The following is a 72,089-nucleotide window of genomic DNA, read 5'->3' on the forward strand; positions in this document are numbered from 1 at the left end:
AGCCATGGCTGGCACATTCCCATTGGGAAGTTATACAGCTCCTCATTGTTGCGTACATAAATAACTGAATCAGGAGTAATGTAACTAACTGTGTACTTTATAGCAACGCCCAAAATGGTGTCCCAAAACCCGCATGAACCAGCATGTTCACAGCAGTGTGCGAATAGTTCCCGCCGGGTCCTACTGCCCGTCCAGTGTCCTGTAACAAACAAATAGAAGTATGAACACAACCAGCCCGACATTCACCGTCCCCGAAGGGACGGCTACCGCGGAGTTTGGGCAGTCGATCGAAAAAAAATCGATCGGCCGCCGCAGCTGAGTACTTTTCCCTCCCCGAGCCATATTCAGCTCGGGGGGGATTTCAGTGGTGTTCACTTCCGCTGGAAACGGCGCGGTGAAGCCGCAGTAAAGGAAGGTTTCTAGCGGTGAGCTCTGCAGCATGAGGGCTGCTGGAAAAGGACTACCACAGTGAAATTCACCGAGGAAAAGGTGGGACTTTTCCCGGCAGTGCCTGCGCGAGGTTTTCGATGCGGTGTTCGAACGTGACACGTCTGGGGCCCTTTGGTAGTAAATAGTTTTATTACTTATTATTGTTTTTATTTCATTTTCCAGCATGCATCCGCAGTATTGATCTTTTGATATAGTTTTATTAATTATTATTGTTTTTATTTCATTTTTCAGCATCCGCAGTATTTATCTTTCCATGTAGTTTTATTAATTGTTTTGGCTCCATTAAACCTGCTGAGTGCTGCTCAGAGCTTTGCACATATCCCTGTACTTTTGTACAACTTTCAGGTCTGACTCTTTAGTGGAGTCCTGTGGGCTGCAGAGACCTGCTTGGCAAGGTTCACCCTGAGGATGGGGGGAGTGTTGGGAGGGTGACACTTGGTACACCTGGTCAGAAGCAGGGCAGCACGCAGGAGAAGGTATCGCTGTCAGCACCGTGCAGACAGGCAGCGGGCAAGGGAGGCAGCAGCCATGATTCGTTCATTCTGCGCCAGACCAGTGTGCCCGCCATCTTCACCGGCCCGAATCAGGATTGCGATTGGCTGCTTGGGGACAAGGGATATCCCCTGTCCACTTGGCTGCTCACTCCTCTGCGGAACCCCAGGACAGCGCCAGACCATGCATACAATGACACTCATTGTGCCACCAAGTGCATCATCGAGCAGTGCGTAGACACCCTCAAGCAGAGGTTCCGGTGCCTGGACCGCTCTGATGGTACCTTGCAGTACTCTCCTCAATGGGTCTCTATCATCGTCGTGGTCTGCTGCATGCTGCACAACCTGGCCAGCATGAAGGGACAGCCGCTGGAGGCCGAGCCAGCAGTACCACCTGCGGAGGAGGAAGAGGAGGAGGCGCAGGAGGAGGAGGAGGAAGAGGAGGAGGAGGATTCCCATTGCCCCAGAGCTAGGAAGCATCGACACATCGCCACCCTGGAAGGGCCAGGTGCAGACTGGCCAGCGTCCTCCTTGGAGGGTGCGTCCTCACATATATGGAGGCGCCTGACACCTCTCCTGCAATCTCCATGCATGATGTCCGCCAGGATTCCCCACGTCAGGAAACAGTATTCTTCTTCTGTCCTCCACACCATCCATCAGTGTCTCCAACTCCATAATCAGTGAATCTGTTGGCTCTTCTTGCACCTCTTACACCAGCCAACCTTCCAACCTCAGGGCCTTGCTGCAAACCCTGGCCTTTCAGAAACCATTAGAAACCCTTACCTGCATGCTGAATTTCTCAGTGGTGATAACACTCAAATTAAGACAGCCACACGTCTAAAAAATCCACTTTGGAAGGGTTCATTAGCGCTGGAACCTATTTGTTCACTTTTGGAGCTGAATATGGGGTGGCCCAGTCACGAAAAAATGTCAGTGCTAATGGCCACCAAAAGGATCGGATTTCCAGCGGCACTGACTTTCGGGTCCAACATATTTCCCTCCTACTGAAAACACAGTCTATGAACAGACAAGGTCCTTGAGATAGCCAGGCCGTGTTCTGATACGCTGAGACCAGCGTGGAGCTTGCGGAGGTTTTTGGTTGGGAAAAAGAACGGTGCCTCTGTTCTATCCTGCTGGTCTGTTGGCCTGTGAGTTGGGATCAGTCTACGAGCGTTCCATCGAATTCCATCATTGAGCTTGTAGGTGTGAGGGCTGAACTTTCGCCCAATGTGTTTTGGAGGCAAAAGTGAAGATGCGAGCTTATGACTATGGTTTGGGCACTTAGCTCTGACCCAATCTCCGTTCTTCAGTTGGGGCTTTTGAGTGCATCGTTTCGTGTCAGTGTACAACTTCGCTTTTCGTTGCCGTTCTGAAATCTGGGATGCAAGTATGGTTATCTTTGCGCTCAGTTTGGCTGGGGGTTTGGGAATGTCCGGTAGCCAGTGAAGATTCCACCCAATCATGAGCTCAGCGGGTGTTTTCCCCGTTAGCGAGTGCTTTGTCGAACTGTATGTGCGGAGAATGGTTTGAACCACTTCGTCAAATGTTTGGCCTGCTGCGAGGTTGGTTTTCAAACCCTTTGATGATGCGGTTAAATCGCTCAACACCTCTGTTGCTTTGGGGATTGTACCGAGCAGTAAGGCGATGCTCGATAGCGTGACGAGTGAGGAAATCAGCAAACTGGTCGGACACAAACTGTGGTCCAGTGTCAGGTGATTATGACCTCTGGGAGGCCCCACTTCGTGAACATACGCTGCAGAATAGTGACAAACGTTGATGAGGTCACTGAATTTGTAGCGATTTCTGGCCATTTGGAATGCAGGTCATGTACTACAACAAGGAAACGCTGGTGCTGTGGAGCTGCTTCAACTGGACCAAAGATATCCAACTGAAGTAGTTGCCATGGTCTTTGTGGCCATGGAATGGGCTTCATTGGCGCTGATCAGATGTTTGTGGCCTTTTTGCTCAGACTGCATGCTTCGCAGTGTGAGACAAACTTCTCGATGCGAGTGTCAATCCCAGGCCACCATACTGAATCGTGACATCTCTGCTTCATGCAGTCAATGCCAGGGTGTCCATCGTGTGCCAATGAGAGAACGCGCTGTTGAAGTGACTTGGGAATTACTGCTCTAAAACCACGAGCTAGGCAGCCATCGATCCAAATGGAAAATTCATCACGACGTCTGTGGAAGGTTGTCGGCTCTTCTGGAATTTGCTTAGGCCACTCAGTCTGGCGGAAGTGGCACACATGCTGGAGCATAGCATCACTCTGTGATTCAGCTTTGAGTTTGTAGCAGGAGACAGGGTTTCTGATGGACTGAGTGATGATCGACGTGACACATGTGTCGTCATCTGTGAATAAGTCAGCACCAGAGTCCGAAAGAGGTGTCGAGTGGCTGAGCATGTCAGCTACGTGGTTGCGACTGCCAGAGATGTACTGTACTGTATGTTATAGTGATGAAGGCGATCTGACCATTGGCTGATTTGTAGTGGTCTGTGCCCAGATCCAGTGTAGCGAGTAGCGTAGTTAGCGTTTGGTGATCCGTACGGAGGTTAAATTTCCTGTCATAGAGGTAGATGTGCCAGCGTTCACATGCAAGCGAGTGCTTTGCGTTCCCCTGTAGAATATTTACATTTTGCATACGATAGCATGTGAGAGGCGAAGACTACTGGGCGTTCCAGGCCGTCAATCCATTCCAAGAGCACAGCACCCATGGCGGTGTCTGATGCATCCGTGGTGACGTACATAGTGGCATTCAGATCAAAGTGTGCGAGGATAGGAGGGGATGTGATTTTCTCCTTAAGCATGGTGAATGCCTGAGCCTGGGAATCTGTCCATTCTCAAGCGAAGTTCTTTCATAGCAACTTGCGAAGTGGTTCGGCAATGAACGCGTAGTGCAGGACGAACTTCAGATAGAATTTGCAAGTGCTGAGGAATGATGAAAGTTCTTTGACATTGTTAGCCTCCTACATTCGCTGGATCGCGTCAATGTTGTGCTGTGACTCTGTAGCCCAGAAAGTTTATTTCTTCAGCAGCGAATATACACTTATTGGCATTAAGTGTAATGTTATGTGTAGCAAGTCTAGCTATAATGCTTGGTGATCCATACAGAAGGTAAATTTCCTGCCATAGAGGTAGATGTGCCAGTGTTCACATGCTTAGATGCAAGCATGAAGTCGCTGGTCATGTTCTTCCATTGTCTGTCCATGGATGACGATATCATCAGCAGATTGGGGCTCCCTCTATGCCTGCTAGCATAGTAGTGACAATCTTCTGAAATGCACTTGGTGCAGAAGATAGTCCATGGGACATGCGTCGATACTGATACAGACCATCATGCGTCGTGAATGCCGTGAACGGTTTGCTGTCCTCCGCTTGGGGTATTTGTAGGTAACTGTGGCACATGTTGAGTTTTATAAAAACTATTCAGTTGTGAAATTCTGAAGACAGTTCGTCGATGGTAGGAAGAGGGTACTTGTTGGAGATGATGGCCTTGTGACCTCTTTCAGGTCGATGTATAGGCGGATCTCTCCATTTTTACGCCAAGCAATGACTAAGTTCGAGATCCAGGGTGAGTGGTCAATGCTCTCAAGGATTCCCTGAGTCGCGTTAATTCTGCGGATACTTGGTCGCGAATCGCGAATGGGTGACAGCGAAGTCGCTGTGTAACCGGTTTGATGGAAGAGTCAACGCGGGGACGATGGCAGAATTTTGTTGTCACTGCAAACCCTGTGAAGATTGAGGGATACTGATTGTCAAAGTCCACTGTGTACACAGGTGTGCAGGTTGGGTCGTAAACTTTGAACCCAAGCCTATCAAAAAGGTCAATTCCCATGAGGCTTCGTCCCTTCGCGACATGAAAGGAAAAGTTCTCTAATGTTATGTCCTTGTAGTATATCGGGACAGATTTGATCCGAAGTACCTCAATTTTGGAGTCGGAGTACGCATGTAGAGTGGAAGTTGTGGGCTGCAGTTGACAGTGCGTGAAGTGGGTTTTGTACCATCATCATAGGCAGTCCCTCGGAATCGATGAAGACTTGCTTCCACTCCTAAAATGAGTTCTTTGGTGGCTGAACAGTCCAACATGAGAGATACAGACCCTGTCACAGGTGGGACAGACATTTGTTGGGGGAAGGGGTGGCACTGATTTACCACACGCTCCTTCCGCTACCTGCGCCTGACCTCTTCACGCTCGCAGCGTTGAGATTCGAAGAGCTCAACGCCCTCCCGGATGCATTTTCTCCACCTAGGGCGGTCTTCGGCCGGGGTCTCCCAGGTGTCAGTGGTGATGTCGCACTTCACCAGGGAGGCTTTGAGGGTGTGCTTGTAACGGTTCCGCTGTCCACCTTTGGCTCGTTTGCCATGAAGGAGCTCTGCGTCGAACAATTGCTTTGGGAGTCTTGTGTCTGGCATGCGAACTAAGTGGCCTACCCAGCGAAGCTGATCGAGTGTGGTCAGTGCTTCAATGCTGGAGATATTTGTCTGGGCGAGGACACTGATGTTGGTGCATCTGTCCTCCCAGGGGATTTGCTGGATCTTCCGGAGACATTGTTGGTGCTATATCTCCAGCGACTTGATGTGTCTTTTGTAAGTCGTCCATGCCTCTGATCCATACAGGAGGGTGGGTATTACTACAGCCCTGTAAACCATGAGCTTGGTGGTAGGTTTGAGGGCCTGGTCTTCGAGCACTCTTTTCCTCAGGCGGCCGAAGGCTGCACTGGCGCACTGGAGGCAATGTTGAATCTCCGCATCAATGTCTGCCTTTGTTGACAAGAGGCTCCCGAGGTATAGGAAGTGGTCCACGTTTTCGAGGGCCGCGCCGTGAATTTTGATGACTGGGAGGCAGTGCTGTGCGGCGAGGACAGGCTGGTGGAGGACCTTTGTCTTATGGATGTTAAGCGTAAGGCCCATGCTTTCCTATGCCTCGGTGAATACGTTGACTGTATCCAGGAGTTCAGCCTCAGAATGTGCGCAGACGCAGGCGTCGTCCACGTACTGCAATTCAACGACAGAGGTTGGGGTGATCTTGGACCTGGACTGGAGGCGGCGTAGGTTAAACAGCTTCCCACTGGTTCTGTAGTTTAGTTCCACTCCAGCGGTGAGTTTATTGACAATGAGGTGGAGCATGGCAGCGAGGAAGATAGAGAAGAGGGTTGGAGCGATGACGCAGCCCTGTTTGACCCCGGTCCAGACGTGGATTGGTTCTGTAATGGATCTGCTGGTAAGGATTAAGGCCTGCATGTTGTCGTGGAACAGACGAAGGATGTTGACAAACTTTCGGGGGCATTCAAAACGGAGGAGGACGCTCTATAAGCCCTCACGGTCGACAGTGTCAAAGGCCTTTGTAAGTTTTTGTACACAGGTTTTGTACACAGGTTTTGTACACAGGTTTTGTACACCACCTCGCTCAATATGGAGACCTTGGCTCCAAGGTCAATGAGGAGGCAGATGGGCGTGCCGTCAATGTTTACATCACAGTCCTTGAATTTTCCTGAACCAATGTGCGAAATGTCACTAACGGTGTAAACCTTACTGGGTTCATCACTATTGGGGTTGTCCACATGTCGAATATGCTGCGATGAACGACAGACACTAGTAAATTGGTTCATTTTACCACATTCAGAGCATTTCTTCCCACTTGCAGGGCAGATAGGACTCTTTGCTGAATGTGATTTGTCCCCACAGTTAAAGCAGTGGAAGTTAGGCCCATGGTCCGTAGTGGGTGGCTTATTACTAACCCTGGGGCTCTGCTGTGATTTCCGCCTTCGACGAAAGCCTTATACATGGGCTGTAGCTGAAGTCTGCTGCACAGGGGGAGCAGGGATCTGATCGCTTTTGAATCAGAAAGCGCTGATTTGATTTGGATGGCCAAATTAGTTACTTTATCCAATGTTATTAAGTCAACCTCCATTAGCAGGCGTTCCTGAATGCGGGGGATCATTGTTTTCTCAATAATTTGATCCCTGATCATTTCCTCTGTGAGTGCTTCAAAGTTACACAGAGCGGCCAGTTCAGTTAATGAAATGATGTACTGTTTGATTGGTTCACTGTTCCCTTGCCCCCTTTGAAAAAATTTGTATCTCTCCATTATGATACTTTTTTTTGGCCCAAACTATTTCTGTAGAGCACTTATCGCTTTGTTGTAGGACTCCATGTCTTCGATTTGCCCAAAGATGCGCTGGCTTTCGGTGCCGAGGCAGTGGATAAGTATTCCACTGTGGTGAGCTGGTGTTATGTTGTCGCCGTCTAATCCACTCGCCGTGATGTACGTAGAAAAACATTTTATCCATCTCGGCCACGGGATTGGAGGGCCCCCAGGTGTGGCGAGGAATGGCGGGGGGAGGGAAGTTAATTTGATTCATCCTCGTCGCCAAATTATGCTGGGTACGTAAATAACAGACAAACTGAAACAGGAGTAATGTAACTAACTGTGTCCTTTATAGCAACTCCCAAAATGGTGTCCCATAACCAGCATGAACCAGCATGTTTACAGCAGTGTGTGAATAGCTCCCGCAGGGTCCTAATGCCTGTCTAGTGCCCTGTAACAAACAGAGTATGAACACAACACTCATTATTATTAATTAACATAGGGACCCTAAAACTCTACAGACCTGCCAAGATTATGCCTCATGTTTCCCTCCAGCACTGAGTTTACCAACGTTTGCAGGGGTCAGTGAGAGGTCACCTTATTTTCATGAGGCAGTTGGTGTCTGTACCAATAGGAGCACATCGTTGTTGCCTGTCTGTCCCATGCAGCTGGAAATTCTGGCTGCTGCCCACCATCTTAGGTGGTTGCCTTGGCCCTGCATCCTGCCTCCTGCCACCACCACCCCTCCCCCGCACTGCCCCCAGTCACCCCTGTGTAAGGAGGACAATCCAAGCATCAAAAATATATTCGTCACCTTTACTGGGGAATTCAGGCCGTCCCCCTCTGCTGGATTCAGCCTGGGCCCACTAGTGCACATCTGGAGGCCAATGCAAATCATCTCTCCTGGCAGACCAGTCTCCCAAAATATGCCAGGTCCCTTTGAGCAAGTGAAGCGGGAACTCCCGATGTAGGGAGACCCACGGCCACCATCAGAAGAGGAGAAGAGATAATTTGGGGATAAAATAAATGAGTACAACGTCGTACTGAATGAATATTGGTACAATTTAGTACAAATTAGTTAGGCGACTATTATTTATCTTCTGCAGACACCGCCGGACTGTTTGGTTTTGAGTATTAAGGTAGAGTGTTTTCCGTTCATTACTTTCATCGCATTTTCTATTCCCACAAGTATTTCAAAATGTACAGAGTGAAACATCTACACCAGTTAGAAATCCTTGAAGGCTTCAGTATGTGCTTTATCAAAAAATACAGCATGCACGCTTCAAGCAGCCAAGTGCTTGCCAACACATTTCTTTGAATATAAAGCTGCAAACAGAGCTTAAATTCTTTGGGTTTGGAGAATCAAATCAGAATGTATCAGGGCAGTGTGTTGAAGGGAAAATGGTACTTAAAACCTGCAGCAGAATGTGAAGTGTCCTTTGTATATCACAGCAGCTTCCTGCATCAGTCTGGAGGTTTGCCAAATTCCTCTGCACCCACGATCTTCATTAACCGTGTCAGTCATTTTTCTCCTGCTCCAGTCCCAAGGAGCAATTCAAGGGCAGCTTCATGCTTTTCAGTTCTGCTTGCGTGTGTGCATTCATTAAATAAAGTCTACTAACTAGTCCTTTAAACAGCCGAGTACAGTTCTGGTTTTGCACCAGGTCTGGCACTGCTCATTAATTGGAAAGGGGCTTTCTGGGCTCCTGCACTGATTTTGTGGGGACGAAACCATACTAGGTTTGATCCCCAGTCTGTGCTCAGTTAGCTGATACTCATCCAGAGTACCAATGGAGGTAATCCAACTGGCCTCAATCGCCCCGAGCTAAGTAGAGGAAACATCAGACAGGTTGCCTGCCCTGATCACTGTCCAGTGACCTGTTATATGGGCAATGGGGGAGAACAAAGTTAAACCTGGCTGTAATGCTCTACCCGCCCCCGCGCCCCCCCCCATCTTCTCACTCCCTGTTCTCCAGGATCAAACGGGACCAACACTCACTGTCTGATCTTATATGTGAAGAATAGTCAGTTAGGTGAGATAGTGGGCAGTTAGGTGAGATACTGGGTTTCCCTGAACCAAATCCCAGCAAAAGTCAAACCTTTGGGGAAGAGATGCTGTTTGTGTCATCATCATGGACAGTCCCTCAAAATCGAAGAAGACTTGCTTCCACTCTAAAGTGAGTTCTCAGGTGATTGAAGAGTCCAATGCGGGATTTACAGCCTCTGTCACAGGTGGGGCAGACAGTGGTTGAAGGAAAGGGTGGGTGGTGGGGAGCCTGGTTTGCCGCACCTTCCTTCCGCTGCCTGCGCTTGTTTTCTGCAGGCTCTCGGCGACGAGACTCGAAATGCTCAGCGCCCTCCCGGATGCTCTTCCTCCACTTAGGGCGGTCTTTGGTCAGGGATTCCCAGGTGTTGGTGGGGATGTTGCACTTTATCAAGGAGGCTTTGAGTGTGTCCTTGTAATGTTTCCGCTGTCCACCTGGGGTTCGCTTGCGTGTAGAAGTTCAGAGTAGAGCACTTGCTTTGGGAGCCTTGTGTCCGGCATGCGGACAATGTGGCCCACCCAACAGAGCTGGTCGAGTGTGGTCAGTGCTTCGATGCTGGGGATGTTGGCCTGAGCGAGAACACTGACGTTAGTGCATCTATCCTCCCAGGGGATTTGCAGGATCTTGCGGAAGCAGCGCTGGTGGCATTTCTGTCCCATTTATACCACTCACCCTCCCAAATGATGCACTTGAGAGGACCCACAACGTGTAGGATTTGGATGCCCCTGGATTAGGATGTCTTGTATTTAATTTCTCTTTCATGATATTCTGATAATTACAGTTGTCATGATTCAATGGGAAAAGTGTCTCTTTTATACTTTCTGAAAAGGACACTGGATACTTGTCCATTGAAGCACCACTTTTGGGACAAAAGATTACTGGGGATTAATTGAGAACAGCACAAAAGGTAATACAACATTAAGGCAATAGCAGCAGAGTATATTCGTGGTGAAGCACCATTTCAAAATATGATAAAAATATTCAAAATTACTCCATTATTAAAGTTAGAAAATGACTGGAAGAGTTATGTGAAATATATCTCAAATTAATTGAACATAATTGGAACATATTTTTCTAATTTAAAAAGAAGTTCCAAATTACTTTCTGAGCATGGCTCAGTAACCTTACAGAAAATATTTTATTTTAAAATATAAAAATGTAAAAGTAAAACGTACTCTCAAAAATTGCTATTGAATTAACATAATTGGCAAAAGAACCCGAGGGGAGATGACATTTTTTTTATGCAGCGAGTTATGATTTGGAAGGTGGTGGAAGCAGATTAAATAGTAACTTTCAAGAGGGAATTGGATAAATACTTGAAAAGGAAAAATTTGCGGGGCTATGGGGAAAGAGCGAGGGAGTAGGACTAATTGGATAGCTCTTTCAGCTGGCACGGGCATGATGGGCCGAATGGCCTCCTTCTGCACTGTATGATTTTATAAGAAATCACACTATTTCTACATGGCTTAGTAAGTAAATGGAGCGAGTGGTTCTGAGCCATACAAGGCAGAAAGTGCTTGTGTTAGTTGATCTCCTACATTACAACAGTGGCTACACTCCAAAAGTACTTCATTGGCTGTAAAGTGCTTTGAAACATCGGATGTTCATGAAAGGCACTATATAAATGTAAGTCTTTCTTTCAACTGGGGCAGCTGTTAGCTATTACAATTGGCCATTGGGCTATGGAGGTGAAAAATCAACCAGTGTTCCCGCTATCCAGTGCTCCCCACCCTCGGCAAAGTTAAACACGAGAATGTCAGGTGGAGAGAGGATTAGCTTTGGCTGGGTTTCTACAGTCATGTAGCCTGTCAATCCTCACTGTTGAGGTTCACACCTGAAGAATGGTTCTTTGTGTGAGGTACTGCAGTGCTGATCATCATCATCATCATAGACGGTCCCTCGAACGAGGATGACTTGCTTCCACATGAGTTCACAGATGTTTCAATGAAAGTCCCGATATTCCAGTCCTGAACTCCAATTGAGTGGATGGAAGATGCCTGTGCGTGGATTTTTTTTAACGTGTGGTGACCGTTGCACATCAGCCACCACACAGGCTTGACAGAGCTAGGCCTTTATCTAGTGGCAAGGGTTAACCAGGATGACTGGAGACCTGCTCTGCTGCACGTACCTAGTGCACACACATATCGCAGTGTGGGGCTGGCCCATGCTGCCCCTAGGACCTTGGCTCTTCTGGGCCCTGTACCCTCATTTGCTGCATCTCCACCACGATCTCTCGCCGCTTATATCACCTGTGCAACTACCCCAATAAAAATTAGCATCTTCACAAGAGAAATAAAAAGAAATGCTGGCAACACTCAGAAAGCATCTGTGGAGCGAGAAGCAGAGTTAACCTTTCTGTTCTGTGACCTTTCATCAGGGCTGGAGGAGAGAATTTTGGGTAAAAGAAAGCATGTATTTTTCAACAGCATGGTCACCATAATGTATATTTGGTGTGTTTACTGCATTTTAAAACATTTATATCGTGCCATTTTCAATCTGGACCAGGGCTGTGTATTCAGTCCGTGCGGGTCAGTTGTATCACTCTTTATATTAGTAGAGGCTCATTGTAGATTCAAATGCTGTGATGTGCTCAGAGATGTTACAACGCTCCCACCCAATTACACAGCTGAAGACAAGCAGCCATTCATTTTAACCAGCAACAGAAGAGTTTCGGGAATTATTTGTTTTAAATGAATGAAGTGTCAGAGACATTGTTCTAATGCAGCCTTTCAGTAAGTGTGTATTGAAATTCCCATTGCTGTACAGTACTTTGGGCCTGGAATAGGTTTTGGGAAACTTGTCCCAATGTGGATCTATTTGAATGTCCCTGAATGTTCTTTGTTCAGATCTGTGCTACAGTCAAAGAATTCAAATCTGAATTTGTCATTAGGAAATCACAAAAAGTTGCAAACTTCCTTGCGGGCGAGATTTCACTCATCTCCCCTCACTCTCCCTCTATGGCTTGCTGTCCATTCTTTCAGCTATTCGATTTATCTTTTCTCCCTTTGGGAAGTCTTCTATGTTAAACTGGCATATTAGTGCAAGTGGTTTTAATTCTTGTGGGTTAGGACTCACCTCCCCCACCCTGCCAATTTGTTAAGCTTGCAATGCACTCTTTTTAAATACACTTCTGTGCATTGGGGGTACAAACTTAAGTAGAAGTCTTTTTTACATTCCCTTGTATGATATTCTGCAGCATCAAACTTCAATACTTCCACAGCATGCAGACTCAGGGACTGTGGTGTGCTTTGGTCTAAAAATGCTGCATTTAGATTACACAATTGGAGGTTTATAATAATATTAATTTGTATTTATATAGCATCTTTACCATAGTAAAACATCCCAAAATGCTTCACAACAATTTTACAACACGTTAGATATTGACCATTGAGGGAAAAGAGAGAAAAAGCAGGAAAGGAAGTGTAAAAACAGGTTAAAGGCTCAGATCTGACATGGAGAAGATGTACTTGATAAATTGTGCTGATTCTTAGGCTTCAATAAATGTTAAATGTCCGTGAGTGTAACAGAGTGTTAGACCTTAGTTCCATAGGTAAACATTTTGGTTCGCGAATGTGGTTTTGCCAGCGGATCTGGGTAAAGCAGGGGCAGCAAAATAGCGAGTTTGGGGACTGTGTCAGGTTTGTCAGAGCTTGTCAGATTTGGCTCTCTGCCAGTATTACTCTCACACGAAAAACTGTCAAGAGTTTCATTAGCGAGTGAAATATAATGCATTATAATTCAGCCTTTAATTTTCTTGGTTTCCTGCCCAGTTCCTATCCAGCACCAAGCACACCATTCAAAATGGCCATTAAAAAGCCGGCAAAGTTATCACCTGTCAGGAAAGGCTCTCTTAAAGGAACACGATCAGATTTTTTTTAACCTACTAATCTATTGCAAGGTGTGAGGATCACTTTCATGCAAGTGCTTGTCTTATCTTGCCTTGTTGGCAAGCTCTGCCCTTTGGATACCTCATCCAGGCCTATAATAATACAAGAGGTGGTTCCAAGAGGCTTTATAGTGATGCTTTATGCTTGTGTGTCAGTGAGGGACACATGGCATCACAAGGGCGAGATGATATTAACCCTGAGGCCTTATGCAGCACCTTCCTTCAGCAAGAATGTCCAGGGCAGCCTCCTCGAAGGGATCAAGGGCTTGTAATTCCAGTTCAGGTCATTTCCCTTTTATTATGCATCATCTTGTACTGTAAGCAGAAAAGTGGTTTTGAGATATAAGTTTAAGGGGCAGGTACAATGACAGACATCCACCTGAGTTACATCCCATCCTGTGTGTCAGTAACTGAACATGCAGCATGCAGGTAAGGTGTGTAGAATGGATGTACCCCTTGATTTCAGTGTAATAATAGTTTCAGAGGGGAGATGCAGCCCCAATGTGTGCCATGCATACTTAGCTTTATAAGGCTGTGCAGAACCATTGGATGGGGCAAGCAGCAAAACAGTAACAGGTTCTCCAAATCTGAGACAGATACTTGCCCTGGGCAATTGCTGGCATAAGTTCTCAGGTCTTCCCACGCACTTCCAAGAACCCTCGATTGGTGATTCAATCCATGTCTCTGCCGTTCATATGAAATGTCAGTTTGATAGAGTATTTATTGCCTTGAATTTCTGTATGTTTAACTCTCCAAAGAATAAGTGTGTGTGCACAGTTTGCCAGAAATAAACAAAGAGGATGCACTTTGCTGCTCTGCTGGGCAGGCCACATTGTTCGCATGCCAGACACGAGACTCCCAAAGCAAACGCTCGACTCGGAACTCCTCCATTACGAATGAGCCAAAGGTGGGCAGAGGAAATGTTACAAGGACACCCTCAAAGCCTCCCTGATAAAGTGCAACATCCTCAATGACATCTGGGAGTCCCTGGCCAAAAACCGCTCTAAGTGGAGGAAGCGCATCCGGGAGGGCCGAGAGCGTGCAGAAAACAAACGCAGATAGCGGAAAGAGCTTGCGGCAAACCAATCCCACCCACCCCTTCCCTCAACGACTATCTGTTCCACCTGTGACCGGGACTGTGGTTCTCGTTTTGGACTGTTCAGCCACCTAAGGACTCATTTTAAGAGTGGAAGCAAGTGTTCCTCGATTCAGAGGGACTGCCTATGATGTTTATCCCTTTAAAAAGCTTCAGCAATATTTTACATTTCCAGCTCAGTTTGTGGGGACACCTATAAACCGCTCAGCAAGCACATAGGAGCTCACTGGGAATATTTAATGAGCTTGAACCCTGGAACTGCTGGCAGGAATGGCAGCACAGTACAAATCGGTGGGGGCAACCTGCTGTGCATCATCCCTCAGCTCACTCATTAAAACCGAGAATTTTTACCCTGACATCGGCAATTCTCTGCACCGTGAGCTCTCTTGCTATTGGGAGAATAACAACGATTTGTATTTATATAGCGCCTTTAACGTAGTAAAACGTCCCAAGGCACTTCACAGGAGTGTTATAAGACAAAACAAATACATTGAGAAGGTGTCAAGCAGAGGCGAAGTGATTCCCCCTAGGAAGGGAGGGAAAGTTGAAAAGTGAGTTATCCCAGGCCATTCTTGTGCATCTGATAGCAGTTAAAGACAATGCAACATTACTAGATCTAATTTAATCACAACACCACTCCGTGTTACATTGTTTACCTGCTTGTTAAAGAAAGCTAGGGAGATTGCTCCTAACTCCTTCTGTTCCCCTTACCCCTCAATCCCCTCCTCACATGGCTATACTTTACGTGTGAGCCTGGACAGTGACTCTCATCAGGCTATTCAACTACAGACTGCACCACAGTTCACCTGTTTTCACCTGAAATTCACAGCTGATCAGGAACTCTGGCTGATCTTTTCTCTCCATATGCCGGCACCATTTGTTTTGTTGGGAGAGTTGTTTCCATAATAGAATGAATTAAATTTGTGAATAGGCTACAGTTTTGCACTTTGTTATATAACACATATTATTAGCGATGTACAGGATTTATTTTGCAAACTTTAAATAAAAGATGGAAAAATTTTGAAAGTTGAAAATCTATTTTAGTAATGGAAAAAGCTAAGCTAGCACTGTTAGTGCTAATGTTTTAAATTGGCACTGTGCAAACCTGTAGCCATTTTCTGAAATTTGAAAGCTGTTAAAAATGTACCCGAGGGCAAACAAATCATCATAGGCAGTTCCTTGGAATCGAGGAAGACTTGCTTCCACTCCTGAAGTGAGTTCTTTGGTGACTGAACAGTCCAATACTGTTATGTATGCAACCCTATGTAACTAGTATTCTACCGCCACCAGATGGCATATTTGTTGGAGTCCCAAGGGCTCCCAGCATCCCTTGGGAGCACTGTAGATAAGCAGGCCTCCCATGCTGTACCAACACTCTGGAGTTAGAATAAAGAGACTCCTTCTGTCTCACGTCTACAGTAGTCCGTTATATTGCTTTATTCGAGACATAACAAATACGAGAGCCACAGACTTTGTCACAGGTGGGACAGGTAGTCGTTGAGGGAAGGGGTGGGTGGGACTGGTTTGCCGCACGCTCTTTCCACAACTGGCGACGAGATAACGAACCACCACGTGAAAATGCAGAGAACTGTTGACATCCTGGAGAAATTCTCAGAAGGGGACGATTGGGAGGCCTTCATGGAGCGACTCGACCAATACTTCGTGGCCAACGAGCTGGAAGGGAGTATGAACGCTGCCAAATGAAGGGCGATCCTCCTCACCGTCTGCGGGGCAACAACCTATGGCCTCATGAAGAATCTTCTTGCTCCAGTGAAACTAACAGCCAAATCATATGAAGAACTGTGTACGCTGGCCCAGGAGCACCTAAATCTGATGGCAAGGTATCGATTTTACACATGTCAACGGTCTGAAGGCCAGGAGGTGGCGAGCTACGTTGCCGAACTAAGGCACCTTGCAAGGCATTGCAAATTTGATGGATTCCTTGAGCAAATGCAAAGAGACTTCTTTGTGCTTGGCATTGGCCATGAGGTTATCCTTCGCAACTATTGACTGTTGAAACACTGAACCTGAGCAAAGCCATAACGATAGCCCAGGCATTTATGTCCACCAGCGATAACACCAAACAAATTTCGCAGCCTAAAGAGGTTTCGGCAAGTGCTGTACACAAAGTAACGTGGTTTTCAGGCAGGAATGCATATGACAGAACGTACACGCCTGCAGCTGCACGACCTCAGATGACCCAGAGTCCGCCATCAAACGTTAATGCGAGGCAGTTAACATCTTGTTGGCGCTGTGGAGGTGATCATCGAGCCCATCAATGCCGCTTCAAACACTATCTGTGCAAAGGCTGTGGAACAATGGGACACCTCCAGTGAATGTGCAGACAAGCTACAAACCCTGCAAACCACCACGTTGCAGAGGAGGATCGATCTATGGTGGATCAAGCTGAACTAGAGACTCAAACCAAGGAGGCAGAAGTGTACGGGGTACACACCTTCACCACAACAAAAAAAAAATGTCCACCGATTATGCCAAAAGTCAAACTGGACAGAATTCTGGTTTCCATGGAACTGGACACGGGTGCAAGTCAGTCTATCATGAGCAAAAAGGCCTTTGACAGGCTGTGGTGCAACAAGGCACACATGCCCAAGCTTAGCCCCATTCATACCAAGCTAAGAACTTACACTAAAGAGTTGATCCCTGTAATTGGCAGTGCAGCAGTTAAAGTCTCCTATGATGGAGCAGTGCACAAACTCCCACTGTGGATTGTACCAGGAGATGGCCCCACACTGTTCGGCAGAAGCTGGCTGGGAAAAATCCGCTGGAACTGGGACGACATCCATGCGCTTTCATCCGTCGATGATGCCTCATGTGCCCAGGTTCTGAGCCAGTTTCCGTCGTTGTTTGAGCCAGGCATCGGAAGTTTCTCGGGGCGAAGGTGCAGATCCACTTGGTTCCCGGTACACGACCCATCCACCACAAGGCATGGGCATTGCCATATATGATGCGAGCGAAAGTGGAAATTGAGCTGGTCAGGCTGCAGTGGGAATGCATCATCGCGCCGGTGGAGTTCAATGAGTGGGCCAGTCCGATTGTTCCGGTTCTCAAAGGCAATGGCACGGTCAGAATTTATGGGGACTATAAAGTAACGATTAACCGTTTTTCTCCACAGGACCAGTACCGCTACCCAAGGCAGACGACCTATTTGCGACCCTGGCTGGAGGAAAGATGTTCACCAAGTTGGACCTGACCTCGGCCTACATGACTCAGGAACTGGCGGAATCTTCGAAAGGCCTCACCTGCATCAACACGCACAAAGGTCTGTTCATCTACAATAGATACCCGTTTGGGATTCGATCGGCCGCGGCTATCTTTCAAAGGAACATGGAGAGCCTGCTAAAGTCAGTCCCGCCCACCTTAGTTTTCCAGGATGACATACTGGTCACAGGTCACCATCGAACACTTGAAGAATCTGGAAGAAGTTCTAAGTCGACTAGATTGCGTGGGACTCAGGTTGAAATGCTCGAAGTGTGTTTTCCTGGTGCCAGAGGTTGAGTTCTTAGGGAGAAGAATTGCAGCAGACGGCATCAGATCCACCGACACCAAAACGGAGACCATCAAGAACGCGCTGAGTCCACAGAACGTGACAGACCTGGGACTCCTCAATTATTTTGGTAATTTCCTACCCGGGTTAAGCACCTTGCTAGAATCTCTACATGTGTTGCTACGCAAGGGAGATGACTGGGTATGGGGGAAATCACAAGAGGCTGCTTTGAGAAAGCCAGAAATCTGTTATGTTCCAACAAACTGCTTGTTCTGTATGACCCATGTAAATGTCTAGTGCCAGCTTGCGATGCATCTGCGTACAGAGTCGGGTGTGTGTTACAACAAGCAAATGAATCGGGAACATTGCAACCGGTCGCTTATGCGTCCAGGAGTTTGTCCAAGGCCGAAAGGGCCTACAGCATGATTGAAAAAGAAGCTCTGGCATGCATTTACGGGGTAATAAAAATGCACCAGTATCTGTTTGGGCTTAAGTTCGAGTTAGAAACTGACCATAAGTCACTCATATCGCTATTCTCAGGTGCAAAGGTATTAATACCAATGCCTCTGCTCACATCCAAAGATGGGCGCTCACGCTGTCTGCATATAGCTATGTAATTCGCCATAGACCAGGCACAGAGAACTGCGATGATGCTCTCAGTTTGGCTACCAAGGATCCTGGCTGGTCCAGGTCCTGATCTGGCGGGCCGTAATGGATGACAGTGGAAATGGCACAGCCTGCAGACTTGCTATTGGTGATGGATGCATTTGAAAATGAAAAGTCATCCGTTACAGCCCACCAGATCAGGACCTGGACCAGCCAGGATCCTTTACTGTCCCTTGTAAAAAACTGTATCCTCCATGGGAGCTGGTCCAGCGTCCCAGCAGAGATGCATGAAGCAATCAAGCCGTTTCAGCGGCGTAAAGAAGAAATGTCCATACAAGCAGACTGTCTTTTGTGGGGTAAATGCGTGGTTTTGCCTAAGAAAGGCAGGGAAATGTTCATATGCGACCTACACAGTACCCACCCAGGCCTAGTAATGATGAAATCTATAGCCAGATCCCATGTGTGGGGGCCCGGCATCGACTCAGATTTGGAGTCTGACGTGCGCCAATGCAACACTTGCTCCCAACTGAGCAATGCACCCAGGGAGGCGCCGCTAAGTTTGTGGTCATGGCCCTCCAAACCCTGGTCTAGGATCCACGTTGACTTTGCGGGCCCGTTTCTGGCCAAAATGTTCTTGGTTGTTGTGGATGCTTATTCAAAATGGATTGAGTGTGTAATAATATCTGTAAGCACGTCCACTGCCACCATCGAAAACCTACGAGCCATGTTCGCCACGCATGGCCTGCCTGATGTCCTTGTCAGCAACAATGGGCCGTGCTTCACCAGCGCTGAATTCAAGGAATTCATGACCCGCAATGGGATCAAGCACGTCACATCTGACCCATTCAAGCCCGCATCCAACGGCCAGGCACAATGAGCAGTCCAAACCATCAAGTAAAGCTTGAAACGTGTGTCGGAAGGCTCCCTGCAGACCCGCCTGTCTCGAGTCCTGCTTAGCTACCGCACTAGACCCCACTCCCTCACCGGGGTTCCCCCAGCCAAGCTGCTCATGAAAAGGGCGCTCAAAACAAGGCTCTCTCTCGTCCACCCTGATCTCCATGATCACGTTGAGGGCAGGCGGCATCAACAAAACATGTACTACGATTTGTCATGCGATATTGAAGTCAATGACCCTGTATTTGTACTCAGCTATGGACATGGTCCTGAATGGCTTGCTGGCACTGTTATAGCCAAAGAGGGGAGTAGGGTGTTTCAGGTCAAACTCGCAAATGGACTAACTTGCAGAAAACATTTGGACCAAACAAAACTGTGATTTACAGACTACCACGAGCAACCTGAAGAGGACACCACCAACTTCGACCCTCCAACACACACACAAGTGGCAACCGACATCACGGTTGACCACGAAGCTGAACTCATCATCCCCAGCAGCCCAGCAAGGCCAACTGCGCAGCAGCCCAGCGAAGGCCCAACTAACTCACCTGCACCTGTGTTTATACCGAGACGATACCTGTAAATAAGTGTACTATTGACTTTGGGAGGGAGTGATGTTATGTATGCAACTCTATGTAACCAGTATTCTACCGCCACCAGAGAGCGTATCTGTTGGAGTCCCAGGGGATCCCAGCATCCCTTCGGAGCACTGTATATAAGCAGGCCTCCCATGCTGTACCAACACTCTGGAGTTAGAATAAAGAGACTAAGGTCACACTTACTCACGTCTACAGTAGTACGTTACATTGCTTTATTCGAGACATAACAAATACGAGAGCCACAGACATTGTCACAGGTGGGACAGATAGTCGTTGAGGGAAGGGGTGGGTGGGACTGGTTTGCCGCTCGCTCTTTCTGCTGTCTGCGCTTGATTTCTACATGCTCTCGGCGACGAGACTCGAGGTGCTCACGCCCTCCCAGATGCACTTCCTCCACTTAGGGCGGTCTTTGGCCAGGGACTGCCAGGCGTCAGTGGGGATGTCGCACTTTATCAGGGAGGCTTTGAGGGTGTCCTTGTAACGTTTCCGCTGCTCACCTTTGGCTCGTTTGCCGTGAAGGAGCTCTGAGTAGAGCACTTGCTTTGGGAGTCTCGTGTCTGGCATGCGAACAATGTGGCCTGCCCAACGGAGCTGATCGAGTGTGGTCAGTGCTTCAATACTGAACAGTCCAATACGAAAGCCACAGACTCTGTCACAGGTGGGACAGATAGTCATTGAGGGAAGGGGTGGATGGGACAGGTTTGCCACACACTCTTTCCGCTGCCTGCGCTTGGTGGGTGATGCCCTCTTGTTTCTATCAGGTAGTGATGCTCTACCTCCTGATTTTATTGTCAGATAGCGAGAGACTGCTCGGAAACATGGGTGGCGGATGGCGGTGAATATCTCCATTTGTCTTTAACCATTCATTTATCTGCTTCACTCCGTTGAAATGCTTTCTCACGACTGACCAACTTATCACTGGGAGAGATTTCCAGTGGAACAATTAGCTCAGAGGTTGGGAAATAAAAATGTAACACCCAAAAATATTCCCAATATGGGATTCTTTACCCTTAAATAATAACACTTCCAAAATAACTTGGGAGTCTCCAGAGTAAAGCTGATGGGAGGTTGAATACATTTATTTTGTTGAGCACTAAAAATATAGATAATTGGGAAATATTTAATACTTTGAGAAGAATTTTGTATTTAAATGCTCTACACGGGCAAGAAATTCAATATGGTGGGATGAACTCGTCTTTATATCGCCTTTCACAAGCTCAGCACACCTCAAAGCACTTCACAGCCAGTGAAGTACTGTTGAAGTGTAGTCACAGATACAATCTGGGAATCACAGCAGCTAATTTGCGCACAGCAAGCTCCCACAAATAATAGTGAGATAATGACCAGGTAAACTGTTTATTAGTGATGTTGGTTGAGGGATAAATATTGGCCAGGACACCAGGGAAAACTTTGTGTACATGGTGTTGAACAACATTTGTGGTTTCTAAAGTAATTACAGAAGTTGCTATAGTATCTCCAGTCCTGTATCTGTTTCTGAATTCTATGCGGCATTAGACATACTGACATTGTTCAAATCCCCAGTTATCACAGCCATCATGTTCAATTTCTATTTAAAATAAATTCTTAAAAAAATTGTTTCACGTAAATAAAATCACACATACATGAACCATATGACACGTTTAAGCCGTATTCCAACAAGTAAGTATTTACTTGTCCACTGTCAACCCTTCCCATTTTGGTCGAATTTTGTTTTGATAATGCTGTGAAGCATCTTGGGACCAACATTCCTTATAAGCCGCGCAGCTCTCTGCTGGTCCCGTGCAGCCTGGACTGGCTTTTCCAATTATAAATTTTGCACGCATGTGAAGCTGAATGGGCCATGCATTCCCGTAAAAGGGCCACGCACCCCCCAAAAAATAAAAATGCACATTGCTTGGGATGTATTACTATGTTAAAGGCGCTATTATAAGTACAAGTTGTTGACACATTTCAGAGATTGACCTAATCCTGCCTACACCATGGCCATGTCAATCCTAACCCTTCTGGCTTTTAATTAGCTAAACAAAGGATTCGCACTTGCTCCCATCTCCAAAATAGTTAGTGGGAGACAGAAGGAAGCAGGAATAATATAGAAAAAAGGTAACAGATAGAAAGCAAAGAAAGACTTGGATTTATATAGCACCTTTCACGACCACCGGATGTCTCAAAGCACTTTACAGCCAATGAAGTACTTTTGGAGTGTAGTCACTGTTGTAATGTAGGAAACGCGGCAGCCAATTTGCACACAAGCAAGCTCCCACAAACAGCAATGTGATAATGACCCGATATTCTTTTTTTGTTATGTTGATTGAGGGATAAATAGGAAGATTGAAGTTAAACTGATAAAATGGAAGGGAGAATGAAGGAAAGGGAAGTTAGGGCAAGCAGAAGTGAAGTGTTTTATTTAAAAATTTTAATTGTATTTTAAGTATTTATATTAGCTAACACGGTTAATATTACAGTAAAAGTTACTCCTGAAGATTCATTAGCTTTAAATTGATACTCAAAGAGGCCGGAAGTTCTCTGGACATGCCAGCGATCTAAGGGCTAACATGGTGGCACATAATGGATATGGAAAACAAAAGTGTTCCTTTTACAACTAAAGACAACATAGGAAACAAACACTACTCCAAGCTGGAACCCTGTAAAGGTAGTGAATACTGCGCGAATGGGTCTGACCACATCACATTAGAACAAAGGTTAGTGGATCAAACAGTGTGTGTTCAGGTAAGCCAGTAAAAAACGAACTGGAGGTGTAGGTTATGTTTAAACAGTTTAGAACTTTCCCTCTGGTTCAAAGATAACAAAAGATGTATTCTGCATGAATAAGTCACACACACAAAAGACGACTTATATAAAGTATGCAGCCTTGTGACCTGGCTCGTGCAGACTTCAGCTGTGTATTGCAGTGAGTGTGGGTTGTAATAAGGCATACCACATTATCTCTTAATACATGTGACAATTATACTCAAAAGAGGCATTTTGACTTGAGAAAGTTGAAAGAATGGGGGCTTGTTTGAAATACTATGTGCTGGACCCTTGTGTAGGTGGATGGCAATGGACTAGAAGGAAACATTATCTCTTGAGGCAAGTTCAAATTCATTACTGTACATAAAGCCAAACATGCACAGGCTGAAGCTTTCATTAAATTATTCTTTACTTCTTTAACTTATTGTACAACAAGTGCACAAAGGGAACTGTCTTGTTCTCTGTATTCCAGCCAATGACCCATTTTTTTTTAAGATCAGGGTTACAAAGTTCAGATTGGCATGTACACTGCATATTAGACCCTGCACCAACCAGCTGCCTCCAAAGTGCTGAACACTGTGTCACATTTCATTAACATGCCCCGGGACATTTCATATACAGAGCGACATTCAGGAATGCACATTGCTAAGCAAGTTGCTAGTTTTCAACTTAGTTGTGACTAAGGCATTACAGGGCGATTAATGGAAGTTTACACACAATCAAAGATTTGAATACTCCTAGGTCAAGTACGCACAGGCTAAAGAAAGACTTGCATTTATATATCACCTTTCACGACCACCGGATATCTCAAAACGCTTTACAGCCAATGAAGTACTTTTGGAGTGTAGTCACTGTTATAATGTAGGAAACGCGGCAGCTAATTTGCGCACAAGCAAGCTCCCACAAGCAGCAATGTGATAATGACCAGATAATCCATTTTTTTTGTTATGGTGATTGAGGGATTGTTTTTGTTATGGTGATTAAGGGATAAATATTGGCCCGGACAGCAGGAATAACTCTCCTGCTCATCTTTGAAATAGTGCTATGGGATCTTTAATGTCCACTTGAGTGAGCAGATGGGGCCTCAGTTTAACGTCTCATCCGAAAGACGGCATCTCTGACAGTGCAGTACTCCCTCAGCACTGCACTGGAGCGTCAGCCTAGATTTTTTTGTGCTCGAGTCCCTGAACTCACAACCTTGTGACTCAGAGGTGAGAGTGCTACTCAATGAGCCACAGCTGACACTAGATAAAGATAAAGTTTTCTCTACATTACCTTTCTACACTGCTGAACTCCACCTTGTTACAGTAGCAATATTTCCATTGTGAAGTTCTCAAACCTTGCTACCTGTAATTGAGATTGTAGGATCACTTCTAGCTGCACATCTCTAATTCTGTTAGTATTGCAAGACACATTTATCGAACATATAGCCTATTTCTAATAGATATTTAGGTGCACTTTTGAAATCAAACTGTACTGAATATAGTTGTTGTCAGGAAAATAATACTGAGAGATAAAATGATAAAAATGTCCCTTGTTTATTCCCATACTGGACAGAAGAGTCATTCCCCGACTGCCTTGTCAATTCCCTTCATTATTTTAAACAAACACCTCTAGTCTCATCTTTAAGGAATATAACTCGTTTCTCTCATCATAGGTAAGCCCTTCATTCTAGGTAACATTGTAGTGAATTATCAATGAACTTTCTCCAAACTCAGTATATCCTTCATAAGGTAGGGTACGCACATTTGAGGGCAGACAGCACGCTTGACAAATCTTCTAGAATTTTTTTCAGGATTAACTAGTAGAGTGGACAAGGGAGAACCAGTGGATGTGGTGTATTTGGACTTTCAAAAGGCTTTTGACAAGGTCCCACACAAGAGATTAGTGTGCAAAATTAAAGCACATGGTATTGGGGGTAATGTATTGACGTGGATAGAGAACTGGTTGACAGACAGGAAGCAGAGAGTTGGGATAAACGGGTCCTTTTCAGAATGGCAGGCAGTGACTAGTGGGGTGCCGCAGGACTCAGTGCTGGGACCCCAGCTATTTACAATATACATCAATGATTTAGATGAAGGAATTGAGTGTAATATCTCCAAGTTTGCAGATGACACTAAGCTGGATGGTGGTGTGAGCTGTGAGGAGGATGCTAAGAGGCTGCAGGGTGACTTGGACAGGTTAGGTGAGTGGGCAAATGCATGGCAGATGCAGTATAATGTGGATAAATGTGAGGTTATCCACTTTGGTGGCAAAAACACGAAGGCAGAATATTATTTGAATGGCAGCAGATTCGGAAAAAGGGAGGTGCAACAAAACCTGGATGTCATGGTACATCAGTCATTGAAAGTTGGCATGCAGGTACAGCAGGTGGTGAAGAAGGCAAATGGCATATTGGCCTTCATAGCTAGGGGATTTGAGTATAGGAGCAGGGAGGTCTTCCTGCAGTTGTGCAGGGCCTTGATGAGGCCTCACCTGGAATATTGTGTTCAGTTTTGGTCTCCTAATCTGAGGAAGGACGTTCTTGCTATTGAGGGAGTGCAGCGAAGGTTCCCCAAACTGATTCCCGGGATGGCAGGACTGACATATGAGGAGAGACTGGATCGACTGAGCCTGTATTCACTGGAGTTTAGAAGGATGAGAGGGGATCTCATAGAAACATATAACATTCTGACGGGACTGGACAGGTTAGATGCAGGAAGAATGTTCCCGATGTTGGGGAAGTCCAGAACCAGGGGACAGTCTAATGATAAGGGGTAAGCCATTTAGGACCGAGATGAGGAGAACTTTCTTCACTCAGAGTTGTTAATCTGTGGAATTCTCTACCGCAGAGAGTTGTTGATGTCAGTTCGTTGGATATATTCAAGAGTTAGATATGGCCCTTACAGCTAAAGGGATCAAGGGCTATGGAGAGAAAGCAGGAAAGGGGTACGGAGGTGAATGATCAGCCATGATCTTATTGAATGGTGGTGTAAGCTTGAAGGGCCGAATAGCCTACTCCTGCACCTATTTTCTATGTTCTGATTGTAGTATTCTGTATGGGGAGGACAGTAAGTAAAGGGATATAGAGGTGCAGGCACATTGCAGGTGCAAATGTGTAATGGGATGCTGTGTTGCGTATATCCTTGCATTTTCAAGAGTTTCACCTTTGCTCACTGGTAGCATTCTTGACTGAGTCAAAAGGATGGGGATTCAATCCCCAGTACAGGATGAGCTCATCATCTAAATTGAAAGGTCAGTGCAGTACTGAAGGAGTGCAGCATTGTCGGAGATCGAGTCTGTTGGGATGACTGTAAGATGCCAGGATACCCTTGAGGGATAAATGGGTCCTTTTCGGGTTGGAAATCGGTGGTTAGTGGTGTGCCACAAGGATCGGTGCTGGGACCTCAACTGTTTACAATATACATAGATGACCTAGAAGAGGGGACAGAGTGTAGTGTAACAAAATTTGCAGATGACACAAAGATTAGTCGAAAGCGGGTTGTGTAGAGGACACAGAAAGGCTGCAAAGAGATTTAGATAGGTTAAGCGAATGGGCTAAGGTTTAGCAGATGGAATACAATGTCGGAAAGTGTGAGGTCATCCACCTTGGGGGGGAAAAAAAACAGTAAAAGGGAATATTATTTGAATGGGGAGAAATTACAACATGCTGCGGTGCAGAGGGACCTGGGGGTCCTTGTGCATGAAACTCTTTTAGAGTTTATCTGTAAAACAAAACATTAAACTGTGCCACCCGACCTGGATGACACACCAGACATTTACAAGGCCCTTTTTTTTTTCTCCTTTTTTTTTGTGTTTTTCTTTTTTTTTTGGTTTTTTTTTGGGCGCTAAAATCACATTTTTTTCCAGTGCCCCCTATAAAAGGGGAGGGGGACACTAAAAGCACCGGCAATTAAAACAAATTAAACTTTAAAACGTAAAATCAAATTAAAATTTGGTTGCCGGGCGTGATGATGCACTACAGTCCCTCCGGTGCCCACCTCTCGCGGAAGGCCGCGAGCGTACCGGTGGACACCGCGTGCTCCATCTCCAAGGACACCCTGGACCGGATGTAAGAGCGGAAGAGAGGCAGGCAGTCAGGTTGAACGACCCCCTCGACCGCCCGCTGCCTGGACCGGCTGATGGCACCCTTGGCCGTGCCCAGGAGCAGTCCTACGAGGAGGCCTTCGGACCTACCCGCTCCCCTCCGCACAGGGTGCCCAAAGATCAGGAGAGTGGGACTGAAGTGCAGCCAGAATTTCAGGAGCAGCCCCTTCAAATAATAAAACAGGGGCTGCAACCTCGTGCATTCCATAAAAACATGGAACACGGACTCTTCCAGACCGCAGAAATTGCAGGCGGCCTGGGAGTCCGTGAACCGGCTTAAAAATTTGTTGCACGGCACTGCTCCGTGCACCACCCTCCAGGCCAAGTCCCCGATGAATAGTGGGAGGACTCCCGCATAGAGTGCCCTCCATCGGGGACCCCCGCCTCCTCCGGACGGCAAGATGGTCCTTGTGCATGAATCCCAAAAAGTTAGTTTGCAGGTGCAGCAGGTAATCAGGAAGGCGAATGGAATGTTGGCCTTCATTGCGAGAGGGATGGAGTACAAAAGCAGGGAGGTCCTTCTGCAACTGTATAGGGTATTGGTGAGGCCGCACCTGGAGTATTGCGTGCAGTTTTGGTCACCTTACTTAAGGAAGGATATACTAGCTTTGGAGGGGGTACAGAGACGATTCACGAGGCTGATTCCGGAGATGAGGGGGTTATCTTATGATGATAGATTGAGTAGACTGGGTCTTTACTCGTTGGAGTTCAGAAGAATGAGGGGTGATCTTATAGAAACATTTAAAATAATGAAAGGGATAGACAAGATAGAGGCAGAGAGGTTGTTTCCACTGGTCGGGGAGACTAGAACTAGAGGGCACAGCCTCAAAATACGGGGGAGCTAATTTAAAACTGAGTTGAGAAGGAATTTCTTCTCCCAGAGAGTTGTGAATCTGTGGAATTCTCTGCCCAAGGAAGCAGTTGAGGCTAGCTCATTGAATGTATTCAAGTCATAGATAGATTTTTAACCAATAAGGGAATTAAGGGTTACGGGGAGCCGAGTCCACGGCCAGATCAGCCATGATCTTGTTGAACGCAGGCTCGAGGGGTTAGATGGCCTACTCCTGTTCCTAATTCTTATGTTCTTATGTATGTTCTTATGTTAGGAGCAGGATTGTTATCCTGGTTAGTACTTACCCCTCAGCCAACATCACTAAAAGCAGAGCAACTGGTCATTTAACTCGCCTGAGTCAGAAGATTGTGGATTCAAGTCCCACTCCAGAGACTTGAGCACAAAATCTGGACCGACACTCCAGTGCAGTAGTGAGGAGGTGCCTCTTTCGGATGAGATGTTAAACCGAGGCCCCGTCTGCTCTCTCAGGTGGACGTAGAAGATCCCATAGCACTATTTCGATGAAGAGCAGAGAGGTTATCCCCGGTGTCCTGGACAATATTTAACCCTCAATCAACATCACTAAAATAGATTACCTGCTCATGATTAAATTGCTGTTTGTGGGAACTTGTGTGCAAATTGGCTGCCGCGTTTCTAACATTACAACAGGGACTAAAGTACTTAGTTGGCTGTAAAGAGCGTTGCAACGTCTGGAGGTCGTGAAAGGAGATACAAAAATGAAATTCTTTCTTTTTTCAGTTGCTGTTTATGGGACCTTGCTGTGTGCAAACAGGCTGCTGCTTACAACATTGAATACACTTAAAGTAGCTCATTAGCTGAAAAACACTTTGGGATATCCGGAGAACATTAAAAGTGCTATATAAATTCAAGCCTTTTTCATACATCTTCTGATGGAACACTGCATCCCATTACACATTTGCACCTGTAAGGTAGCTTTAAGTGACTAATGTGCCTGGAACCCAATATCCCTTTACTCCCAGTGTTCTCTCCTCCCCCACCCCCCTTTGGTTTAAGCCAAAAAAACACTAAAGAATACACTATTAACTCTCCAAATTATTTGGTGCGTAGGCACTTGGGAGTTCAGCCTCTGTCTGCACTTTTTTTTTAAAGTCAGTGCTTGGGAGGAAATTGTTTTAAGAAAATGAGAATAGCCTATTAAATTTAACATTGATACACAACTTGACCTTGTGTAGCCTCATTATTCTTGTGTTACGAAGTTTTGCATAACTATTGGAAGGATGCATCCCACCATTCCCTAGGTTGCCCGTGCAGTTACCATAATAGGGCAGATCAGAATCTGCTGCCTCTCACAGATGAACAGCCTGCTGACATGCCGTGTAGTGCCTGTGAAACCATGCCTCTGCAGGCCTTCAGGTGAAAATTGTACAAAAGAAATCCCTGTAATGTTCACATTCTGTTCTTAACATTAGACTGGAATGAACTGCTGCTTTCATCGTCCAATATAATTCATCTGTTTTTGAAATTGCAAACCCATCACCACCTGCTCACCTGTGTCATCTGCTTACAATGATAATCAATTCGCACACTACATCCTGGTAAAACCATCACATTTATCAAAATGATTACACAAAAGAGCTGCTAAATGATGAATTACCGAAGTGTGGGAGGTCCCTCATTGACTGCTCTACTTGTGTACATAACAGCCTAAACTCCTGGCTGGTATTCACAGATAACGAGTCCCTAACTATCCATTAACCTGTTTATTCCAAGTACACTGCAACTGCAGGTCAGTCAGGACAAAAGGGCATTCGAGTACTGCAGACTTTAAAACACTTCAATTCTAATCATCCTAAAGACCATAAATGAGAGAGCATTTAAGAAATTAAAATGATGCTTTACTTTGCTTAGTTGTTACAGAATGAATCACAAGTGGTGACCTTTGCAGCATAACTGTGCAATAGATCATGTCAGTATAGGAAACCTGTAGGAAGAGGTGCATACTATATCCACTATACAAACTACCATGGATTATTTTGCATTTTTAAGTAGAAAATGTTGTTGGCGAGTTCAAACTTTGTATTTATAAATAAAAGATGAACAAGTTATGTAAAATCAAATCTGCTTTAATGAGGTTTGCTTAGTTCTGCAGCATTGTCTCGGCACAGTCACACATCAGTTGGCTGCGGTTCCGCCCCATACAGCTTATATGCAACTGCCGCCAGCACCACACCAATCATCTCTGCAATCAGTGCTTTTAATTAGGTTAATTAATTTGTATCAAGCCTCCTGGGGATGAGGTTCAGTGATGCTGACGAGGCAGACAAAACAGATCTTCCTTCGGCTCTAATGAAGACTCTGGCTGTTCCACAATGGCGGTGAATGATAAATCAGCATTTCGCAGGTAAGGGACACTGGGGTTACTGCCTGGGTAATCAAACCCATTTAGAAGGTAGGGTGGGACGACAAGGCTTGTCTGAAAGCCAGCAAAAATCCAGAAATTCATCATGGTGTACAGTTAAATACTGAGAACAGACATTTCACAGCAAAACAAGAACATTGTATTGCACACCAATATGCTGGCAGTGCTTTTCACACAGGCTGGCACCAGAGCTTACACAATACAAAGTGATGTGGCAGAGTGCATGCCCAATGTGAATCATGAATTTGCATTCAATCTTCTTTTCCAGGATGTTTATAATTAGCAGCCAGTAATTACGGTTTCAAATTTCAGTTTTGCATCAGAACTTGAGAGCACTGTGGCACCAGAGCGGTCTATTTTATTCTGCCAACTTCTGCCTCTCTTCCAAAGGTGCTGACGTAGCGGGGCTGGTTTCAGTAAGAGTTGGCAGGTGGCTATCCAACCGCAAGATGGGGAGAAGGAACCAACAGCCTAACCTGATCCGGTCTCACTGGACACATTCCAACAGGATAGCAATCCGAAATAGCTTTTTTTCCCCTCCCTCTCTCCCTAATATTGGAGTCTGGGGCCACTTATAGCCACCGCCAACTTTGCTGAAATTAGGTAACTCAGCCCAAACCAGGGGCCATCTTTATTATGGTTGTGTACCATACTAGGTTATAGGGTTACAATCAACTTTTAATTGTTCCTCATTTCCTCTCGTGGGGGAATCAAGAAACAGGGGGCATAGTTTCAGAATAAGGGGTCGTCATTTTACAACGGAAATGAGGAGGAATTTCTTCTCTCTGAGGGTCGTGAATCTTTGGAATTCTCTACCCCAGAGAGCTGTGGAGGCTGGGTCATTGAATATATTTAAGGTGGAGATAGACAGATTTTTGAACGATAAGGGAGTCAAGGGTTATGGTGAGCAGGCAGGGAAGTGGAGTTGAGACTAGGATCAGATCAGCCACGATCTTATTGAATGGCGGAGCAGGCTCGAGGGGCCAAACGGCCTACTGCTCCTTTTATGTGCTTATGTGCCTGTGATGGGACTTAAATATGCCCATGACTGTTCCCCTGTACCCCCCCCCTAACAGTACCATCAAAAAAACTGCACTTATGATTTTTTTTTTTTTTTTTTTTTAAGTACTTTTGTTCGTTGAAGTCATATTGTTTCTTCATTTGAAAGGATGAGATTGATACCATACTTCCATATTACATCTGAATTCAATGCAAGTGTTTGCTGCTTTACTTTCCTGTGACCCGATTAACAGCAGTCAACAAAAAGCACGTCAACAAAATAAAGTAACTGTTCTCTTCACATTCATTTAATGTTACGTTGACAACAGCCAGCCCATAAATCTTAAATGTCACAAAAAGACACAGAGGTCTGAAACCCAATCTCCCCAGAAAATCTTCATGGAAAGGGTATCTCATTATGCGATATTCTAACTGCCCGTTATAGATATGTCAGCGTTTTCTCTGAAACTGGAATTTATAAATGGCCGGAGAGTTCACCGTTTCTTTCTTTACTTTCACCTTCTTGGTCTTGTCCTGTGAAAAAATCATTTTCATTCAGGTAAAAATGATGATAGACGTTTGCCTCTACACACACACACACACACACACACACACACACACACACACACACACACAATGGGCCACATTAAATCCAGGCAGTGAATTCATTTGAATTTTGGAATTCTATGAGTTTGATTTTATTAGGTTAATACAATTTCACAAAACACTTCAAATCTGCATTTGTGGCTTAAAAAAAGAGACACTCCCCTTAAAATACAGCTCAGGTTTATTTTCCTCTGGTAGCATGGCAAAAAGCTACATTAAAATATCACACAAAGAAATTTTGCACAAATGAATTAACCAGTGCAATCAGAGGAAATTAAAGTCTTTAAAATGTCAATGTTACTAAATACAGGCAATTCATTTGCTTAAACATGTGTACAAACTCACTTACAATACACTCACTATCATTTCTATTTGTGTTGACAAACAGAATTTTTTTTTAAAAAGAAAGGTTGATGTAATCTTCTTAGAAATGTGACCCAGATTCTAACACAGGCGGGTTTACCATACTGATGGGCAATGTTCCCTGTAAGCTGCGAGACCTCTTTCTTTTAATGCGTGGTCCTTTTAAATTTCTGGGCATGGGCGGTATTTACGATGTAAAAGCCGGTGAGCGGTCTGCGCAGGACCTTTCTCATTACTGCACGGCTGCGCAGCTTGGAGAGAACATTGCTGATGCGTATATTTTCCCATTACACCAATCAATGTTCGCTCTAATTTTTTTTCTCTCTCCGCAGGCCCTTTAATTTTGCCGCGTGGTATCTCTTCCTGCAGCAGCAGCTAGTGAGCGGCCTGTGCAGGGCCCCAGGATCGGTGCGCGGCCATGCATCTTCGGGGGACCATTGATACCAACGGATTATTTTGGATCCCTAAAAGAAATTTCATACAGCACGGCCCCACTTCTCCCCCTTCGCCTTTTTGTGGTCATTAAGCAAAGCGTTTTCCACTTTGGCAAACAGTATCAAGGACTCTCAAATAAAGACAGATGCAAAATCAAGCTCCCAACGAGATGCCTTCACCAGAACAGCAGGAAAGCACTCCAGGATGTCCAACCTCCAGTCCGCAAGCTCTGGCAATCTGGTCCTCAAAGCACAGGCAACTCAGTCGAATTTGTGCTTGTATTATTCACTGGGTTGCGCGGTTTGAATTCTGTGGGCCTGGAGAGTCGGAAAGGGTTGTTTTTTTTAGTGCTGTGGTCTCATTGGTGAATAAATGACCAAGATCTAGAAGCAGCAGTGACTTGAGATATGCGCAAATTAATGGAAACATGGGCACCAAGGCTCCATGTGATACATCAATGCAGCCAAGGCAAAAGCTTGGCCACCCCAGCCCTACCACTCAGTAGCAGCCTTCCTTGTAATCTTTCAGGCAGAAGGCAATTTATGCCAAATTCTCAACTTAGCCCATAGTTAGGCCGGGCTGCCCAGACATTAATTGTATTTTGAGCACATAGAGCACTGGACAAAAATACTCATACCTCACTCTCTTTCTGTCCATAGCTTCACTGTTTCCATCTCCTTTCCAGGAAAGGGAAAGTTGGGTTTAGTCAGGAAAGGAGGGTCCTTAACCATCCAAACATTACAAGGATGACTATAACTTAATACAACTAACTGCCATGGAGTTCACTTCTGTCTAAGTGGCCTCAGATTGAACATTCAATGCTTTATCTTGATTTCAAATTTACAAAAGATGGTTATGGTGAATAATGCAGTTCCACCCGAATGCTGTGTACAGATCTATAAAATCCACAATACGTGGAACTGCTGTAAGCCTATGAGTTCAATGTACTTACCATGAGGTCTTTGCGAGTCTGGATTTTCTGGGACACTACAAACATCTTCTTCTCTCTCTCAATGTGCTGTTTCAGAAGGGAGTATTGGTGCTTTCTCTGTTGAGCAAGTTTCTGAAAGGGAAAATTATAAATCATTGTGAAAAAGAGAGATAATAATTGCATATGTGAATAATTGGAAAAGGGGGAAAGAGAGGAGAGCTTGATTCAGGTTTGATTAATTGCTGGTTTTCCCTGCATTTACAAAGAAATATTGCTGCAGTAACATGCTATTATAGCAGGCACTTTTCTCTTCACAACATACACTTTAATGTGCTCGTAAAAGAATCTAAGAATGAATTAATACTAACAAATGCTGCAACGCTGCATTTCACAGCAAACACTGTGCCTTGTGCAACATGGTCATGATATTCCTCACAGCTGGACCAATGACCCTGTGCAAGTTATCAGTCACAAGTTTCAAATGACAGTCAGATTGGGAATTAGTTTGCCATTTTGACAATCATCTTTCTGAAATGCCAACATTGCTTTAGTGTGTGTTTGACTAATCTCATTTTGTAAAAATACACTTTAATCTGAACGTGATTTCCCGTTACCTTTAGAGCACGGGGATGAGTGACTCCTTTAATTTTTTCCTTCTGTAAGGTTTCAATCGTAGGTCGGTTGTACACCCGGTCCACCAGCTCTGGGACAGTATTGAGGCGCTTTGCCAAGTCAAATTCTTTCACTGTGCACAAATGTAAATGTGAGAACGTTTTCAAATATAATGGAGCAATCAAGTTTCATTACAGTAAAATCAGAGCAGAGCAACAGCAAAGCATGCCACTCCATCAATACACATTGCAAACAACTGGAATCGTACACAGTACAATTGTGTACAGCAGTCAGGGCCAGTATGGTGCCATACAGACCAAAGAGGTCCCAAGTATGATAATCAATCTATGCTGAGCTGGTTATCTCAACCAGGGCAGCAGTGGAAGAAGGTACATTTGGTTTGGTTGCGGAGGGGGGGGGGGGAAACTATATTAGAAGGGTAGGCAAAGGTAATGTGAGCTTTTTAAAAACAGATGTGAGTAATATTGCAAATGAAAATAAGGAAATGGCAGATTTGTTGAATAATTACTTTACGTCAGTCTTCACAGTAGAGGAAGAGGATAATATATCTGACATTTCAGGGAAACTAATAATGAATCAAGGACTGGATGTCACTAAAACTAATGTAAGCAAATAAACAGCATGAGGAAAAAAATGACACTAAAGACTGACAAATCCCCAGGGTTTTAAAGGAAGTAGGTGAGGAAATTGCAGATGCTTTAGTCAGAATCTTTCAAACCTCCCTCAATTCAGGAATTGTTCCTTCAGATTAGAAAATTGTATTATTTAAGAAAAGGTGGGAGACCAAAACCAGGAAATTATAGACATGTTCGTGTAACATCTGTTGTGGGGAAGTTATTGGAATTAGTAATTAAGGACAGTGTGGCATTGAGAAATTTGAGCCAACATGAATTTCTAACGGGTAGGTCATGTCTAATGAATCTAATGGAATTTTTTGAGGAAATAACTAAAGTAGTAGAGAGGAGAATGCCTATGAGTATAGTTTATATGGACTTCCAGAAGGCTTTCGATAACGTTCCACAGGAGTGACTGTAAGCTAATATTAAAGCTCATGGAACGGAAGGCAAATTATTGACCTGGTTGGGAGATTGGTTAGGCGGTAGAAAGCAGAGTAGAGAGAATGGGTATGTACTCGAATTGGAAGGGGGTGACTAGTGGTGTCCCACAAGGATCTGTGCTGGGGCCTCAACTATTCACTATATTTATTAGTAACTTGGATAACACAATAGAGAGCCAAAATATCTAAATGTGCTGATGACACTAAAATTGGTGACATAGTAAGTAGTCTAGGCTGGAGCATAAAATTACAAAATGAGACACTGAAAGATTAAGTGAGTGGTAAAAACTGTGGCAGATGAAGTTCAACGCAGGTAAGTGTGAGGTCATCCATTTTGGACCAAAACCAGCTTTTTTTTTTTTAAATGGTGAAAAGCTAGGAACAGTGGAGGTCAAAAAATATTTTGGGGTTGCTGTACACAAATCACTAAAATGTAGGGATCAGGTACAAAAAATAATTTAAAAAATGGCTAATGGAATGTTAACCTTTGTAACTAGAGTGCTAGAATATAAAGGGGAGAAAGTTTTGCCACAGCTATACAAAACCCTGATTAGACAACATCTGGATCACTGTGTACAGTCTGGGCATCGAACCTTAGAAAGGATATATTGGCCTTGGAAGGAATGCAGTGCAGAGTCACTAGAATGTTGCCAGAGTTCCAAGGGTTAAATTCTGAGGAGATTTTACATAAACTCGGCTTGTATTCCCTAGAATATAGAAGGTAAGGGGTGATTTGATTGAGGGTTTTGAAAGGATTTTGAAAGGAATTGATAGGTAGATGGAGAAACTTTTTCTGCTAGTGGGCGAACGTAGGACAAGGGGACGTAACCTTAAAATCAGAGCCAGGCCATTCAGGAGAAAAGTAGGAAACACGTTTTCATGCAGAGTGGGAAAAGTGTGGGAAACTCTTCCACAAAAAGCAGTAGATGCTAGCTGAATGAATCATTATAAATCTGAGATCGCTAGATTTTTGCGAGCCAAGGGTAGTACAGATTTATGACGTTATAGCAGGTGGATGGAGTTAGAATACAGATCAGCAATGATGTCATTGCATGGCGGAACAGGCTCGAGGGGCTGAAAGGCCCTGTGTACTGGCAAATCCAATTCTTGATTATAGGGCGTAGTACAGGATAGGGCTTCGTGATGTTGTTCTGGCTGTCACATAACCTGTCAAAGCTCACTTTCTGCATTCATAAATGAAGAATGCTGAAGTACAGGATGGCAAGTAGCACACGTGAAACATTACAATAGCATCAGTAAATACCCTCAGGAAAAGGGAACAGGAAAAGGAAGAATTCAGCAATGGGGCATGCCAGTTATTAGCTCGGTAAGTCACTAACATTTTATAATTTATGTTAGTATATTGGGCATTAAGTAGGAGGACGAGAGTGCATTTCTATTCCTGTAAAAGTGTGCGAAGAACACAAAATCAGCTTATAATTAAATTATGATTATTACAACGTATGGCAAAGTATATAATTTATGTTGTATTTAAATAGGCAGTGCATCAATCACCAGTGATAACAACTGAAATAACTCTTAAAGCTTGAAAACAAAAAGCAGACAAGATGCACTATTCCTTCCTCTTACTAATATTTTCGAGTATTGTCCTTCCTGAGGCAAGTGACAACGGGGCTGGACAATGGAGCATTTATCCATTTTACACAGTGTCGCCATGCAGTATTCTCTTCCAGGTCAGGTACAGCAATGGGCAGAAACAGAGAAACGGTCCCCATACTGTCTCAACAAATGTTCCTCTATTCCATCTTCAGACCAGCACTCCTTATTAAACATGTTATGTTTTGTTTCCATAACTATCAGTCACCTCCATCCTGATTTTGTCAACAGGGCCTTGTAAATTAACCACTCTCGGCTGAATTGATCTACTCTGCTCAAAGACTGATTCTTTGAGCACTGAAAAGCATTTTCAGCTTTCAAAGTACAATCTGCTTTCATATAAAACCTTTATATTTTTAGTGTTCAAAAGCAGAATTGGGATACCTGTGTAGAATATTTCTTAATCCATTGTTTTTCTGCAATTTAGTGTTTTTGCTCTATTTTTAAATGATGAAGAAATATTGCCGCTGACCCGAAAATTGTGTTCTCAACATGGTTCAGCAAGTTTGTCCAGTGAGCACCCGAGCCATTCATGGCCGGGAGATCCAGGTTCAATCTCTGGGCTGTGCTGGGTCAGCTAATCTCAGCCGGCTCAGTTACAGAGGCACTTCAGTAGGCTGTAGTGCTCCGGGGTTAAGGCGTGCATGCATGCGCGGCCATGGGAATGAAGTCATCACTGGGTTTGATCAAATACAAGAAAAGGCTCATTTGTGCAATGTATCAGAGGGCAATCAGGACACAGACCAGAACCCGAAAAAGGAGCCTAGGTCTTCTGGGCAAGAGCTAAATGGTGAGAAAAATCATTTCTTTTCATTAAAAAAAAGTTGAATTCAAATTGAATGTATAATATTTCTCAGAACAAGACGGAAAGTGATCCAAAGCAATGCAATTGTACAAGACTTAATGGCCCTGAAATTGAGGCGCCTGAAGAGGCCCCGCAAGTTCCAGGTTTAAGCGCAGGAAGCACATGCGCCTGAACCCGGCACTTGTGATCTTTTGACAGATCGCCTCCCCAGAAGAAGGGCCTTCGCGGGTGGAGATTTGGGCTATATAGATATAAAAATAAGTAATAACATTTATTTTTTCTATGAAAAACCCTGTCTATGAAGACGAGTTTATTTTTTAACACTATTAAAACATTTAAAACAAAATTTTAAAATACATTTTTTTCTAAAACATTTAATTTAATGCAATTGCTATTAATTTTTATATTTATGTTTGTGTTTTCTTTGATTTTAGGGGCATTCTCATTGATAGCAAGCTCCCATTACTATGAATGAGAATACTACATTGTGATTGGTGGTTCAGGCCCAGGTGGATAAGGTGGTTAAGAAGGCATACGGAGTGCTTGCCTTTATTGGCCGAGACATAGAATATAAGAACAGGGAGGTTCTGCTTAAATTGTATAATACTTTGGTTAGGCCACAGCTGGAGTACTGCGTGCAGTTCTGGTCGCCATATTATAGGAAGGACGTGATTGCACTGGAGAGGGTGCAGAGGAGATTTGCCTGGAATGGAGAATCTTAGTTCTGAGGACAGATTGGATAGGCTGGGTTTGCTCTCCTTGGAACAGAGGAGGTTGAGAGGAGACCTCATAGAGGTGTACAAAATATTGAGGGGCCTCGACATAGTGGATAGTAAGGGTCTATTTCCATTGGTGGAGGGGTCTATTACGAGGGGGCACAGTTTTAAGGTGGTTGGTGGAAGGTTTAGAGGGGATTTGAGGAAGGCTTCTGTATGCAGAGGGTTGTGGGGATCTGGAACTCGCTGCCTGGAAGAGTGGTGGATGCAGAAACCCTTACCACTTTTAAGAGATGGTTGGATAGACACTTAAAGTGCAGTAACCTGCAGGGTTACGGACCTAGAGCTGGTAATTGGGATTAGACTGGAAGACCTTTTGTTGGACGGAGCAGATATAATGGTAAGTATTACAGGGAATAGAATACGGCCAGGGTGATCTCCTGGACTAGTTTTGATCGCCTGGATGGGTCGGAGAGGAATTTTGCCAGATTTTTTTCTCCCTAAATTGGCCTGGGTTTTTATCTGGTTTTTGTCTCTCCCAGGAGATCACATGGCTCCGGTTGGGGTGGAGTGTAGAATGTTTTAGTATAAGGGGTGTCGCAGTTGTGGTAAGGTGGATTGGTTGGGCTGGGTGCTCTTTGCCTTTCCACCATTGTTCATAGGTTTATATGTAACCTTTAGGGTTGCTGACCAAGGGCCGTGTGGCTCTTTGTCGGCCGGCGCGGGCACGATGGGCCGGAATGGCCTCCTTCTGCGCTGTGAATTTCTATGCGATCCCAGGATGCGCATTCGCTCCTGGAACATGTGGGTCTCTGCAGCGGGCTGCATATCTAGGCCTCAGAGCGCAAGTGTTCGTTCCTCCACCTGGTACTGCCGTAAAAAAAAATTCGGTTGGAGGCATCCGCCCGTGGGAAGCCTCCGACCGCAAAATTTGACCCATTGTATTCAAATAATCTGTCCTTCTATAACAAGCTAACCCTTCATTACTAAATTCTTTAAAAAAACACAAGTTGTAAAATGAGGCACAGATCATATAGTATGTAACATGATACAGCACCTTCCTTTTTCGAATCACAGAAGAAGATGTGTTTATTGGGGGGCTTTCCATCAGCCTCTAAAAGATGGAGTTCAGACTTGAGTCGTTCAATTTTCTGCAAATGTATCAGAAATTGGCAAAATCAAATCAGTGCACATGAAACCTCACACAGCAGGCTAAATATTCCCATTATTTACTTTTCCCTGGATAAAAGCTATTATTGAAATCTGTGAAAATGGCATGTGATACCATGTAATGTTGTGTTTTATCTGACTGTCTCAATGACTGTAAAGTTTAACTGCTAGAGATCCAGAAGTCATTTTCAGGTTAATTGCTGTTGATGAGACAAGTTTATATTTTGGCCAGTGCCTGAAAACTTCAGAGCAACAGGTCAGAAGTCGTCAACATGCTGCCTTTCGTTCTCTTAATATACTTCTGACACTGAGCTGTGATGCCTCTAGTGGACCTGTGCTAGATAGCAACATGCATTCATAAGGTACCTTTAAGCTAGAAAATGTCCCAAAGTAGGTGTGATTTTTTTAATTAAAAGGAATAGAAATCAAGTCATGGTGGAAGAATTGGGATAAATGACCAAAGGATTGGTCAAAAAGATGGGTTTTGAGAAGATGTTTAAAGGCAGAGAGTGAAGTGGTGTGGTTTAGGTAATGAATTCCAGAGAGCAGGGTTGAGGCAGGTGAAATCACTACCACCAATGATGGGGCACAGGGAATGCAAGATGCACTAAAGCCCAGAGTCAGAGGACTGAAGAGTGCAGCTGGGAGTACAAAGCTGGAGGTCATTGTAAAGTTAGGTGGAGTGAGACTATGAATGTATTTAAAGATAAGGATGAGAATTCTAAATTCAATGTGTTGAGGAATAGGATGCTAGTGTCAACCAGTTGAGGAGATGAGTGATGAGCAACAGGCCAGGATATGGACAGCTGAGTTTTGCACGTGTTCGAATTCATGGATGGTTGAGGATGGAAGATCCGCAAGGAGACTTGTGGGAAAAATATTCTGGAGGTAACAAAACCTTGTATAAAGGTTTCAACCAGTGATTTGAAGTAGCAATTAAAATGGATGAAATGATAAAGATGGAAGTAAGCACCTTGGTGGTGAATAGGACATGGGAATTGAAACTCAGCTCAGAGTCAAATAGGATGCCACGGTTTTGCGTAGTCTTGTTCAGCCTCTGAGCGGGGCGGGAGGGATGGAGTCAGTAACAAAGCAGAGTTTATGTTGATGATGGACTTATAATGATGGCTTCAGTCTTCCCAGTGTTCACTTGGAGGGAATTTTGACACATACATGGCTTGATGTCGAACAGCCAGTCCAAAAGCACAGCGGTGGTAGTGAGGTCAATAGAAGTGACACCAAGGGAGAGTTGGGAATCAGCAGCATGAGCAGACAGAGCAATTAATAACATTGGCTAGGTTGGGGGGCAGGAATTAGGTGGGGAATGGATCGATGATGGTATGTGTCATAGAAAAGACGAGCTTGGAGAGTAAGGACGGAGTTGGACAAAAGCCTTTCTGTTCTCTGCCCCCCAGACCCCTCTCCTCCACCTCAACATGGGGTTGAAGAGAAGGGAGAAGAGAACAGAGAGTCATGTTGGCCATCTTGTACCCTAGACAAAAGGCCATACTTCATGTGTAAGCCTATACAGAGAGTGTTCGCTACTTGCTTGTAGGTAAGACCTAACTTCACTGATCTGTTTTTCCCTCTCCTTGGACCTAGAGGCACTGAGACCAATTACAACAAACCAGCTAAGATCAAGCAAATTAGCACAGACTGGAGATTGAATGTGTCACTCTCTTGATTTGTATTAGTGCTACACTGGAGGAAATAGTGGCAGGTCCCATAGCACGAATTGTAACAAACATTATAAAATATACCAGCCATTTTATTCATCTTATATTTTACAAATATTATAACCTGCATATTCTTAAACAGAAATGTAATTATTTAAAATCAATTTTCAATGCCCATTTCAAATGTCCTTTATTAATCGTCATGGTGAAAGACCAATGTTCTCTTTAAGCTTCCCGGCCACAGCACTCCAGGAAACCCGCGTAGCCGGCTTTTCAATGCAGAAACCGTGCATACATGGAACTTTGAATGGGCCACGCAGTCCTTTAAAGGGGCCTGCATGGCGTCCCAAAAATTACATGGAACATTGTCAATGACTCTCACTGATGTAATCAATTTGGTCTGATGTGATGCTAGCCGCTGGTTATGAGATGGCAAGTAAAAACATTATACAAAGTAATTTAGAGTTAATCAAGAGGCATATGAGGTCCCTTGTTGGTCTCCAGTTTGAGAATGTCTGAGGCAGCAATAAATATACAAGCTTAATACTGGATAAGGTCTATACACCACTCTGTAATCCACCCTGGGACTTTCTAATGTTGCAACTAGCTGGATACACAGGTAGGATGGTGCTGATAGTTGTTGGCAGTACTTGAAAAGGATACACAAATTGGAAATATAGATATATTTTGTAAAGACTGCACAGAGTTTGAAATGCCAGCAGAGAAGCCTACCCCTTAGATGACGAACCCGCAACAATAATCCCATTTCCCATAAGAAGTTTGATTATAGAAGAAGATTGCAATGAACCATCGTTCTCCCCTTGCAAACAGGTTCAATGCAGGTTCCATAAAACTTTCCCCGCTCTAAGTTAGCTAGGCAATATAATGTTGACTTAAAAAAATAAATTAAGTAGCAGCTGTACACGTTTTAAAAACAGTGTCTGGACCCACAGATTTTTCTTCTGCAATGCTGGAGAGTACTGTACAATACTTTAAATCTCATTCCTTCTTTCAGCACAGTGAACAATTCAAATATCAACAGAAAATGTTTTAGTGCCACCAAGTGGCCATTCAGTCGCTATTACAATGAAAGAAACATTCCATGAAATATAGAAAATAGGTGCCGCAGTAAGCCATTCGGCCCTTCGAGCCTGCACCACCATTCAATATGATCATGGCTGATCATGCAACTTCAGTACCCCAGTTCTGCTTTCTCTCAATACCCCTTGATCCCTTTAGCCGTGAGGGTCCCTTTTGAATATATCTAACAAACTGGCCCCAACAACTTTCTGTGGTAGAGAATTCCACATGCCCACAACTCTCTGAGTGAAGAAGTTTCTCCTCATCTCGGTCGTAAATGGCTTACCCTTATCCTTAAACTGTGACCCCTGGTTCTGGACTGGGGAAACAGCAGTTTGTTCATCACTGAGAATTAACAAGGTCACAAAAAGATTGTTGTAAAGGACATAGCTTCCTGTTCCCTTCAAACCAAAGAAGGGTTGGAGTAGCACGTACTAGAACGTCAAATATCAAAAGATTTATGTTGAAAAACACTGTGACCAATCCCATTTTTAAATGACAGATTTCGTGGAACTGACGGAGGGGCATTCTTGGGAAAACTACTAGCAAAGCAATAAAAATGAAGTCACCTTTGCCTCGGCAACCCGTTTCATTTCCACATATTTAACATCTTGCGTTCTCATGATCTTCAGCTGCTCCTCAGTTACTTCCTCTTCAGATTGCTTGATAACGTGAACTCCATCCTAAACAGCAAACAGATAGGAAGCAAAAGATTTCTTAAAAAATGCAGAGAGAAATAAAGTAGAAGTATTGTCTGCAATCCCTAATCTTTTCAGAACAGATGCTATTGCTTTAGATCAAGAGAAAACGTCTATACCAGTGCGAGCAAGCAAAAGCAGGTACAACAGATGTAGCCTCAGCCACTTGAATTAAATATGTACAGCAAATACTCAAAGGGCAAGAGATTTTTTTTTAAAAACAGTGCATGAAATAAAATTATATAGCTAGGAACAGAATTTAAACACAGATTATTTTCACTTAAAGGTGAAGGAACTTGTCTGTTGGCAACCCATACTCTTTTATAATGACTACGATATCCCATGAGTGAGAGAGACTGATAGATCACAACTAAAGTGAGTTAATTCTAAAGCTTACTTGTAAGGAGGAGTAAATCCTACCACAGACAAGGAGTATGCCTGTTAAGAACTGTATATTGTGCAGTTCAAGCAGTGGACTGGTCTGCATCATTATACAATAAAAAGGGTCCCTCACAACCCTCCGCGATATCTGTGCTCCTCTATTTCTGGCCTCTTGCGCATCCCCGATTTTAATCGCTTCGTCACTGGTGGCCGTGCCTTCAGCTGCCTGGCCCCAAGCTCTGGAATTCCCTCCCTGAACCTCTCCGCCTCTCTTTCCTCCTTTAAGATGCGCCTTAAAAACTCTTATCTCCTTATGTAACTGTCAAATTTTGTTTTATAACACTCCTGTGAAGCGCCTGGGGATGTTTTACTACATTAAAGGCGCTATATAAATACAAGTTGTTGTTGCCCCAGTGACATGGCAGTGGTGTGGAGCTATTTCATCAGTGTCCAAGATATCAAACAGCTTTCAAGAGTGTATGTAAAATAAATGTGTTTTGGGGATGTATAGCTTACAATAGTGCCAGACACTCCAGGTGGGAATATTAACTTGTATATGAACACCATCGTCCTCAAATTGCACTCTGCTGTGAAAATTTCCAAATATTCACAAAGAACAGGACTTGGAAGAAGACATTTACTCTTTGTTTGTTTAAATCAAGAGGTGCCAATTTCTTTCTTAGGAAACATTATAGAACCAGCAGGCCACATATAAACAACTAATCGATTGGCGTTGTTAAGATTGGCTGGAATTGTATAATCTGTTGATAATGTCAGATACATTTTGTCTGGTTGTTAGTGTATAGACTGAAGGGGATGCGACAAACCGTTCGTTTGGTTTGGAGGGAGGGAGAGGCTGCTCACTGTAGGGAGAATATCAAGTTGTCGTCGTCGCCTTCTTCTTAGGCAGTCTCCCAGAGTCGAGGATGACTTGCTTCCACACTAAAATGAGTTCTAAGGTGATGAGACCAATGCGGGACCTAGTCTCGATCACAGGTGGGGCAGATGGTGGTTGGCGAGACGGGTGGATGGGGACCTTGATTTGTTGGACGCTCCTTCCACTTTTTGTACTTCACTTCCGCGTGCCCCCAGCTAAAAAACTTGAAGTGTTTGGCGTCTTCTCGGATGCTTTTCCTCTACTTTGAGCGGTCTTGGGCCAGGGATTCCCAAGAGTCGGTGGGGATGTTCCATTTTTTCAAGGAGGCTTTGAGGGTGTCCTTGAAGCATTTACTCTGCCCTCCTGGAGCTCGTCAGCCGTGACGTAGCTCGGATTAGAGTGCTTGATTGAGCGTGGTCAATGCCTCAATGCTAGGGATATTGGCCTGAGAGAGAACGCTGACGTTGGTGCGCCTATCCTGCCAATGAATTTACAGGATTTTGCGGCGGCATTGGTGGTACTTCTCCAGTGCTTTGAGGTGCCTACTGTACATAGTCTATGTTTCTGAGAGTGGGTATCACTACTGCTCTGTAGACCATGAATTGGGTCTGTAGTGGATCCGTTGGTCAAGATCATGGCTTGCATGTCATCGTGGAGCAGGCAGAGGATAGTGACAAACTTTTGGGGGCAGCCAAAATGGAGGAGGACGCTCCATAGTCCCTCACGGTTGTCAGTGTCAAAGGCCTTTGTGAGGTCAAAGAAGGCCATGTACGAGGGTTGATGCTGTTCTCTGCATTTCTCTTGTAGTTGTCGCGTGGTGAAGATTTTGTCCATTGTACACTTTCGTCAACACGTACGAAAGCATGGGCCTTACACTAAACATCCATAAGACAAAGGTCCTCCACCAACCTGACCCCGCCACACAGCACTGCCCCCCGGTCATCAAAATCCACAGCACGGCCTTGGACAGCGTGGATCATTTTCCATACCTCGGGAGCCTACTATCAGCAAGGGCAGACATCGATAATGAGATCCAACAACGTCTCCAGTGTGCCAGCGCAGCCTTCGGTCGCCTAAGGAAGAGAGTGTTTGAAGGCCAGTATCTCAAATCTGGCACCAAGCTTATGGTCTACAGGGTAGTAGTGATACCTGCCCTCCTATGGCTCAGATACGTGGACCATATACAGCAGACATCTCAAAGCGCTGGAGAAGTACCAACTGCGCTGTCTCCACAAGGTCCTGCAAATCCACTGGGAGGATAGATGCAGCAATGTCAGTGTTCGCGCTCAGGCCGACATCCCCAGCATCGAAGCACTGACCACATTCGACCAGCTCCGTTGGGCGGGCCACATCGTCCGCATGCCCGACACTAGACTCCCAAAGCAAACGCTCTACTCGGAACTCCTACATGACAAGCAAGCCCCAGGTGGGCAGAGGAAATGTTTCAAAGCCTCCTTGATAAAGTGCAACATCCCCACCAGCAGCTGGGAATTCCTGGCCCAGTACAGCCCAGCATGGAGGAAGAGCATCCGGGAGGGCACTAAGCACCTCGAGCCTTGTCGCCGAGAACATGCAGAAACCAAGCGCAGACAGCGGAAGGAGCGTGCGGCAAACCAGGCTCCCCGCCCACCCTTTCCTTCAACCACTGTCTGCCCCACCTGTGACAGAGACTGTAGTTCCCACATTGGACTGTACAGCCAGCTGAGAACTCACTTTGAGTGGAAGCAAGTCTTCCTCGATTTCGAGGGACTGCCTATGATGATGATGATGATGTAGACCATGAGCTTGGTGCTGGGTTTGAGATCCTGGTTTTCGAACACTTTTTTCCTCAGGCGGCCGAAGGCTACACTGGCACAATGAAGGCGGTGTTGGACTTTGTCATCGATGTCTGTCTTGCTGGGTATGGGAAGTGGTCCACATTGTCCAAGGTCTCGTCATGGATCTTGATAATTGGGGAGCAGTACTGTGTGACGGAGGCAGGTTGGTAGAGAACCTGTGTCTTTATTGATGTTTAATGTAATGCCCAGACTCTCGTACGCTTCAGTGAAGGTGTTAACGACGGTTCGGACTCCGAGTGTGCACAAACGCAAGCGTCATCTGCATATTGCAATTCAATGACAGAGGATGGAACAACCTTGGATCTGGACTGGAGGCATCGGAGGTTGAACAATTTACCGTTTGTCCTATAGATTAACTCCACTCCAGCAGGGAGCTTGTTAAAGGTGAGATGGAGCATTGCAGCGAGGAAAATTGAGAAGAGCGTTGGTGCAATGACACAGCCTTGCTTGACCCCGGTCTGCACTTGCATTGGGTCTGTGGTGGATCTGTTGGTAAGAATCACAGCTTGCATGTCATCGTGACGCAGGCGGAGGATGGTGACAAATTGAGGACAGACGAATTTGAGAACGACGCTCCATAATCCCTCGTGGATGACGGAGTAAAAGGCCTTTGTGAGGTGAAAGAAAGCCATGTACAGAGGTTGATGCCGCTCCCTACATTTTTCTTGGATTTGTCGTGCGGTGAAGATCGTGTCCGTTGTGCTCCTTCGTGGACAGAATCCGCATTGCGACTCTGGGAGGAGCTCTTCAGCCACTGGGTGACTGCCTCTCTGTGGTGGAGGGAGAGGCTGCTCACTTTAGGGAGAATTTATAAAAACATTACTTTGAAACAGTAGGGCTTATTACAGCACTAATGTTAAATGAGGTTCTCTTTCCAAAGACTTGGTACCAATCAGATACAGTCTAAACGAATGTTAGGTTGGAACTGAAAATACTTAAAATCATCCTAGGCAATACATGAATTTCAGAGGATCTAGTCTACAGCAATTTATAAAGCCATATCTTGTTATATGAACAGAAACTCCACATCACCAGCACAACATAACTTGTACTTCTGGAACTGAGCAGAAACAATAGACGATCAAGTGATTATTTTTGAACTGAGAAAAGTTGAGCGTAGTAGTTCAAACAATATCTCGGTACTGCTTTTCTCAGCTACACCTAGTTTACAGCACTAAAGAAAACCTTACCTGGAGTTTGGTGCTGGTCATGCGAAAGTAGAATTCATCTGGATTTTTCTCCAACGCCTTTTGGCGTAATGCCTTTAGGGTGTTCTGTTTGCGATGGTAATCCCTGAAATGTGTGGTAACAAGTCAGCGGGCTTACCTCTAGAAAACTTTGGGATTGCAAAATAACTCAAATCTACAACATGACATCAATCAAGCTTAAATATGGCAAACTCTGGGACATTTTAAACAGAGGCTACATTCAATCTCGTTAGGATTCTTTTAGTGGATTAACAGTTCAACAACACATAAAAGAGACAGAAATTATGCTATCCCCTCCCCGCCAAAAGCCTCAACTTACCCAAAAACCTATTCAAACAGCATGTATTCTAAAAGCACTCATGGATACGTTTTTCCAGGACCTTGAGCAGCTTGCAGAGGATATCAGGTAGAGTCTCTGGACAAATATTCCTAAAAGTTTAAAATCCTGTAAGTCTAGATGCAGAATATTGTACACAAGTACAATCAGGATACAATACAGTTGTACCTCTCCAGTCCGGCATCCTCGGGACCTGACTGCTGCCGGATCAGAGAATTTCCCGAACTACGGAAGGTCTTGCTTACCGGTACCGGTGGGCAGTGCCCGCGCTTCGGTGTCTGTGCGAGTGTGTGCTGGCACCCTGTGGGCGGCTTCCTCAGCACCTGGGCAAGCACTCACTGACTGATGTTCCAAGCTGATCGTTGGACACACTGATGGCAGCCATTGCAGCCGACGAAAACTTAAAAAAAAAACGTCATTCCCTCAGGCCCAACTAATGCCGAACCACGGATGTTTCCGGATGAGTGTGTCCCGGACTGGAGAGGTACAACCTGTACTTTAATTCAAGCCAGATGCTTTGGACTTGTCATTTATGAAGCACTTACTGTGCACGAAGCTTGTAATCTTTCTTCTTCTCCAACAGACCCAGGCGCTTTCGAAATCCAGGCTGTGCACAATGGGTAAAATATATGTTAATGGGATTCTGTTCATAACATTTTGAAAGGCAATTTATTTTTAAATACAACAGATTCTCATAGCACTGCTCACATTAATTTGAATGACAGACTGCTTTACAGAAGGACATCAGTCTTATGCCATATAATGCACAAAGTATAATTCTGCAACTAAGATAGGGTCATGTGCCTTTAAGTCCAAAATCTGACAGTTAAGTAAACACAGCCTCGGGTTTAGTTGATTAGCGAGTCAAATTTCTCAATTGCAAAGTGCCCGTGAATTCCAGGTTCCAGGTCAGTGACTGACCTTTTAAAAACAAGATTACTTTGACATCGGGAACGTACCGGACACGAGGGGTGGGAATTTCCTGTGTATTTGCGCCCAGAGACATGCGTAATCAGGAAGTAAAGCAAATACCCAGCGTAAAAGGTCGAGGAAACTCAGGCACAAATGTGTTACGTGTATTATTACGCTATGCATCTCGACGCATTAAAATAGTGTCACCCCCCCCCGCCCCATTAAAGAGCCGTACACGTGAAATCCCTGCAATTATGCTGGTTGAAAATGGTGTAAAATTAGGCCCAGAATTTTAGGCGCAGCAGGAAAGAGTCATTTTTCCAGTGGTCTATTGCAATTTGTTTTAAAGCATTTAAAAATAATTTATCCGCACTGAGATCTGCACTGAAGTTTCTGTTTCTTTGAATGCATTTTTGTGGCATCAGTGCGAGTCACAATCAAAATTGAAAAGTTTCCACGATTGCAGAGTCTCAAACATGCTGTGCCTAATGTGCATGAATGGCGGTTAGGTGGCTTGAAACTTTTATTTTCATAATGTATGGTGCAAGTTCTGTGCTTTCCTCAGGCCTGCTTGTTTATGCCGATTCCCGCTTGTTTAAGCTGATGTTTAGGTTCCAGCGCATGGTAATGTGATTTGACGGGAAATTTCAGGCACAACTTGACCGATAAAATGGGTGCACAAGTGGGTTTCATTTCTCGATTACACCCAAAGAAGGAAGCAAATACTGAGGAATGAAGCACTTCATATTTTACACCTGGCTTCATTATCACATGCAGTACACAATAGGTTAGTAAAATGACTTCTACTTTACTCCAACAATATATTTCAACACAGCTTAGAAAAACATTTCATTTATCATTTGTATTTATCACACGGGCCTTCCTTCCAGCCTGCCAAAGTTGAATTTTACCTCAAGCATTTTCACATGCCTTTGGGTTTTGTGCGAAGTTGTGTTAAAAGGAAGAATTGTATTTATTAAAAAAAAGGTGTTACCACTGACCAAAGGCCAACATTTTGGGGTAACTTTAACCCAACCTGCATGTCGGGAAACTGGCTGTTTGGGTCAAACAATGGTTTACTGTCCAATTTCTTCAATAGAAAATAAAATTTGACACGGTGTAAAAGCGGCAGCCCACCCAGTTCGCTCAGTTTTCAACTGATTGTTATTTTAACCTAAATCACTCAGCCTTGGTTCAGTGGCAACATTCTTACCCTGAATCGGAAGGCCATGGATGTAAACATCACCTCAGGACTTGAGTATATAATCCTGGTTGACACTTTAGTGTAATGCTGAGTAGGAGGTGCCATCTTTGAGACGTTAAACCAATGGCCCTCCTGCCATCTCAGGTGGGCATAAAACATCCCGTGGCACTATACAAAGATAAGGGACTCTTCCCGGTGTCCTGGCCACAATTTATTTATTTCTGCCAACATCACAAACAGATTATCTGGTAATTTATCTCATCGCTGTTTGTGGGACTCTGCTGTGCACATATTGCCGAGTCCTGTCCTTACATTACAAAAGTAAATATACTTCAAAAGTACTTTGTTAGCTGTAAAGCACTTTGGGATGGCATGTGGTCATGAAAGGCACGATATAAATGCAAGTATTTTCTTTTCTCTCGATAGTATCTATCGTGTCCTCAGGAGGTGGGAAAACGCTTCATGACCAATGAATTTTGAAGTGTAATCACTGTTGCTTGTACATAGGCAACAAACTGTGCTGCATGTGGTGGCTGGGAGGGTGGCCAGTTTTACAAACAAAGTATTAGAATTGTGTTTCTGAGCTTGTTAGAAGTACATTATTGGGGGAGAGCGGTAGCTTTACTCTGCACCTTAACCAATATTGCACTGTGTTGTGTATCTGTAAAGCATGCACTCCCATGTTCTGCCACCAGGGAGCGCATCCCCTGAAGACCCAAGGGATCCCAGCATCCCTTGGGAGCACTGTAAATAAGCCAACCCCGAAGGCCTGTTCCTCACTCTGGAGTGTCTTAATAAAGACTGAGGTCACTGTTACTTTAACCTCCCTGTGTGCAGTCTCATCCGAGTTAGGAACACAATAACTGGCGACGAGTATACGAATCCAACGCAAAAGATGCAGCAAACTGTGGGCTTCCTGGAGAAGTTCTCGGAGGGTGAGGACTGGGACGCCTATGTCGAACGGCTAGACCAGTATTTTGTAGCCAACGAGCTGGACGGAGAAGGAAGCACTGCAAAAAGGAGAGCGGTCCTCCTCACGGTCTGCGGGGCACCAACCTACAGCCTCATGAAGAATCTTCTGGCTCCAGTGAAACACACAGATAAGTCGTATGAGGAGCTGTGTACATTGGTTCGGGAGCATCTTAAACCGAGGGAGAACGTGCTGATGGCAAGGTATCGGTTCTACACGTGCCAGCGATCTGAAGGTCAAGAAGTGGCGAGCTACGTCGCCGAGCTAAGGCGACTTGCAGGACAATGTGAGTTTGATGGCTACCTGGAGCAAATGCTCAGAGACCTTTTTGTACTGGGCATCGGCCACGAGATCATCCTACGAAAACTTTTGACTGTAGAGACACTGAACCTCAGTAAGGACATTGCGATAGCACAGGCGTTTATGTCCACCAGTGATAACACCAAACAAATCTCTCAGCACACAAGTGCTAGCAATGTTCATAAATTAACTGGAACTGTGTTTGCGAGCAGAAATGTACAGGGCAGAAACCACGAGTCTGCAACTGCCAGCAGGCCTCAGATGATCCAGATGACTCAGAGTCCGCAACAAAGGATGAATGTAAGGCAATTCACACCTTGTTGATGTTGTGGAGGCTTCCATTCAGCCTATTCATGCCGCTTCAAAGGGTATGTTTGCAAGAGCTGTAGAACAATGGGGCACCTCCAACGAGCTTGCAGACAACCTGCAAGCTTTGCAAAACCTGCTAACCACCACGTGGCAGAGGAAGATCGGTCCATGGTGGATCAAAGCAATTTCGAGCCTCAGCGTGAGGAGGCAGACGCTGAAGTACACGGGTTGAACACATTTTCAATGAAATGTCCACCTATAATGCTAAATGTAAAATTGAATGGCTTACCTGTAGCCATGGAACTGGACACTCCATCATGAGTAAAAAGATGTTTGAGGGACTGTGATGCAACAAGGCACTCAGACCAGCCCTGAGCCCCATCCACACGAAATTGAGAACGAACACCAAAGAGCTTATCACTGTCCTGGGCAGCGCCATGGTCAAGGTCACCTACGAGGACACGGTGCACGAACTGCCACTCTGGATTGTCCTGGGCGATGGCCCCACACTGCTTGGAAGGAGCTGGTTGGGCAAAATCCGCTCGAATTGGGATGACATCCGAGCGCTATCACATGTCAATGAGGCCTCATGTACTCAGGTTCTGATCAAATTTCCTTCCCTTTTTGAGCCAGGCATTGGAAACTTTTCCAGGGCGATAGTGTGGATCCACTTGGTCCCAGAGGCACGACCCATTCACCACAAGGCGCAATCGGAACCTCACATGATGAGGGAGAGAGTGGAAATCGAGCTGGACAGGCTGCAACGCGAGGGCATCATCTCCCCAGTGGAATTCAGCGAGTGGGCCAGCCCGATTGTTCCAGTGCTCAAAAGTGATGGCACGGTCAGAATTTGCGGCGATTATAAAGTAACTATTAATGGTTTCACACTACAGGACCAATACCCGCTACCTAAGGCAGACGACCAATTTGCGACGCTGGCAGGAGGCAAGACATTCACCAAGCTTGACCTGACTTCGGCCTACATGACGCAGGAGTCTTCGAAAGGCCTCACCTGCATCAACATGCACAAGGGGCTGTTCATCTACAACAGATGCCCATTTGGAATATGGTCGGCTGCAGCGATCTGCCAGAGAAACATGGAGAGCCTACTCAAGTCGGTACCACGCACGGTGGTTTTTCAGGACGACATACTGGTCACAGGTCAGGACACCGTCGATCACCTACAAAACCTGGAGAAGGTCCTCCAGCGACTGGATCACGTAGGGCTGCGACTGAAGAGGTCGAAATGCGTCTTCATGGTAACAGAAGTGGAGTTTTTGGAGAGAAAGATCGCATTCGGCCCACAGACGCCAAGACAGAGGCCATCAGGAACGCGCCCAGGCCATAGAACGTCACGGAGCTGCGGTCGTTCCTGGGACTCACCTATTTTGGTAACTTCCTACTGGGGCTAAGCATCCTCTTAGAGCCCCTACATGTGTTATTGCATAAAGGTGAGAACTGGATATGGGAAAAAACCAAGTAATTGCTTTTGAGAAAGCCAGAAACATTTTATGCTCAACAAGCTGCTTGTATTGTATAACCCGTGTAAAAGACTTGTGCTAGCATGTGATGCGTCGTCGTACGGAGTCAAGTGTATATTACAACAAGCTAACGTTGGGGGAAATTTGCAACCTGTCGCCTATGCTTCCAGGAGCTTGTCTAAGGCCGAGAGGGCCTACAGCATGATTGAGAAAGAGGCATTCGCGTGTGTGTTCGGGGTAAAGAAAATGCATCAGTACCTGTTTGGCCTCAAATTTGAGTCGGAAACCGATCACAAGCCCCTCATATCCCTGTTCGCTGAAAACAAGGGGCTAAACACTAATGACTCAGCCCTCATACAAAGGTGGGCACTCGCATTATCAGCGTATAACTATACCATCCGCCACAGGCCAGGCACCGAGAACTGCGCGGATGCTCTCAGTAGGCTACCATTGCCCACCACGGGGGTGGAAATGGCGCAGCCCACAGACTTGTTGATGGTCATGGAAGCGTTTGAAAATGATAAATCATGGCCCGCCAAGATCCTCTGCTGTCCCTAGTAAAAAAGTGTACTGCATGGGAGCTGGGCCAGCATCCCCATTGAAAGGCAAGAGCTAATCAAGCCGTTCCAGCGGCGAAAGGACGAGCTGTCCATTCAGGCAGACTGCCTCTTGTGGGGTAACCGCATAGTGCTACCCAAAAAGGGCAGGGAGACGTTCATCTCGGATCACCACAATACACACCCAGGTATAGTAATGATGAAAGCGATAGCCAGATCCCACATGTGGTGGCCTGGTATTAACTCTGACTTAGAGTCCTGTGTACGGCAATGAAGCGTGCGCGCTCAGTTGAACAACGCGCCCAGAGAGGCACCAGTAAGTTTGTGGTCCTGGCCCTCCAGACCATGGTCGAGGATCTATGTCGACTATGCGGGCCCATTTCTCGGTAAAATGTTCCTGGTGGTGGTGGATGCTTTTTCAAAATGGATTGAATGTGAAATGTCGGGAAGCACCGCCACCATTGAAAGCCTGAGGGCCATGTTTGCCACCCACGGCCTGTCTGACATACTGGTCAGTGACAACGGGCCATGATTCACCAGTGCCGAATTTAAAGAATTCATGACCCGCAATGGGATCAAACATGTCACCTCAGCCCCGTTTAAACCAGCCTCCAATGAGCAGGCAGAGCGGACAGTACAAGCAATCAAACAGAGCCTTAAACGAGTCACAGAAGGCTACTCCAAACCCGCCTGTCCCGAGTACTGCTCAGCTACTGCACGAGACCCCAGTTGCTCACAGGGGTGCCCCCAGCTGAGCTACTCATGAAAAGGACACTTAAAACCAGACTCTCGCTGGTTCACCCCAACCTGCATGATCAGGTAGCGAGCAGGCGGCAGCAACAAAATGTAAACGATGGTCGCGCCACTGTGTCACGGGAAATTGATCTGAATTACCCTGTGTATGTGCTAAACTATGGACATGGTCCCAAGTGGATCGTGGGCACGGTGATAGCTAAAGGGAGTAGGGTGGTTGTAGTCAAACTAGACAATGGACAAATTTACAGAAAGCACCTGGACCAAACGAGGCTGCGGTTCACAGACTGCCCTGAACAACCCACAGCAGACACCACCTTTTGCGAGCCCACAACACACACCCAAAGGAACGACGACATCACGCCGGATCAGGAAATCGAACCCATCACGCCCAACAGCCCAGGCTCACCCAGCAGCCCTGCAGGGCCAACAACACGCCAGCCCAGCGAGGGCACAGCCAACACACCAGAACAGAAATTTGTACCGAGGCTGTCCACCAGGGAAAGAAAGGCTCCCGACCGCCTCACCTTGTAAATAGTTTTCACTTTGACTTTGTGGGGGGGAGGGGGGTGATGTTGTGTATCTGTAAAGCATGCACTCCCATGTTCCGCCACCAGTGAGCGCATCCCCTGAAGTCCCAAGGGATCCCAGCATCTCTTGGGAGCACTGTATATAAGCCAGCCCCTAAGGCCTGTTCCTCACTCTGGAGTGTCTTAATAAAGACTGAGGTCACTGTTACTTTAACCTCCCTGTGTGCAGTCTCATCTGTGTTAGGAACACAATACACTGTGTTTGTGCGACTAAAGCTGGGTGCTTCACTTCACCACATTGGGATCCTTCACCTCGATAGAATCACACAGCACAGAAGGTCCTTCAGCCCATCGTGCTCATGCTGGCACTTTGGAAGAGCCAAGGTGGATGCAGAGAGGACGTTTCCACTGATAGGGAAGACTAGAACTAGGGGGCATAATCTTAGAGTAAGGGGTCACCACCCATTTAAAACTGAGATGAGGAGGAATTTCTTCTCTGAGGGTTGTAAATCTGTGGAGTTTGCTGTCTCAGAGAACTGTGGGAGCTGGGTCATTGAATAAATTTAGAAGAGAGATAAGACAGTTTCTTAACCGAAAACATAGAAACATAGAAACATAGAAAGGGAATAAGGGGTTATGGGGAGTGGGCAGGGAAGTAGACCCGAGTCCATGATCATATTAAATGGCGGAGCAGGCTCAAGGGGCCGTATGGCAACTATCTCCGCACCAGCAAAAATCAGTGCTTCTATGTCCTATTTCTTATGTTCTTATCCAATTAGTCCCACACCTCAGCTCTTTCCCCAAAGTCCTGCACATTTATCCATTCTAAGCGTCAGCTGTGGCTCAGTGGGTAGCACTTTCACCGATGGGTCAGTAAATTGTGGGTTCAAGACCCACTCCAGCGACTAACACATTAGCACAGCTGGCTCTCCCAGCGCAGTGCTGAGGGAGCGCAGTGCTGCTGGAGGTGCCGTCTTTCAGATGAGAAATTAAATCGAGGCCCCTGTCTGCCCTCTCAGGTGGACGTAAAAGATCCCACGGCGCTATTTCAAAGAGGAGCCGGGGAGTTATGCCCGGTGTCCTGGGGCCAATATTTACCCCTTTAATCAACAGCACAAACAGATTATCTGCTCATTATCTCATTGCGGTTTGTGGGAGCTTGCTGTGCGCAAACTGGCCGCCGTGTTTCGCACATTACAACAGCGACTACGCTCCAAAAGGACTTCATTGACTGTAAAGCGCTTTGCGACGTCTAGCGGTGAAAGGCGCTATATAAATGCAAGTCTTTCTGCTGAGTTTTCCAGTATTTTCTGTTTTTGTAAATATCCAGTTGTCACTTGAATGTTGCAGGGGTGTAACTTCCACCATGCCCACATCTGGAGCCCGGCTCCAGCGGCTGCGGACAGCCCTTACAGTCGGCTGGGATTTATCCTCCACCGCCACCATCCCTTTAAGCGGAGGGAGGGACGGACAGACGGACGGGACCGCGCCGCTCGGCCCCACACTCACCTGGCTCCGCTCCCGGTGGCTGCGTTGCGCCGATTTCTGCGCCTTGCTGAACGCGGCCGCCATCTTCGCCGGTCTCCAGGCACAAGCGGCTGCATCCGGGTCAGGGGTGACGGCCCATTGCCCACCACTTCCGGCCACGGGCCGCGCCCCCTCGCGGTTGCCGTGTGTCGCTGCGACCGCGTGGTGCCGCGCCGCATCCGGGAACCCCAGGAGCTCTCACCGCTGCCCCCTAGCGGGGAGCAGAGCCCTCGGCCCCTGCCCAAGTGGGCCCAACATTCCCCTGTCAGTCAGCCAGGCTTTGCACTGGGCTGGCCAACTCTGGTTGGACATATTCCCAGGGGTTTCAACACCTTACCATTCCTCCAGGCGTGAGAAATTTAGTGAGCTGATGCTGAAAGACAATTAAAAACAGAAAATGCTGGAAACACTCAGCAGGTCAGACAGCATCTGTGGAGAGAGAGAAACAAGAGTTAACGTTTCAGGTCGATGACCTTTCATCAGGTTCAGGACCTTTTGTGACAAAAGGTCATCAACCTGAAACGTTAACGGTGTTTCTCGCCACTGATGCTGTCCGACCTGTTGAGTGTTTCCAGCATTTTCTGTTTTTATTTCAGATTTCCATCACCCGCAATATTTTGCTTTGAAAGACAACTATTTGGGTTGAAGGTCTGTATTTTTGCATAAACATGTGTGACACACTGACTGATTGTGATACATATATTCAGCCCTCAACTCCAAAATGTTGTCAGACTGTTTGTTAATCAACCTGTGAACCCTCCTGCCACTTCACACTATCCTCCAAGGGACAAGTATGATGTCAGGAAAACTGTTGAACTGGATAAATTCAAATAGTGGAGAAGGGAAGGAACATGGATGTGTGCAGGGTGGTTGGAGGGGGAAGGTCATGTGATGAAACCTCCAGGGATACATCCAATCAGAGCTGGCAACCTCACCTGCAGTAGGTTACAGACCTTGGCCACACTCAGTCATCGGGGCAATCTATTCTGTTGCAGGGGACGACTGAACCAGCGGCATTGTAACCCACACAACGGCCAGAATCAATTGTTCCAGAGTCAAAGGTATCAGATATAAAAAGAATAGGAAAAGGGCCACAAACCCGGGATCAACTTTCGAACGGTCCCAATGTTACTAGCTGGCTAAAGCAGTTTTGTGCAGAAGCACTCGAATGCAACAGGAACCGGCAGGAACTTTGTAGGCTGCACAGAAGGAACTCACGGGCCCGATTTGGCCCAGGGGCTGCAGAACAGGCACCCCCAAACTAGTGCACTAAGAATTGTGCACGGAAGGAATTCAATCACCAGGATTGTCCCAGCTTCAATCCCGAGCAGACCTCAACAGGGCCAGAGGTAGGGACATCACAATGTCTTTGTGTTAGGGAAGGAACAGCTAATCGTGCTGCTCTTGATCACTGTCCAGCCCTCTGCTGATGTGTGTGTGTGTGTGTGTGGACATTGAGTGAGAGCAGGATCTCAGTTGCGTGATGGGTAGTAGGAGCCCTACAATAGACTTCAGTGGCTCTGGGCGAGGGATGAAAATACAGCGAATCACTACTCAGGAAAAAATGTGGATATGGATTCTGAATGAGGACAGGTACATATTGATTGTGATGCCCTCTGCGGTCAAATAGCCGACCATCACTCAGTGTCAAAGCTCACACATGAACTGTAGCCACTTAAGGCCAGGTACCAAAGAATGCCTAATGCCCAGCATTAGGCACTCTTTCACAGCCCTTGCACACGTCGTGCTTGAATCGACATTGATGGACTCTATGATTGCTCCTGCAGCGGCAACATGGTGTTAATGGATTTGCAGTCACGCCCCACAGCGGACTCTGAGTCATCCTAGGTCTGGCCTCTGTAGGCGTGTAGGCCTTCCATGTACAGTTCTGCCTGCTGAAGGAGTTATTTTATGCACAGTACTTGCCGGTGAGCTTCGATGCTGCAAAGATATCTGTTTAGTATTATCTTTCGTGGACATGAAAGCCTGGGCTATCGTGATGGCCTTGCTCAGATCTAGGGATTCGGCAGACAACAGTTTGTGAAGAATGACCTCATGGCCGATTCCAAGCACGAAAAAGTCCCGCAACATTTCACCCAAAAATCCAGCAAATTCGCATGGTCCCGCAAGGCGTCTTAGGTCAGCGGCATAGCTCGCCAGGTTCTGGCCCTCGGAGCGATGGTGTGTGTAAAAGCGATACCTGGCCATTAAGATGCTCTCCTTCGGCTTGTGGTGTTCCAGAACCAGCGTGCACAACTCTGCATAAATCTTGTCCGTTGGTTTTGTCAGTGCTAGCAGATTTTTGACGAGGCCATATATCGTGACTTGCAAACGGTGAGGAGAATCGCCCTGCGCTTGACCGCGGTTTTTTCCGTATCCAGTTCGTTGGCCACGAAGTACTGGTCAAGACACTCAACAAAGGCTTCCCAATCATCACCCTCAACAAATCTCTCAAGAATACCAACGGCAGTCATAACCGCATGAAAGTTCGTGATCTGTTACTCGTCGCCAATTGTTACATTCAGAATAACTCCACAAGACTGTATACTGTAAGCTCAAACTGTTGTGACCGTGGTCTCTTTAATGTAACTCCAGAATGATGAAGCAGCATGGTAGACTGCCTTTTATACCTGCTTGCCCGGGGTGTGCAGGTGACCCTTGGGTCTCCCACAGGTTCGCCCCCTGGTGGCAAGTCTTAGACACAATAAGGTTTACATACATAACACCTGTGTATATATTTTTGGATGTCTTCCTTGTGGTCATCAGTGCAAGTGAAATGTGTTCTGTACTATTGACATCCAGCATCAAGGACTCCCAAGTCAGGTACAGCACAAGGGCAAGTCCACCAAATTCACAAAGCAATCTGAAGTTCATAGTTCTCCCAGCTCAATTTGATAATTTGGTAGTTTGGTTGAATCACATGTGCGCATCTATTTCAATAGAATGAAACTCAGGCGGATTGAAAAACAGGCAGGTGATGGGCTCCACCAGATTACTGCCCAGGTGGTGAAGATAAAAATGTACTTCTGTGATTTTAGGCCTCGATTCAAAGGTCTATTTTAAAGTAGGGCCACTGCAGTTCTGTGTAATGTCATGTGTTGGACCTCTTCGTCGATGTCTGCCTTTGATGACAGTAGGCTCCCGAGGTATGGACAATGGTCCACGTTGTCCAAGGCCTCGTTGTGGACTTTTATAACAGGGGGCAGTGCTGCGTGGCAGGGACAGGTTGGTCGAGGACCTTTGTCTTACAGATGTTTAGTGTGAGGCCCATGCTCTCGTACGTCTCGGTGAAGGTGTTGATGATGGCTTGGAGTTCGGCCTCCGAGTGTGTGCAGACGCAAGCGTCGTCCGTGTACTGTAGTTCAATGACAGAGGATGGGACGATCTGAAGGTGGCAGAGGTTGAATAAATTCCCGTTTGTTCTGTAATTTAGCTCCACTCCAGCGGGGAGCTTACTGAGGGTGAGATGAACATTGCAGCAAGGAAGATGAAGAAGAGCGTTGGTGCGATGGCACAGCCCTGCTTGACCCCAGTCCGTACATGAATTGAGTCTGTGGTGGATCCGTTGGTCAGGATCACAGCGACGAGGTCCAACATCCCCTTCAGTGTGCCAGTGCAGCCTTTGGTTGCCTGAGGAAGAGAGTGTTTGAAGACCAGGACCTCAAACCCGGCACCAAGCTCATGGTGTACAGAGCAGTGGTGATACCCACCCTCCTATATGCGTCAGAGACATGGACCATGTACAGCAGGCACCTCAAAGCACCGGAGAAGTACCACCAGCACTGCCTCCGCAAGATCCTGCAAATCCACTGGGAGGATAGACGCACCGAGTGTCAGTGTTCTCACTCAGGCCAACATCCTCAGCATCAAAGCACTGACCACGCTCGACCAGCTCTGTTGGGTGGGCCACGTCGTCCGCATGCCCAATACGAGACTCCCAAAACAAGCGCTCTACTTGGAGCTCCGACACGGCAAGTGAGCCCCAGGTGGGCAGAGGAAATGCTTCAAGGACACCCTCAATGCCTCCTTGAAAAAGTGCAACATCCCCACCGACACCTGGGAATCCCTGGCCCAAGACTGCCCAGTGTGGAGGAAGAGCATCCGGGAGGGCGCTGAGCACCTTGAGTCTTGTCTCCGAGAGCATGCAGAAACCAAGTGTAGACAGCGGAAGGAGCGTGCGGCAAACCTGTCCCACCACCTTTTCCTTCAATCACTGTTTGCCCCACTTGTGACAGAGACTATAATTCCTGCGTTGGACTCTTCGGTCACCTAAGAACTAATTTTTAGTGTGGAAGCAAGTCATCCTCGACTTCGAGGGATTGCCTAAGAAATTGAATATCATATATAACCTCTAGATGGCACTGTGCTCCCTAGCTTGGGCAGTTCATAGAATCATATGAATCATAGAAGTTTACAGCACGGAAGGAGGCCATTTCGGCCAATAAGAGGCTATCCAACCTAATCTCACTTTCCAGCTCTAGGTCCGTAGTCCTGCAGGATGCAGCATTTCAAGTGCACATCCAAGTACTTTTTAAATGTGGTGAGGGTTTCTGCCTCTACCACCCGTTCAGGCAGTGAGTTCCAGACCCCCACAACCCTCTGCATGAAGAAATTTCCCCTCAAATCCCCTCTAAACCTCCTACCAATTACTTTAAATTTGTGCCCCCTGGTTGTTGACCCCTCTGCTAAGGAAAATAGGCCCTTTCTATTTATTTCTAGTCCCCTCATAATTTTATACACCTCAATGAGGTCTCCCCTCATCCTCCTCTGTTCCAAGGAAAACAAACCCAGCTTATCCAATCTGTCCTCATAGCTAAGATTCTCCACTCCCGGCAACATCCTTGTAAATCTCCTCTATACCCGCTCCAGTGTAATCACGTCCTTCCTGTAATGCGGGGACCAGAACTGCACGCAGTACTCTAGCTGTGGCCTAACTAGTGTTTTATACAGTTTAAGCATAACCCCCTGCTCTTGCATTCTATGCCTTGGCTAATAAAGGCAAGCATTCCGTATGCCTTCATATCCACCTTATCCACCTGGCCTGCTACCTTCAATTTGGCTCGGCTATGTACCCAGCCCCAGCTAAATGGGGTCTACCTTCATTGTTCAATTTATCCAGTGAGTGATTGCGGGATGTTCTCTGTCTATATCTTACTCCTCAAATAAAACCTCTCTTACTGCTAGATTTGAACGAGTTCAAGTGAGGTCATTCTACAGTGTCATTTTGAAATGATGCACGGAATTTTGCATAGACACGATGGGCTGAATGGCCTCCTTCCGTGCTGTAAATTTCTATGATTTTATGATTCCTGCAGCCATTGATGTTTGCTGGGGTTAATTCTTGGTCACCGACCGCCCTCAGGGTCTGGGCCTGTTCTTCAGTGTCAGCCTGGATACTAAATAGTGTCATGCCCCATTGTGCTGGGGCCGAGTACACGGCCAAGCCAAATCCTAACCTCCCCAGACGTTCGCAGCAGGTGCCACTGGATGGTATGAAGAGCCATTGCTGGTTCACTCCCTCCACCTTGGCCCGGGGGTACTGAGGCCAGCTGTAACATGCCTACTGGCACACACAGACTAACTCAGCACAAACCCCGATATAAGATGTTAACAAAGTAAACAAATTACAACATTTTTGTTTCTGATCCAGATTGATTTAAAGAAAAACAAGCAAAAGAGCATCGCCATGGTGATAGAGGTTAGCGGGGCACCAGGACATTACCTCACCCGCTGAGTTACCTGCCGGAATTCGATGAGCCACTCACTGCTCTCACTCACCTTGTAACAGCCAGGCGGGCAGTTAGCAGAGAGAATGTTTCCTTCTCTACATCATAAGTGTACCTTTATTCTGAAAATCCTGAGATAATATGGATAACCAGAGCTTTCAGCAAAAGAAAGACTGACTTGCATTTATATAGCACCTTTCATGACCACCGGACATCTCAAAGCGCTTTACAGCCACTGTAGTAATGTGGGAAACGCGACAGCCAACCTGCGCACAGCAAGCTCCCACAAACAGCAATGTGATAGTGATCAGATCATTTGTTTTTGTTATGTTGATTGGGGGATAAATATTGGCCAGGACACCGGGGATAACTCCCTTGCTCTTCTTCAAAATTGTGCCATAGGATCTTTTACATCACCTGAGAGAGCCAACGGGGCCTCAGTTTAACATCTCATCTGAAAGATAGTACCTCTGACAGTGTAGCACTCCACCAGAGTGTCAGCCTAGATTTATGAGCTCAAGTCCCTGGAGCGGGACTTGAACCCACAACCTTTTGACTCAGAGGCAAGTGTGCTACCCACTGAGCCACAGCTGACACAACAGGGAATACTATACATGTAGAGAGACAATCTGAATTTGGAATCTACCGTTATGGATCATATACAGGGATAATGGTGCCCTTTGATTGATACACATTCAGTGATATACAAGTAACCATATCCAGGTATATTGGGGCTGAAATTGCAGTCGGAGGCTTCCCGCGGGCAATTGCCCCCGACCTGAAACATTTCTACGAATTTACCTGGTGGTCCGGGAGGAGCGTGGGATTCCGATGGGGAGGCCTTCTCTTCCCGCGCTGTGAAGCGCGCTCCCGTCCTCCAGGTTCCCACGCAATAGATGCAGTCACGTGTGACTGCTCAGCCAATCTGGTACAGTATTCCACAGCTTTTCCATTAATAGCAATGGGAACTCCGTATCTAATGAGAAAAAAAACCCAAACACACTAAATACATAGAATAAAAAATAAAAAACACACCTTACATAATTAAAATTAATTGACATTAAAGTTAATAAATACCTTAGAGAAAATGTTTTTTCCGAGTTTTTAAAAAGCTTTTTTAACTATGGTTAAAAATAAATGTAACGTAGTGGGCAGGGTTTTAAAAAATATGTGCTTTTTAAATTTTATTTTATATTTTTGTATGTTTTTAAACTCTTACTCCTGTAAAAGTAGGCTATATGTCTGCTTTTATCAGGCGCAAGAATTTTGAGGGCATTTGCTGGGCAAGATATGGGTAACTACTGCAATCTTGCCCTTGCAAATGTCCTCGCTCCCGAGATACGGAGGATCTGTCATGCTCCGGCTTGACAGATCGGAAAAGCCGCTTTTGCGATGCCTTCCCGGGTCCATACACACTCCATACGGACCCAGGGAGGCTGGGATTTCCAGCCCATTGTATCCAGAACCTTAAATTAACATTTCCCAACTCACTTTACAGTCAGCCAGCTGTATCCTCCTGTCCTGCATGACCTTTTGAACCTGGCTGAAATCACCCATGTCAGAAGACACGATGCATGCACCAGTAGCGTTGTGCTCACGGTTCAAGCAGAGCCACATTGAAAACATTCCACATATACATAGCAACCTGCCCTGTGTGTGTGTGTGTGTGTGTGTATTTATGCGGGCAATGTCACTCTTGCATGTAAATACACACTTTTCTCATATTGGATACTATTTCTAGAAAGGTGGGCCTTAGCACAAGTAGGGTGGAAGATATACATCAGATTTTCTGAACTGACTCTATTGAAGAAATGGCTTTGAAGATTGCAATCTTGATACTTAACTTCATATGGTTGCTGCTCAAAAAACAATGCACATATATGATGTAGTGCCTTTCATGTAAGAAAACATCCCAAGATGCTTTATGGAGGGGAGGGCTGGTGGACATTGAGCAGGAAAAAAAACTTGCATTTAGATAGCACCTTACATGCACTGTTTTGTTTTGTAGGTAAATGCCACGGACAATTTTCACATGTCGAAGTACCGCAAACAGTACCTGAAAACTGGCTAGATATTTTTGGTTAAATGAGGGATCTTGGCTAGAATACTGAGAGAACACCCCGCTCCTTCCTTGAATATTACCAAGTACTTTTCTTTCTTCCACCTCAGCAGGTAAAGCCTTGGTTTAATGTCTCATCTGAAAGATAGCCCTTCTGACAATGCAGCACTCCTGCATTACTGTACTTACGTGTCAGCCAAGATTAGATCCAAGATTGTGGGACTTAAACCCACACCCTTACGATTAAAGGCAAGAGCACTGCTAACTCAGACAAGTTGAGCCTTAAGTAGGAGAGACGTTAAAGGAGATATTAAAGTACATTATAATTCATAGAATGATAGAATAGTGCAGGACAGAAGGAGGCCATTCAGCCCATCGTGTCTGCACCAGCACTTTTAAAGAGCAATCCAGTTAGTCCTACTCCCCCGCTCTTTCCCCACATCCCTGCAATTTTTTCATCCTTCAAATATTTATCCAATTCCCTTTTGAAGGCGACTATTGAATCTGTATCCATCACCCTATCACACAGTGCGTTCCAAATCCCAACCCATCAATGTGTAAAAACGATTTTCCTCATGTTGCCATGGGCTCTTTTGCCAATGACCTTAAATCTATGCACTCTCATTATCGACCCTTCAGCCATTGGAAACAGTTTCTCCTCATTTACTCTATCGAAACCCTTCATGATTTTAAACACCTCGACCAAATCTCCTCTTAATCTTTTCAGCTCCAAGGAGAAATGCAGTTGAAGTTGGTGACCATTTGTATTTTGTGACTATAGCCAAATGTTCTGATAGTTCTTCTGATTTCAATCCTGCTGCCAAGAGGCAAGCAAGAATGGAAAAGGAACCAGTCAGATAGCACAGAGATTTGTCTTGAATTCTAAGAGGTGGGTGTTAGAATTAACATTTGCGAGTTTATAGGCATCTATATATGGCTGTTACAGTGGCACAACCTTGAGAATACCAAGCTGTTGTGCCTGGATAATGCGAGGCAGATTCTCCTTATGACAAACTCTTGCTCTCAGCGGTGCAATCAGGGAGCAGTACAGAGCAGAGACTAAAGTCGTTTGTTTACAGAGGAAGAGAGAATTGAAGAGAAAGGCCCCTCAGACACGTGTGAGCGCCCCTAATGATTGGTTCTGACAAGCCATTGACAGAGTCCCCTGGCTGGGGATGTTATGTAGCCCAAGGAAACAAAGTGGATAGCTCTCTCGGGGAGCTGGCACAGGGGCGCTTGACTGAATGACGTCTTTCTGTGCTGTGAAATTCAATGATTCTTTGAAATCTAAAGAGAGAGCAGCAAAATAAAATGACTTAAACAGCTGAGAAAATAAAATATGTAGTTGCATATTAATGACAATATTTTATTGGAAACAAGAAAATAAAGTGCGCATTCATTGCAGGGAAAAGGTCAGATACAAGATATTTGCTTGACAAAAACTCTTAGTAAATATTGTAATGCTCTGGTACACCAACTGGTGTCACTGTTGCATCTTTCTAAACAGTTTCTCAGCCCAGTCAGGCAGCAGAAAGCTCCACCCAACCTTTAATCAGCCCTTCATAGTGCAATGAATTCTAATTCAGAGTTCCATTAGAGTCAAGAATCCATATTCCTTAAGGTTCTAGGTTTGGAGTCACAAAAACATTTTTAAAGATTGAATCCGACCAGCCAACATCCAAGGGCTGGGTTTTACGATCCTCGGTGGGTCCGTGGCGGGCAACATCAGTGGGGGTCCCGACCCCGCTGCTGTCTCCATCCCACTGTCTGAAATGAATTTCCCCTCATTGGGCTTGTTAAGCCCACCCAGCGCATTTCCCAGCCAATCAGAGGAAGCTGGTCTGGTGACGTCAATTGATGACGTGTCATCATCCGGTTTCCTTAAAGGGATCATGGCGAAATGTATCTGCCATTTGTGCTGTCAGTGTTCTGCAGCATTGAGGTGCTGCAAACACCGATAAACTCTGTACAGAGGTGCAGGGCTGCACCCAGGCTCTCCCATGACTGTCTCCATATGCTTATGACAGTTCGAATGAGGTCAGACTGGATGGAGACTTGTGTAAAGACTTGCAGCATTCTGAATCTGTAGTGGAAATGCAGTTTAGAGAAGCTAGTGGTTAAGGGAACATTTCTCACTCAGCTGGGAGCTTTGACTTGACATTTGAAGCTGTCAACTCATCAGCTGATTCAATGGCCAGTGATCTCCCGCCTCAGCTTCAGAGACAAGTTCCAGGCACAGTGGGAAACCGGTGGGTGACCTGTCAAATCCAAAAAGCCGGGGACAAAAACCATTGTTAAGTGGCTGTAACCAATCCACTAATGATTTTAATTGCCTCCCCCACGGCTGCATGTCAGATCTGCTCAGTGCTGACAGACCCGACATTTGGTAAAGGCGCGTGGCAGCGGGTTCACAGCGGGGTCCCGAACCGCCGGGGAGACAAAACACTTTCCCACGCGACCTGCCACCAATCGCGCCCGCTGACCCGCTGCAAAATCCAGCCCGACGTCTCTGTAAATTCTCCACTGTGCACTGCTAGGGAAGGTGGACAAGTACAATAGGAAAGGTTATTTTCTCCCTCAATAGTTCTCTTTTAATCTTGTCATTTTTCCTTTGTTTTCTGCCATTGCTCCTGAAGGTGCTGACTCCTTGCTGGTCTGCTGGGATTTACTTGCACTTTTTGAGCCTTCCTGGTTCTGTATGATTTGGTACCACCGTTGGGAATATATTGAAACAGAGTTCTATTGTTAAATACGTCCTCCTAACAGCTCAGTTCATTCACCCAGTATCGAAGTTGTACAGAACAGGAAGATCCGAGGTTCAATCACCAGTTGGCACCTGGTTAGCTGGTCCTAGCCAGGATAGTGGCAATCATACTAAACCTGGCCTCAAAGGCTAGCGTTTGGTCCTGTGAGTCCACAGTCAGAACCTTATAGAGCATGCAATTATGCTCCTAACAGTGTTTCTAAATTAGAATTAATTTTGCCACGACAGTTTGATAACAATTAGTAGGAGGATTTTGCTGCCTGACTGGGTTGAGGAACATTTATAGGCACAACCAGGAGGGAATAGTCAACCAGAGTGGCCACTCCCAGTCACTCTCCAGTGATCCTGCTGGGAACTGCGCATGTGCGGAGGTTGGGCGAGGACACGATTGGGCTGACCTGCGATGCACCCATGGTTGAATGGCCAGCCAACACTCACTGCCTACTCTCACACATGAAGAACTTAGAAGGTTAGAAAGAAGAAAGACAGACGTACATTTATATAGCGCCTTTCACGATCACCGGACGTCTCAAAGCGCTTTACAGCCAATGAAATACTTTTGGAGTGTAGTCGCTGTTGTAACATGGGAAACGTGGCAGCCAATTTGTGCACAGCAAACTCCCACAAACAGCAATGTGATAATGAGTATCTGTTAGAATTTCAATAAATCATTGTTGGGAATTTCCTCGGAGCTCCTCCTGTCGGAAGTGCAGCGAAAATCCCATTTACACACGCAATCCGATGGATTGGCGCAGCTGATGTTAGAATGTCTATCACTAAAAGAAAGATTTTGACTTACATTTCTATAGCGCCTTTCACGATCACTCTCAAAGTGCTTTACAGCCAATGAAGTACTTTATTTTGGAGTGTAGTCAGGGTCTTAATGCCTGTCTAGTGAGGCTTCATGTAACAAACAAATAGAGCATGACACTTGCTGAAATGGCCAGAATAGGCGCGGGTGGCAGGTTACACCCCCCATGAGGTAATCAAATCGTAGCCTAAAAAAATCCTACCTAAGTGAACTATGCTTGTGCAGAAACTTTGGCGAAAGTTAGAGATTTTAATTTACTCAAAAAAAAATGGTGCAGGCCAAAAAAACGGCGCAGATAATTGGGGAAAATTGGAGTTAGGTCGCAGATCAGCCATGATCTCATTGAATGGCGGAACAGGCTCGAGGGGCTGAATTGTCTACTCCTGTTCATATGTTCCTAAGAATGAGCATTGAGCAGTTTACTGGAGAGCAGTTGGTGCCTGTGGCATTGTCTCCCAGCGAGGAGTTGATGGCCTGAGTTTTGTGCCTCTGCACTGGACTGCCCCCAGTGTTCCAACAATTGCGAGCTGTGGAGAGCACAAGTGGATAACACCAGCCAATGTCTTCAGGAGAGGAAGAGATAAGAGAAATATTGGCACCAAATAAAGATAGATTATAGAAAATAAATAATGTGCCTTCCAAAGTCAGGTATAAAGGGATTACTGCAAACCTGGAGGTTTTTTGAATGCTGTGCATTGCCCTCCTACATTTGTCCTTTCTCTGTTCTCTCAGGTCTCTCCTTTCCTCCATTAATTGAGCACAGTGGTCTGCTGATTGTGATCAAAAACAAGCCTTATTGGCCATTAAAGTGATTCGATCAAGCCACACTACAGTCACTGAATAAGCAAACTGTTAACAAGAAGTCCCAGCACACCAGAAGACACAGTTATTAAATAAACTGTTGATAGTTTATTGATGGTAAAGGCCTTTGGGACATCCTCAGGATGTGATAAGGCACGATATAAATGCAAGTTCTTACTTTCTGTCTTTTATAGTTTCTTCCAGGAGTCCTGCATGGCTGGAGATACAAAGTTCTGACCTGAAATTATTAAATTAAATACAATTTATACATCAATGCAATTTATTTATAGACTTTACAAAATTAAGTCCTTAAAATACAAAGTTTGGTTTCAAGTCAGATACAGTTTTACATCATATTATAAATTAAATAATTCATAATTTTAAATTAAATTAAACAGACTGTTCCATTAAGTTAATAATTAGGATTATTGCGAGAATTAAATACTGAAAATTTAAGGTAATATTTGACCTAATTTGTAGCCTTCCTTCTTTTAATTAAACATCTTTGTAATTGTACCTATTATTAGGAAAGAGGGCAAAATTGGGTGGCTTTGCGCCTCCCATTAGCACCCCCAGGAGGCGATAACAGAGCACAAATGCCTCTGCGACCGGGCGCGGCGATGACATCGACTCCCGCCATATTCGGTGGGAGTTTAGCGGCGGCGCTATGCTGTTGCGCCCTGATCTCTTTCGCTCGGAGATCGTGACGTCATCGCTGTGCGCATCGCCCCGGTAACGCCCCGGAACTGAAATTGCCTTCCGCCCCCTGCAGTAGCGCCGGGCGCAAACACCGACAGCTGCAGGAGGTGTGGATCGGGCGGCCGGCCGCTTTGGGGACGATGCTTAAAGGCGAGGTGGCCGAGGTAAGTTAAAAAAAAAACTTAGCTTTTTTCTTCTAGTTTCCCCCCCCCCAAATTCCTGCCCGCGATCGATCAGCTCGACACTCTGCTTGAATGCCGGGCTGATCGCGCGGGATTGCGGCTGCCTTGGTGGTCCAGGTAGGTACTTTTTATTTTGCAGTGCCTGTAACGCTGGCCTGTCCCTTTAAGGGAGGGAAGGAGATTATGACCGTGGCAGCGCTGGACGGCCCAATGTGCAATGCTGCTGAACTCACCGCCATGCCTGCTGCCGATTGCGCTCCAAAACAGAAGTGAATCACTTGATTTAGCGCTCTACTTCCTTCTTGGCGAATATTTTAAAAGTTTTAAATCGTTAGTGCCTGCCGCTAACTTTTCAAACTTTTAAAAATGAGTGAATATCTCCCCCAATATACCATTGCTCAGAATTATCATGGAGGTTAGTGGCACCCGTCCGCTGGGAGTCCAGTGGCAGACGACTGGCTGAAGCAGAAACTGGGATGGTAAATGGTAATGCTGCGTGGACGTATGGCCGCACAGCGCTCCAAGGAACCCGCGCAGCTGGCTTTTCCACGTAAAAAGCACGCATGCGCAGTATTTTGAATGGCCCGCGCAGCCCCTTAAAGGGGCCGTGCAGGGCCAAGAAAAATCACAGGGAACATTGAATCCTGGTATCGCTGGACCTCTGCCCCGAAGAGCAGGCTGTGCGAGTTCCTGTGGAAGCTGTGGTGTGTAAATGGTCGATCCCCAGCTCCCCCCCCGGAAGCTCGGCCGTGTCAGAGGTGGTGGGGCTGGTGGGATGGCATTATCTGTTGCATTTCCTGCTGACCCTGCCTCCAAACTCCCAAATGTATTGTACAATGGCTTGAATCTGGGGTTTAATTCATTGTAAGTGGGCCGACAGAGACTTTTCAAGGCCAGAGTCATGATCTGGAACACTCAACAACAACAACAACAACTTGTATTATATAGCACCTTTAACGTAGTGAGACGTCCGAAGGCGTTTCACAAGAGTATTAGAGGATTTAAAAAAATTGACACTGAGCTGCATAAGTAGAAATTAACCCCGGTGACTAAAAGCTTGGTCAAAGAGGTAGGTTTTAAGGAGCATCTTGAAGGAGAAAAGAGAGGTAGAGAGGTGGAGAGGTTTAGGCAGGAAATTCCAGAGCTTGGGGCCTAGGCAACAGAAGGCACGGCCACCGATGGTTGAGCGATTATAATCAGGGATGCTCAAGAGGGCAGAAGATAAAAGGCTGCCAACTGGAAAATGGCCTTCTGATAAAGATTGCTGATCTGAAAATGATCTGGCTGGATAATTAATCTGATCCTGGTTTGATCCCAGAAACTCTGATAGGATCAGGTTCTTTCCTCACCAGTGGGGCACACAATTCCACCTCTGCCATAGGGAGCAGGATCGTGGATATTTGGGGCTTACATATTCAGGATTTTCCATTCGGGTCTCTGCCCTTTCCTTGAATGATAGTACACTCCTTCCAGGATTCCCGCCTTTAAATTAACCCTTTCACAAATGATCTTGTATTTTGTGTTCTCACAGCTACTCCTCATTGCACACAAATAAAAAAAGATTCAACTGGCTCTCTGAACCACTCTGAACACGTTAGTAAATAAACAGGGAAGATAACGTTTGAAACATGAAGTTTCACTTGTCATACAGACAGAATTGGAATCAGGAAGCTCCAACTACTGTTGGATACGTGTTTTAGTATAAAATTCTGAGATTTGCTTTTCTGATGATGAAAATTTGTCAAAACTCCTAACAACTAATTAACATCCCCACTTCATGAGATACAGAAATACATGGAAAAACTGGACTTTAGAAAATAAACAGACTTTAGAAATGTTTCACTCAAAACTGGTCTGCCAGCACAAAACTAGATGGGCACCAAACTGAATCATTAATCCTTTATTGTAGTGACGTGGCGTACAATGGCAGCTAGTGTCATAAAAGCTGTGCCGAACTGAATGAAAGTATTCGGAAAGTGATGAGTATTCCGTTTCTGGGCCGCTTCTTTGGGGCATTGCACTATGTTAAATGTGTTGTTGTTATTTGAATATTACAGGTTCAGGGAGTGATGTGAAAGTGGTCACTTAATCTTGGAGTAACAGTTATTTACCTAAACTTTGCTCTCGCAGAATTTCATGCCATTGAAACCTGTTGATTAAATACATTTTTTAATGATCACTGCCAGGTACACGTTATTCTCTGTCTAAAGCACCTGAAGACTCATAAAATTATTGAGCTGTAATCATTCCCAGGTTTCCATTATTCCCTATATGTAGCATCTGCATCTCTCAGTTATATATCAGCCTTGCAATCACTTCTAGCTATTCATTATATAATGCCAAACTGTATTTGATTAAAAGTCAAACGTTCAATTTTAAGCACTTAATTTTGGTAAAGTCTATAAATAAATTTCATTGAAGTATAAATTACATTTAATGCCTGGTATAATAAAAAGCTGCATCAAAAAGTCTTTCTTGATAGAAATCAATTAAAGATTAACAAAGTACCATCAGATGGTGGAATTTACTTAAATAACTACATTAATTGCTGTGATAATTTAGCACAGTGAGTGACTGCGCAGAATTCAAGTAAAACCGTGGTTCATTTTCTAATCTGTAGGTTGTCCATAGCAGCAGGAACCAAGCAAAAAGCAAGCACCTTGTTTGAAATAACAACAACAACGTGCATTTATATAGCGCCTTTAATGTAGTGAAATGTTGCAAGGCGCTTCACGGCAGTATTATGAGACAACAAATTTGACACCGAGCCGCATAAGTAGAAATTAGGGCAGGTGGCCAAAAGCTTGGTCAAAGAGGTAAGTTTTAAGAAGTGTCTTGAAGGAGGAAAGAGAGGGAGCGAGACGGGGAGGTTTAGGCAGGGAATTCCAAAGCTTAGGGCCTAGGCAACAGATGGCATGGCCACCAATAGTTGAGCGATTATAATCAGGGATGTTCAAGAGGGCAGAATTAGAGGAGCGCAGACTCAAAAGGACTCAATTTGCTGGCTGTACTACAGATTAGACGCCTGTTTTTCATCATCTGACAAAGGTAAATCACAACTAGGTCTAAGGACAATCTATAATGCGACCTTCTGTTGAATAGGTGAGGCTGTGATTATCATTCCCTACTGCAGAGCTGCTAATGTTCTAATGGGCAATTCACTATTGCTAGGCTGATGATGTCAAAAAACTTCTACTACCATTTACTGTGGCAGATGATATCATAGAGTCGCATAGAACATAGTGTTGGGTAAGCCTGGTGGGTGACCCAACAGATCAAGAAGCTCTCAGGTCTGATCTGCATCCTGTGCTGAGTTATCTGATATCAGCTTGGATGATCAGTAGGGAGA

At 45.5% G+C, this 72,089-nt stretch overlaps 1 protein-coding gene across 1 annotated transcript; it reads right to left on the reverse strand.

The window, feature by feature from the left end:
- Positions 1-31,019: 31,019 nt before the first annotated feature.
- utp11 (UTP11 small subunit processome component) lies at positions 31,020-55,790 on the reverse strand. The gene is made up of 8 exons (XM_070898489.1): positions 55,681-55,790; positions 47,701-47,762; positions 46,801-46,903; positions 42,386-42,499; positions 38,948-39,041; positions 33,677-33,807; positions 33,084-33,194; positions 31,020-31,261 (listed from the first exon to the last, which is right to left on the reverse strand). The coding sequence occupies exons 1-8, from the start codon at positions 55,741-55,743 to the stop codon at positions 31,178-31,180; spliced, it is 762 nt and encodes a 253-aa protein (XP_070754590.1). The 5' UTR covers positions 55,744-55,790; the 3' UTR covers positions 31,020-31,177.
- Between the last annotated feature and the right edge of the window lie 16,299 nt (positions 55,791-72,089).

The sequence above is a fragment of the Pristiophorus japonicus genome, chromosome 14 (assembly GCF_044704955.1).
Source record: "Pristiophorus japonicus isolate sPriJap1 chromosome 14, sPriJap1.hap1, whole genome shotgun sequence".
NCBI lineage: Eukaryota > Metazoa > Chordata > Chondrichthyes > Pristiophoridae > Pristiophorus > Pristiophorus japonicus.

Excerpts from the sequence above, each read along its gene's own strand:
- utp11 (XM_070898489.1), bottom strand. The coding sequence starts at position 55,743 with ATGGCGGCCGCGTTCAGCAAGGCGCAGAAATCGGCGCAACGCAGCCAC. Across the intron at positions 47,763-55,680 it reads GCCACCGGGAGCGGAGCCAG|CCTGGATTTCGAAAGCGCCT; the intron begins GTGAGTGTGGGG and ends CATTGTGCACAG. Across the intron at positions 31,262-33,083 it reads AGACTCGCAAAGACCTCATG|GACAAGACCAAGAAGGTGAA; the intron begins GTAAGTACATTG and ends ATTTTTTCACAG.